The 72,089-nt window shown below is 39.1% G+C and overlaps 1 protein-coding gene and 1 non-coding gene across 4 annotated transcripts; one reads left to right on the top strand and one right to left on the bottom strand.

The window, feature by feature from the left end:
• Positions 1 to 32,280: 32,280 nt before the first annotated feature.
• On the bottom strand, positions 32,281 to 32,387 carry LOC111749400 (U6 spliceosomal RNA). Its single transcript, XR_002784552.1, has one exon. It is a non-coding gene; the product is annotated as a U6 spliceosomal RNA (small nuclear RNA).
• A 4,709-nt stretch (positions 32,388 to 37,096) lies between these two features.
• Positions 37,097 to 52,525, top strand: LOC104847396 (guanylate-binding protein 1-like). 3 transcript variants are annotated; one of them, XM_064282199.1, is made up of 10 exons: positions 37,097 to 37,286; positions 37,814 to 37,941; positions 38,914 to 39,023; positions 44,870 to 45,066; positions 45,383 to 45,625; positions 48,301 to 48,581; positions 49,285 to 49,497; positions 50,353 to 50,455; positions 50,722 to 50,903; positions 52,409 to 52,525. In XM_064282199.1, the coding sequence occupies exons 1-10, from the start codon at positions 37,097 to 37,099 to the stop codon at positions 52,523 to 52,525; spliced, it is 1,764 nt and encodes a 587-aa protein (XP_064138269.1). The 3 variants fall into 3 exon arrangements, with proteins under 3 accessions (XP_064138269.1, XP_064138270.1, XP_064138271.1); XM_064282200.1 differs by lacking the exon at positions 52,409 to 52,525 and having other exon boundaries at positions 48,301 to 48,500; positions 50,722 to 51,043; XM_064282201.1 differs by lacking the exons at positions 50,353 to 50,455; positions 50,722 to 50,903.
• The last annotated feature ends 19,564 nt before the right edge of the window (positions 52,526 to 72,089 follow it).

Genomic DNA, 72,089 nt, shown 5'->3' with positions numbered 1-72,089 from the left:
ATATTTCTTGGCATAGACGTGTGAGCACCTCCAGTGCTGCATCTGTTTGTTGAATCACCTCAATTGATATTCCATCAATTCCTGGAGCCTTGTTTTTTGCCAATGCCTTCAGAGCAGCTTGGACTTCTTCCTTCAGTACCATCAGTTCCTGATCATATGCCACCTCTTGAAATGGTTGAACACTGACTAGTTCTTTTTGGTATAGTGACTCTGAGTATTCCTTCCATCTTCTTTTGATGCTTCTTGCCTCATTTAATATTTTCCCCATGGAATCCTTCACTATTGCAGCTCGAGGCTTGAATTTTTTCTTCAGTTCTTTCAGCTTGAGAAACACCAAGCGTGTTCTTCCCTTCTGGTTTTCCATCTCCAGCTCTTTGCACATGTCATTATACTTTAGTTTGTCTTCTCGAGCCGCCCTTTGAAGTCTTCTGTTCAGTTCTTTTACTTCAACATTTCTTCCTTTTGCTTTAGCTGCTCGACGTTCAAGTGCAAGTTTCAGAGTCTCCTCTGACATCCATCTTGATCTTTTCTTTTTTTCCTGTCTTTTCAATGACTTATTTCTTCATGGATGATGTCCTTGATGTTATTCCACAACTCATCTGGTCCTTGGTCACTAGTGTTCAATGCACCATACCTATACTTCAGATGATCTGTAAATTCAGGTGGGATATACTCAAGGTCATATTTTGACTCTAGCGGACTTGCTACGATTTTCTTCAGTTTCTGCTTGAACTTGCATATGAGCAATTGATGGTCTATTCCACAATTGTCCCTGGCCTTGTCCTGACTGATGAAATTGAGCTTTTCCATCGTCTCTGTCCACAGATGTAGTCAATTTGATTCCTGTGTGTGCCATCTGGCGAGGTCCATGTGTATAGTTGCTGTTTATGTTGGTGAAAGAAGGCCTTTGCAATGAAGAAGTCATTGGTCTTGTAAAATTCTATCATTCGATCTCTGGCATTGTTTCTATCACCAAGGCCATATTTTCCAACTACTGATCCTTCTTTGTTTCCAACATTTGCATTCTAATCACCAGTAATTATAAATGCATCTTGATTGCATGTTCCGTCTATTTCAGACTGCAGTAGCTGATAAAAATCTTCTATTTCATCATTTTTGGCTCTAGTGTTTGGTGCATAAATTTAGATAGTAGTCGTATTAATTGGTCTTCTTTGTATGCATGTGGATATTATCCTATCACGGACGGCCTTGTACTTCAGGATAGATCTTGAAATGTTCTTTTTGACAATGAATGCAACACCATTCCTCTTCAAGTTGTCATTCCCAGCATGGTAGACTATATGATTGTCCGATTCAAAATGGCCAATACCAGTCCATTTCAGTTCACTAATGCCTAGGATATTGATGTTTATGTGTTCCATTTCATTTTTGAAGATTTCCAATTTTCCTAGATTCATACTTTGTGCATTCCAGGTTCCGATTATTAATGGATGTTTGCAGCTCTTTCTTCTCATTTTGAGTCGTGCCACATCAGCAAATGAAGGTCCCGAAAGCTTTACTCCATCCATGTCATTAATGTCGACTCTACTTTGAAGAGGTAGCTCTTCCGCCGTCTCCTTTTGAGTGTCTTCCCCCCTCGGGGGCTTATCTTCCAGCACTATATCAGACAGTGTTCCACTGCTATTCATAAGGTTTTCACTGGCTAATGCTTCTCAGAAGTATATTTCTTAGTCCCTCTTAATTGTTTTAGTGTTTTCTTCCTTTACATAATGACACTGCTCTTTCTCTTTTTTGAGTGTTTTTTTAATCTTGATTTATTTTTGTGATTTCCCTGTCTGGGTTTACTTCTCATTGTTCTGCACAGTCTTCTAATCTTGGGTTGATACCTGATATTATTGATTTTCTAACCAAAGTACTCCCTTTAGTATTTCTTGTAGCTTTGGTTTGTTTTTTACAAATTCCCTAATCTCCTGTTTATTTGGAAATATCCTAATTTCACCTTATTTTAGAGACAGTTTTGCTGGATATAAGATTCTTGGCTGGTAATTTTTTATATAAGTCATCCCATTGCCTTCTTGCCTGCGTGGTTGCTGTCAAGGAGTCTGAGCTTATGCGTACTGACTCTGCTTTGTAGGTGATTTTTTGTTTTTCCCTAGCTGCTCTTAAAATTCTCTTCTTATCTTTGGTTTTGGCAATTTTGATTATAATACGTCTTGGTGAGTTTTTGAAAAAATCTCCCTTATGTGGAGTTCGATGGGCATCTTGGACAGGTATCTTCTCATCTTTCACGATATCAGGGAAGTTTTCTTCCAACAAATCTTGAACAATTCTCTCTGTATTTTCTGTTATTCTCCCTGTTCTGGTACTCCAATCACTCATAGGTTATCACTCTTGATAGAGTTCCAAATGATTCTTAAGGTTTCTTCATTTTTTTTAATTCTTTTATCTGATTTTTCTTCAAATATATTAATGCCAAGTGCCTTATCTTCAAGTTCAGAAATTCTGCCTTCCCCTTTCTCAATACTGCTCCTCTTTCTATTGAGTTGTCTACTTCTGTGATTTTATTGTCAATCTTCTGAATTTCTGACTGCCGTCTATGAATTTTTCCAGCTTATTAAATTTTTCATTAGGTTCCTGAATACTCTTTTAAATTCCTTCAATTACTTTATCTCTGTGTTCCTTGGGTTGTTATGCGTATTGTCTCATTTCCTTCCTCATGTCTTGAAGTGTTCTGTATATTAATCTTTTGTATTCTACCTCTGGTAATTCCAGAAAGGCACTTTCATCTAGAAGATCCCTGGATTCTTTGTTTGGAGAGCTTGTTGAGGTGATCGTGGTCTGTTTCTTTATGTGACTTGATACTGACTGTTGTCTCTGAGCCATTTATATGTCAGCATATTATTTCAACTTATGCTTGCTTACTGTGTTCTAGCTTCTTGCTTTGTTTTGATTTGCCCAAATGAGTTACTTGAGTGAGCTAGCTTGATTATTTTCACCTTTGGAGCTCTGACATCCAGTCCCCAAATGGCTAGAGCTGTTATCAGGTATATCATCAGTCTAGGAATCCATTCAGTTTTCTTGTATGAATTCAGCTCAGGTGTCCATGTAGCTGATCATCGAGTACGTGGTGCAGGCTCTGTTCTACAGTCTTAGAGGGGCAGGGGTCACTGGTGTATGTACCGGTATCTGGTTGCACCTGGGGGTCACACTCTGAACAAGGCATGGCACTCAGAATCATCCCCCTCGTGTCTCTGAGGAACGCATGTCCCTGTTCCCGAAAGCTTACCAGTGGGTGGGTTCTGCAGACAGCCCATGGGCACCCAATGTTTTGGGTTTTAAGGACTGGGAGGTACCAGTTATCCTTGGACCCCTGTCATGGCTGGCTAGGTGACCTGAGTGGAGCCACCAGTCCTTAGGCCCCTGATGTGGGGAGGTGTGGACCCTGTCTAATAGGAAAAGGAATATCAAACATCAAGCACCCACCCCTCTACCACATAGCTGAAGTGGTTGCAGTGTGTCAGCAAGGGCCTATTCTCCTGAAATAGGCCCACGCAGGTCCACACAGAGGAGTAAGACACTCAAAGTCCACAGACCATTTACGCCTCTACAGGAGCTGCTTCTGTCCTGAGCTCCCCCACTTAGTGGAGCTGGAAAATTATCTTTTCCCTCAATTGCAAATTTATTCCTTCTCCAGGGCCGGGAGGATGGCTCTAGGTGCTCAATAGTATCTATCTCAGGCCCAGGGACATCAGCCACTGAAGGTGGCTTGGGGGCAGGGACGTGGTAAAATATACGCAAGTACTCAGCTTTTTTCGAGAGCACCATTCTTCTTTAGTTCCGGAGGTGTGAGTAGGCTGTGTGGCTGGCTGCTTCTCCCTGAGGAAACTGTGGCTTAATGCTATTACCAGCCTGCCACCGCTGCTCCCAGGAATGGTGCCTGAGGGCTCCCCAGATTCAGGTCCAGTAACTCCTCTCCCCTTTTGAACCATCTCTTCCTCCCCCTGACCCTCGGTTTGTTTTCCATGCTTGCCTTCGGTGTTCAGGGCTCCTAGGTTGTCATAAATATACTCGTTTCACTTGTTTTTTTGGGTCTTTGTTGTAAGAGAGCTTGCCAGAAGCATCTGTCTATTCTACCATCTTGGTTCTGTCTCAGACGATATGATCTTATACACAGAAAACCTCAAAGAATCCACAAGAAAGATACTGGAACTAATAGAAGGTTTCAGCAAAGGAGCAGGATTCAAGATTAACTTATAAAAATCAATAGTATTCCTCTATACCAACAAAAAGAACTTCAAAAAAGGAAATCACCAAACCAATCCCATTAACAGTAGCCCCAAGAAGATAGAGTACTTAGGAATAAATCTAACTAAAAATGTGCACAAGGAAAACTATAACATATGACTAAAAGAAACCAAAAGAGACCTTGCTGTTGTTGTTAGGTGCTATCCAGTCAGTTCTGATTCACAGTTACCCTGGGCACAACAGAAGAAACTCTGCCTGGTCCTGCACCACCCTCACAATTATAGCTATCCTTGAGCCCATTGTTGCAGCCACTGTGTCAATCCGTCATTGAAAGTCTTCCTCTTTTTCACTGACCCTCTACTTTACCAAGCATGAGGTCCTTCTCCAGGGACTGGTCTCTCCTCACAATATGTCTCAAGTTTGTGAGATGCAGTCCCACAATCCTTGCTTCCAAGGAGCATTTTGGTTGTACTTTTCCAAGACAGATGTATTTGTTCTTTTGGCAGTCCATGGTATATTCAATAATCCTCACCAACACCACAATTGAAAGGTGTCAGTTCTTCAGTCTTCCTTATTCCTTGTCCCTCTTTCAAATGCATATGACGAGACTGTAAACACCAAGGCTAGGGTCAGGCACACCTTAGTCCTCAAGGTGACGTATTTGCTTTTTAACACTTTAAAGAGATCTCTTGCAGCTGATTTGCCCAAAGCAGTGCGTCTTTTGTTTTACTGACTGCTGCTTCCATGGGTGTTGATTGTGGATTCAAGTAAAATGAAATCCTTGACAGCCTCAGTCTTTTCTCTGTTCATCATGATGTTGTTCATTAGTCCAGTTGAAAGGATTTTTGTTTTCTTTATGTTGCAGTGTAATCCATACTGAAAGCTATGGTTTTTGATCTTCATCAGTAAGTGCTTCAAGTCTCCTTCTTTTTCATCAAGCAAGACTGTGTCATCTGCATAATGCAGGTTGTTAACGAGTCTTCCTCTGATCCTAATGCCCCATTCTTCTTCATATAGTAGAGCTTCTTGGATTATTTGCTCAGCATACAGATTGAGTAAACCAAAAAACCCACTGCCATCAAGTCCATTCAGACTCATAGCAACACTATAGGATAGAATAGAACTGCCCCATAGAGTTTCCAAGGAGTGCCTTGTGAGTTCGAACTACGCACCTTTTGGTTAGCAGCCATAGCTCTTAACCACTGTGCCGACAGGGTTTCCATAGGTAGGGTGAATGGATACAACCCTGATGCACACCTTTCCTAACTTTAAACCATGCAGTAGGCCCTTGTTCTCTTCGAATGACTGCCTCTCGATCTATGTTCAGATTACTCATGAGCACAATTGAGTGTTTCAGAATTCCCATTCTCTGCAATGTTATCCATAATTCGTTCTGATCCACACAGTGGAATGCCTTATCATAGTCAATAAAACACAGGTAAACATCTTTCTGTTATTCTTTGCTTTCAGTCAGGATCCATCTGACGTCAGCAAAGATATCCCTGGTCCCATGTCCTCTTCTAAATCCAGCTTGAATTTCTGGCAGTTCCCTGTCCATATACTGCTGCAGCCTCTTTTGAATGACCTTCAGCAAAATTTTGCTTGTGTGTGATATTAATAATATTGTTCTATAATTTCCGCATTTGGTTGTATCACCTTTCTTGGGAATATATATAAATATGGATCTCTTCATGTTGGTTGGCCAGGTAGCTGTTTTCCAAATTTCTTGGCATAGATGAATGAGCACTTCCAGTGCTGCATCTGTTTGTGGAAACATTTCAATTGATATTCTGTCAGTTCCCGGAGCCTTTTTTTTTTTGCCAATGCCTTCAGTGCTGCTTCAACTTCTTCCTTCAGTACTGCTTCAACTTCTCCCTTCAGTACCATCAGTTCCTGGTCATATGTTATCTCCTGAAATAGTTGAGCATTGACCAATTCTTTTTGGTATAGTGACTGTGTGTTTTCCTTCCATCTTCTTCAGATGGTTCCTGTGCCTTTTAATAATTTCCCCAGAGAATCCTTCAGTATTGCAACTCAAGATTTGAATTTTTTCTTCAGTTCTTCCAGCTTCAGAAATGCTGAGCATGTTCTTCCGTTTTGGCTTTCTATCTCCATGTCTTTGCACATGTCAGCATAATACTTTGTCTTTTCCAGTTGCCCATTGAAATCTTCTGTTTAACTCTTTTACTTCATCATTTTTCCTTTTGCTTCAGCTACTTGATGTTCAAGAACAAGTTTCAGGGTCTATTCTGATATCCATTTAGGTCTTTTCTTTCTCTCCTGTTTTTTTAATGACCTCTTGCATTCTTCATGTGTGATGTCCTTGATATCATTCCACAACTCACCTGGTCTTTGGTCATTAGTGTTCAATGTATCAAATCTATTCATGAGACAGTCTCTAAATTCAGGTGGGATGTACTCAAGGTCATACCTTGGCTCTCGTGGACTTGCTCTGATTTTCTTCAGTTTCAACATGAACTTGCATATGAGCAATTGATGGTCTGTTCCACAGGCGGCCTCTGGTCTTGTTCTTACTGATGATATTGAGCTTTTCCATTGTCTTTTCCCACAGCCCATTTGATTCCTGTGTAGACCATCTGGTGAGGTCCATGTGTATAGTTGCTGTTTATATTGGTGGGGAAAGGTATTTACAATGAAGAAGCCGTTGGTGTTGCAAAATTCTATCATATGATCTCTGGCATTATTTCTGTCACCAAGGCCATATTTTCCAACTGCCAACCCTTTTTCTTTGTTTCCAACTTTTGAGTTCCAATCACCAGTAATTATCAGTGCATCCTGATTGCATGTTCAATCAATCTCAAACTGCAGAAGTTGGTAAAAATCTTCAATTTTTTCTCGTCTTTGCACTTAGGTTGGTGTGTAAATTTGAATAATAGTCACATTAACTGGTCTTCCTTGTAGATGTGTGGATGTTATCCTATCACTGACAGCATTGTACTTCAGGATAGATCCTGAAATGTTCTTTTTGATGATGAATGCAACCACATTCCTCTTCAAGTTGTCATGCTCCACATAGTAGACCATACGATTGCCTGATTCAAAATGACCCATACCAGTTCATTTCAGCTCACTAATGCCTAGGATATCGGTGTTTATGTGTTCCATTTCATTTTTGATGATTCCAATTTTCCTAGATGCATATTTTGTAATGCCAGGTTCTGATTATTAATGGATGTTTGCAGCTGTTTCTTCTCACTTTTAGTCATGGCATATCAGCAAATGAAGGTCCTGAAAGCTTGACTACATCCACATAATTAAGATGGACTCTACTTCAAGTAGGCAGCTCTTCCTCAGTTGTATTTTGAGTGCTTTCCAACTGGGAGTCTTCTCTTCTGGCACTATATCAGACAATGTTCCACCACTATTCATAAGGTTTTCACTGGTTAATTCTTTTCAGAAGTAGACCACCAGGTCATTCTTCCTAGTCAGTCAGTCTGAAAGCTCAGCTGAAACCTGTCCACCATGGGTGACCCTGCTGGTATTTGAATAATGGTGGCATACATTCTAGCATCACAGCAACACATAAGCCCCCACAGTGCAACAAACTGACAGATGCTTTGGGGAAAAAAGAGACCTACATAAATGGAAAAACATACCATGCTCATGCATAGGAAAACTCAACATTGTGAAAATATCAATTCTACCCAAAGTGTTCTACAGATATAATGCAATCCTGATCCAAATTCCAATGGCATTTTTTAATGAGATGAAGAAACAAATCGCCAAATTTATATGGAAAGGGAAGAGGCCCTGGATAAGTAAAGCATTACTGAAGAAGAAGAACAAAGTGGAAAGCCTCACACTATCTGATTTTACAATCTATTATACACCACAATAGTCAAAATAGCCTGGTGGTGATACAACAACAGACACATAGATCAATGGAACAGAACTGAGAACCTAGATGTAAATCCAGCCACCTATGAGCAGCTGATATTTGACAAAGGTCCAAAGTTCATTAAATGGGTAAAAATCAGTCTGTTTAAAAATTGGTGCTGGAGTAACTGAATATCCATCTGTAAAAAAATGAAACAGGGCCCATACCTCACACCATACACAAAAACTAACTCAAAATGTATCAAAGATGCAAACACAAAATCTAAAACAATGAAGACCATGGGAAAAAAAAAATGGGACAAGGCTAGGGGCCCTAATACATGGCATAAATAGCATACAACCCATAACAAACAATGCCCAAACACCAGAGAGAAACTAGATAATTGGGAGCTCCTAAAAATCAAACACATACACTCATCAAAAGACTTCATCAAAAGAATAAAAGGAGAGGGAGGTGGGGCCAAGATGGCAGAATAGGTAGATGCTACCTCGGATCCCTCTTGCAACAAAGACTTGGAAAAACAAGTGAATCGATCACGTACATAACAATCTACTAACCCTGAACAACAAACACAGATTTAGAAACTGAGAACGAACAAATACGGGGAGGCAGCGACTATTTTCGGAACCTGGAGCCAGCATCCCAGTCAGGTAACCTTGGCGCCCGGCTTAGGTCAGGGCCCAGGGGAGCTGACGGAGCAAACAAGGGGCGCAGCCCTACCCCCCTGAACTAACCCCGGGAGGGGGCCCAGCCAGTATGCGCAGGCAGCGTGGCGACGCAGCAGGTGGGAGAAGTCCCCGGGAGACAGCGACTGATTTTGGAGCCCAGAGGGCAGCGTCCCAGCTGGGGAACCTTGGTGCTGGGCATTTGACTGGGTGCTGTCACGGCGCAAGCACGGGGCACAGCCCTACTCCCCTGAAATAACCCCGGGGGGGGCCCAGCCAGTCCGCGCGAGCGGCTCGGCTACGCGGCTGGTGGGAGGAGAAGTCCCTGGGAGGCAGCGACTGATTTTGGAGCCGGGAGTGCAGTGGCCCAGCAGGGGAACCTTGACGCTGGGCGTTGGACTGGCAGCGGAGGATCTGACTGCGGCTTCAGCGGACCAGACCCTCTGGGGCAATCTCCACACAGCCAGCACACATAGGTGAGACGCCCCTCGGGAATCTCAGATAAAATAGTCATTCCAAGCAAGAAAAGCAACTTTGGCTATATTCTGAGGTGCTACTCTCCTATTTCTCTGAACCCTCCCCCACCCTTCCCAGGCAGCTTCATTAACATTGGAATTTCCTGAGCCAGAGGGAGAACAGCTCTGGCTCCGTGGCGGCTTTGCTTCCCCCCACCCTTTTTTTTTTGGTCTTTTCCTAACCCATTCTTCCGGCCTAAGAGAAGGAACCACAAAAAACCCAGGGACCAAAAATCCATCCCTAATTGGATGAAAAACACAGAACCAGCTCCAGCCAAGCACATGTGATCCAAATCTCGGACTTTCATCCTTACAGGGAACAAGGTGGTGGTTATAATCCAAAGGCAGTTCTGATAGGGATCTGACTGCATTTTCTTTTAGCGGATTTTCTGGAAAAACAAGTTTCCCAGGTCTGATATCTCTGCTTATTCAACAGAGCCCTAACTGACCCACAACAAGGAACTGAGGGCTGAAGCTCCCCCAGACCACCTAGCCTCTTGCCTTAGGGGTCTAAGGAGGGTGACATCTACCAATCAGTAGAGGTACTTGCATTGGGGGCCTAAGGTACAGCTGCAGTGCCCTCCCACCAAGGTGCTATACGAATAGAGACACACCTACCTCACTGACACTTGGGGGAAGCCTGTCAGCATCCTGCCCCCACTGGAGTGTGAACCCTAGCTGCTAATAGAATCTGGTGCACACAACTATCACCACTACTTCTCGAGATGGATAGGTGTTAGGGTGCAGCACACACTTGATGACCCAAAATCAGATTCTACTCAAGAATAGTGAATAGACTCAGGCATATATAGGTGGCAACAGCCCAAACCAGCTGGTAATAGGTCATAAGTAAGTCAAGGGCTACAACAAACAAGACAGCACAATCTAGTAGCCCATCCACGTATATTGAAAGAAAACAAAACAAGATAAGATTCAGTGAGCAATTACAGAATAAACCACTTTTATATTTTAGTGATGGCTCGGAGACAGCAGTCAATATCAAACCACATAAAGAAGCAGACCATGACAGCTTCTACAACCCCCCAAACAAAAGAATCAAAATCTTTCCCAAATGAAGATACAATCCTGGAATTATCAGATACAGAATATAAAAAACTAATTTACAGAATGCTTCAAGACATCAGAAACGAAATAAGGCAAACTGCAGAAAAAGCCAAGGAACACACTGATAAAACTGTTGAAGAACTCAAAAAGATTATTCAAGAACATAGTGGAAAAATTAATAAGTTGCAAGAATCCATAGAGAGACAGCATGTAGAAATCCAAAAGATTAACAATAAAATTACAGAATTGGACAACTCAATAGGAAGTCAGAGGAGCAGACTCGAGCAATTAGAATGCAGACTGGGACATCTGGAGGACCAGGGAATCAACACCAACGTAGCTGAAAAAAAATCAGATAAAAGAATTAAAAAAAATGAAGAAACCCTAAGAATCACATGGGACTCTATCAAGAAGGATAACTTGCGTGTGATTGGAGTCCCAGAACAGGGAGGGAGGACAGAAAACACAGAGAAAATAGTTGAAGATCTGCTGACAGAAAACTTCCCTGACATCATGAAGGATGAAAGGATATCTATCCAAGGTGCTCATCGAACCCCATTTAAGATTGATCCAAAAAGAAAAACACCAAGACATATTATCATCAAACTTGCCAAAACCAAAGATAAAGAGAAAATTTTAAAAGCATCCAGGGAGAAAAGAAAGGTCTCCTACAAAGGAGAATCAATAAGAATAAGTTCAGACTACTCAACAGAAACCATGCAGGCAAGAAGGCAGTGGGATGACATATACAGAGCACTGAAGGAGAAAAACTGCCAGCCAAGGATCGTATATATAGCAAAACTCTCTCTGAAATATGAAGGCGAAATTAAGATATTTACAGATAAACACAAGCTTCGAGAATTTGCAAAAACCAAACCAAAGCTACAAGAAATACTAAAGGAAAATGTTTGGTCAGAAAACCACTAATATCAGATACCAGCACAACACAAGGTCACAAAACAGAACATCCTGATATCAACTCAAATAGGGAAATCACAAAAACAAATTAAGATTAATTAAAAAAAATGCTCATAACAGGGAATCATTGAAGTCAATATGTTAAAGATCACAATAATCAAAAAGAGGGACTAAATACAGGTGGCATAGAACTGCCATATGGAGAGTGATACAAGGCGATATAGAACAATACAAGTTAGGTTTTTACTTAGAAAAATAGGGGTAAATATTAAGGTAACCACAAAGAGGTATAACAACTCCTTAACTCAAGATAAAAGCCAAGAAAAACGTAACGACTCAACAAACATAAAGTCAAACACTATGAAAATGAGGATCTCACAATTTACTAAGAAAAATGTCTCAGCACAAAAAAAGTAAGTGGAAAATGAAATGGTCAACAACACACATAAAAAGGCATCAAAATGAAAACACTAAACACTTATTTATCTATAATTATGCTGAATGTAAATGGACTAAATGCACCAATAAAGAGACAGTCACAGATTGGATAAAGAAACACAATCCGTCTACATGCTGACTACAAGAGACACACCTTAGACTTAGAGACACAAACAAACTAAAACTCAAAGGATGGAAAAAAATATATCAAGCAAACAATAAGCAAAAAAGAGTAGGAGTGGCAATATTAACTTCTCACAAAATAGCCTTTAAACTTAAATCCACCACAAAGGATAAAGAAGGACACTATATAATGATAAAAGGGACAATTGATCAGGAAGACATAACCATATTAAATATTTATGCACCCAATGACAGTTTTTTTTTTTTTTTAATGACAGGGCTGCAAGATTCATAAATCAAATTTTAACAGAAATGAAAAGTGAGATAGACACCTCCACAATTATAGTAGGAGACTTCAACACACCAGTTTCGGAGAAGGACAGGACATCCAGTAAGAAGCTCAAGGGAGACACGGAAGACCTAATTACAACCATCAACCAAATTGACCTCACTGACTTATACAGAACTCTCCACCCAACTGCTGCAAAGTATACTTTTTTTTCTAGCGTACATGGAACATTCTCTAGAATAGACCACATATTAGGTCATAAAACAAACCTTTGCAGAATCCAAAACATCGAAATATTACAAAGCATCTTCTCAGACCACAAGGCAATAAAACTAGAAATCAATAACAGAAAAACTAGGGAAAAGAAATCAAATACATGGAAACTGAACAATATCCTCCTGGAAAAAGACTGGGTTATAGAAGACATCAAAGAGGGAATAAGGAAATTCCTAGAATGCAACGAGAATGAAAATACTTCCTATCAAAACCTCTGGGACACAGCAAAAGCAGTGCTCAGAGGCCAATTTATACTGATAAATGCACACATACAAAAAGAAGAAAGAGCCAAAATCAAAGAACTGTCCCTACAACTTGAACAAATAGAAAGTGAGCAACAAAAGAATCCATCAGGCACCAGAAGAAAACAAATAATAAAATTTAGAGCTGAACTAAATGAATTAGAGAACAGAAGAACAATTGAAAGAATTAACAAAGCCAAAAGCTGGTTCTTCGAAAAAATTAACAAAATTGATAAACCATTGGCTAGACTGACTAAAGAAATACAGGAAAGGAAACAAATAACCCGAATAAGAAACGAGATGGGCCACATCACAACAGACCCAACTGAAATTAAAAGAATCATATCAGATTATTACGAAAAATTGTACTCTAACAAATTTGCAAACCTAGAAGAAATGGATGAATTCCTGGGAAAACACTACCTACCTAAACTAACACATTCAGAAGTAGAACAACTAAATAGACCCATAACAAAAAAAGAGATTGAAACGGTAATCAAAAAACTCCCAACAAAAAAAAAGCCCTGGACCGGATGGCTTCACTGCAGAGTTCTACCAAACTTTCAAAGAGTTAACACCACTACTACTAAAGGTATTCCAAAGCATAGAAAATGACGGAATACTACCCAACTCATTCTATGAAGCCACCATCTCCCTGATACCAAAACCGGGTAAAGACATTACAAAAAAAGAAAATTATAGACCTATATCCCTCATGAACATAGATGCAAAAATCCTCAACAAAATTCTAGCCAATAGAATTCAACAACGTATCAAAAAAATAATTCACCACGACCAAGTGGGATTTATACCAGGTATGCAAGGCTCGTTTAATATTAGAAAAACCATTAATGTATTCCACCACGTAAATAAAACAAAAGACAAAAACCACATGATCTTATCAATTGATGCAGAAAAGGCACTTGATAAAGTCCAACACCCATTCATGATAAAAACTCTTACCAAAATAGGAATTGAAGGAAAATTCCTCAACATAATAAAGGGCATCTATGCAAAGCCAACAGCCAACATCACTCTAAATGGAGAGAACCTGAAAGCATTTCCCTTGAGAATGGGAACCAGACAAGGATGCTCTTTATCACCGCTCTTATTCAACATTGTGCTAGAAGTCCTAGCCAGAGCAATTAGGCTAGACAAAGAAATAAAGGGCATCAGGATTGGCAAGGAGGAAGTAAAATTATTTCTATTTGCAGATGACATGATCTTATACACAGAAAACCCTAAGGAATCCTCCAGAAAACTACTGAAACTAATAGAAGAGTTTGGCAGAGTCTCAGGTTATAAGATAAACATACAAAAATCACTTGGATTCCTCTACATCAACAAAAAGAACACCGAAGAGGAAATCACCAAATTAATACCATTCACAGTAGCCCCCAAGAAGATAAAATACTTAGGAGTAAATCTTACCAAGGAAGTAAAAGGCCTATACAAAGAAAACTACAAAGCTCTACTACAAGAAATTCAAAAGGACATACTTAAGTGGAAAAACATACCTTGCTCATGGATAGGAAGACTTAACATAGTAAAAATGTCTATTCTACCAAAAGCCATCTATACATACAATGCACTTCCAATCCAAATTCCAATGTCATTTTTTAAGGTGTTGGAGAAACAAATCACCAACTTCATATGCAAGGGAAAGAAGCCACGGATAAGCAGAGCATTACTGAAAAAGAAGAAGAAAGTGGGAGGCCTCACTCTACCTGATTTCAGAACCTATTATACAGCCACAGTAGTCAAAACAGCCTGGAATTGGTACAACAACAGGCACATAGACCAGTGGATCAGAATTAAGAACCCAGATATAAATCCATCCACATATGAGCAGCTGGTATTTGACAAAGGCCCAGTGTCAGTTAATTGGGGAAAAGATAGTCTTTTTAACAAATGGTGCTGGCATAACTGGAAATCCATTTGCAAAAAAATGAAACAGGACCCATACCTCACACCATGCACAAAAACTAACTCCAAGTGGATCAAAGACCTAATCATAAAGACTAAAACGATAAAGATCATGGAAGAAAAAATAGGGACAACACTAGGAGCCCTAATACAAGGCATAAACAGAATACACAACATTACCAAAAATGATGAAGAGAAACCAGACAACTGGGAGCTCCTAAAAATCAAACACCTATGCTCATCTAAAGACTTCACCAAAAGAGTAAAAAGACCACCTACAGACTGGGAAAGAATTTTCAGCTATGACATCTCCGACCAGCGCCTGATCTCTAAAATCTATATGATTCTGTTAAAACTCAACCACAAAAAGACAAACAACCCAATCAAGAAGTGGGCAAAGCATATGAACACACACTTCACTAAAGAAGATATTCAGGCAGCTAACAGATAAAACTAACAGATACATGAGAAAATGCTCTCGATCATTAGCCATTAGAGAAATGCAAATTAAAACTACGATGAGATTCCATCTCACACCAACAAGGCTGGCATTAATCCAAAAAACACAAAATAGTAAATGTTGGAGAGGCTGCGGAGAGATTGGAACTCTTATACACTGCTGGTGGGAATGTAAAATGGTACAATCGCTTTGGAAATCTATCTGGCGTTATCTTAAACAGTTAGAAATAGGACTGCCATACAACCCAGAAATCCCACTCCTCAGAATATACCCTAGAGAAACAAGACCCTTCACACAAACAGATATATGCACACCCATGTTTATTGCAGCTCTGTTTACAATAGCAAAAAGCTGGAAGCAACAAAGGTGTCCATCAACGGATGAATGGGTAAATAAATTGTGGTATATTCACACAATGGAATACTACGCATTGATAAAGAACAGTGACGAATCTCTGAAACATTTCATGACATGGAGGAACCTGGAAAGCATTATGCTGAGCAAAATTAGAGGCAAAAGGACAAATATTGTTTAAGACCACTATTATAAGATCTTGAGAAATAGTATAAACTGAGAAGAACACATACTTTTGTGGTTACGAGGTGGGGAGGGAGGGAGGGAGGGAGAGGGTTTTTTACTGATTAATTAGTAGATAAGAACTGCTTTACGTGAAGGGAAGGACAACACTCAATACATGGAAGGTCAGCTCAATTGGACTGGACCAAAAGCAGAGAAGTTTCCGGGATAAAATGAATGCTTCAAAGGTCAGCGGAGCAAGGGCGGGGGTTTGGGGACCATGGTTTAAGGGTACTTCTAAGTCAATTGGCAAAATAATTCTATTATGAAAATATTCTGCATCCCACTTTGAAATGTGGCGTCTGGGGTCTTAAATGCTAACAAGCGGCCATCTAAGATGCATCAATTGGTCTCAACCCACCTGGATCAAAGGAGAATGAAGAACACCAAGGTCACATGACAACTAAGAGCCCAAGAGACAGAAAGGGCCACATGAACCAGAGACCTACATCATCCTGAGACCAGAAAAACTAGTTGGTGCCCGGCCACAATCAATGACTGCCCTGACAGGGAACACAACAGAGAACCCCTGAGGGAGCAGGAGATCAGTGGGATGCAGACCCCAAATTCCCATAAAAAGACCATACTTAATGGTCTAACTGAGACTAGAGGAATCCCGGTGGTCATGGTCCCCAAACCTTCTGTTGGCACAGGACAGGAACCACCCCTGAAGACAACTCATCAGACATGAATTGGACTGGACAGTGGGTAGGAGAGAGATGCTGATGAAGAGCGAGCTAATTATATCAGGTGGACACTTGAGACTGTGTTGGCATCTCCTGTCTGGAGGGGGGATGGGAGGATAGAGAGAGTTGGAAGCTGGCAAAAATGTCACGAAAGGAGAGACTGGAAGGGCTGACTCATTAGGGGGAGAGCAACTGGGTGTACGGAGTAAGATGTATATAAACTTATATGTGACAGTCTGACTTGATTTGTAAACGTTCACTTGAAGCTCAATAAAAGTTAATAAAAAGATTATTAAGGAGGCGGAGCCAAGATGGCGGACTAGGCAGACGCTACCTCGGATCCCTCTTACAACAAAGACACGGAAAAACAAGTGAATCGATCACATACATAACAATCTATGAACCCTGAACAACAAACACAGATTTAGAGACGGAGAGCGAACTAATACGGGGAAGCAGCGATTGTTTCCGGAGCCTGGAGCCAGCGTACCAGTCAGGTACGGCACAAGCACAGAGAGCTGCTCCACCCCCCTGAACTAACCCCGGGAGGGGGACCAGCCGGTTCCGTGGGCGGCGTGGGACGCAGCCGGTAGGAGAAGTCCCTGGGAGGCAGTGACTGGTCTTGGAGCAGAAAGAGCAACGTCCGAGCGGGGGAACCGTCCTGCAGGGATTTGGACTGGACGCAGGTACGGCATAAACACAGAGAGTTGCTCCACCCCCCTGAACTAACTCCAGGAAGGGGCCCAGCCAGGTCGTGCGGGCGGTGTGGGACGCAGCCGGTAGGAGAAGTCCCCGGGAGGCAGCGACTGGTATTGGAGCGGGGAGAACAGCATCCCAGCCGGGACACTCGGTCACTGCACAAGCACGGGGAGCTGCTCCACCCATCTGAACTAACCCTGGGAGGAGGCCCAACTGGTTCTCGAAGGCGGCACGGCCACGTGGCTGGAGGGACGAGAAGTCCCCGGGAGGCAGCGACTGATTTTGGAGTCGAGAGTGCACGGTCCCAGTAGGGGAGCCTTGACGCTGGGCGTGGGGCTGGAAGCGGAGGATCTGACTGTGACTCCAGCGGGCCAGACCCCCCGGGGGCAATCTCCACACAGCCAGCACACATAGGCGACCCGCCCACAGGAATCTCAGATATAATAGTCATTACAAGCAAGACAAGCAACTCTGGCTATATTCTGAGGTGCTACTCTCCTATCTCTCTGTTCCCTCCCCCACCCTCCCCAGGCGGCTTCATTAACATCTGAATAGCCTGAGCCAGAGGGAGAACTCTGATAGGGATCTGACTGCATTTTTTTTTAGGGGATTTTCTGGAAAAATTAGTTTCCCAGTGATGGCTCGGAGACAACAATCCATATCAAACCACTTAAAGAAGCAGACCATGACAGCTTCTCCTACCTGCCAAACAAAAGAATCAAAATCTTTCCCAAATGAAGATACAATCTTGGAATTATCAGATACAGAATATAAAAAACTACTTTACAGAATGCTTAATGATATCACAAATGAAATTAGGATAACTGCAGAAAAAGCCAAGGAACACACTGATAAAACTGTTGAAGAACTCAAAAAGATTATTCAAGAACATACTGGAAAAATTAATAAGTTGCAAGAATCCATAGACAGCATGTAGAAATCCAAAAGATTAACAATAAAATAATAGAATTAGACAATGCACTAGGAAGTCAGAGGAGCAGACTCTAGCAATTAGAATGCAGACTGGGACATCTGGAGGACCAGGGAATCAACTCCAACATAGCTGAAAAAAAATCAGATAAAAGAATTAAAAAAAATGAAGAAACCCTAAGAATTATGTGGGACTCTATCAAGAAGGATAACCTGCGGGTGATTGGAGTCCCAGAACAGGGAGGGGGGACAGAAAACACAGAGAAAATAGTTGAAGAACTCCTGACACAAAACTTCCCTGACATCATGAAAGACGAAAGGATATCTATCCAAGATGCTCATCGAACCCCATTTAAGATTGATCCAAAAAGAAAAATACCAAGACATATTATCATCAAACTCACCAAAACCAAAGATAAACAGAAAATTTTAAAAGCTGCCAGGGAGAAAAGAAAGGTTTCCTTCAAGGGAGAATCAATAAGAATATGTTCTGACTACTCAGCAGAAACCATGCAGGCAAGAAGGGAATGGGACGACATATACAGAACACTGAAGGAGAAAAACTGCCAGCCAAGGATCATATATCCAGCAAAACTCTCTCTGAAATATGAAGGCGAAATTAAGATATTTACAGACAAACACAAGTTTAGAGAATTTGCAAAAACCAAACCAAAGCTACAAGAAATACTAAAGGATATTGTTTGGTCAGAGAACCAATAATATCAGATATCAGCACAACACAAGGTCACAAAACAGAACGTCCTGATATCAACTCAAATAGGGAAATCACAAAAACAAACAAATTAAGATTAATTAAAAAAAATAATAAATACACATAAAAGGGAATCATGGAAGTCAATAGGTAAAAGATCACAATAATCAAAAAGAGGGACTAAATACAGGAGGCATTAAACTGCCATATGGAGAGTGATACAAGGCGATATAGAACAATACAAGTTAGGTTTTTCCTTAGAAAAATAGGGGTAAATAATAAGGTAACCACAAAAAGGTATAACAACTCTATAACTCAAGATAAAAACCAAGAAAAACGTAACAACTCAACTAACATAAAGTCAAGCACTATGAAAATGAGGATCTCACAATTTACTGAGAAAAACGCCTCAGCACAAAAAAGTATGTGGAAAAATGAAATTGTCAACAACACACATAAAAAGGCATCAAAATGACAGCACTAAAAACTTATTTATCTATAATTACCCTGAATGTAAATGGACTAAATGCACCAATAAAGAGACAGAGAGTCACAGACTGGATAAAGAAACACAATCCATCTATATGCTGCCTACAAGAGACACACCTTAGACTTAGAGACACAAACAAACTAAAACTCAAAGGATGGAAAAAAGTATATCAAGCAAACAATAAGCAAAAAAGAAGAGGAGTAGCAATATTAATTTCTGACAAAATAGACTTTAGACTTAAATCCACCACAAAGGATAAAGAAGGACACTATATAATGATAAAAGGGACAATTGATTAGGAAGTCATAACCATATTAAATATTTATGCACCCAATGACAGGGCTGCAAGATACATAAATCAAATTTTAACAGAATTGAAAAGCGAGATAGACACCTCCACAATTATAGTAGGAGACTTCAACACACCACTTTCGGAGAAGGACAGGACATCCAGTAAGAAGCTCAACAGAGACACGGAAGATCTAATTACAACAATCAACCAACTTGACCTCATTGACTTATACAGAACTCTCCACCCAACTGCTGCAAAATATACTTTTTTTTCTAGTGCACATGGAACATTCTCTAGAATAGACCACATATTAGGTCATAAAACAAACCTTTGCAGAGTCCAAAACATCGAAATATTACAAAGCATCTTCTCAGACCACAAGGCAATAAAACTAGAGATCAATTACAGAAAAACTAGGGAAAACAAATCAAATACTTGGAAAATGAACAATACCCTCCTGAAAAAAGACTGGGTTATAGAAGACATCAGGGAGGGAATAAGGAAATTCATAGAAAGCAACGAGAATGAAAATACTTCCTATCAAAACCTCTGGGACACAGCAAAAGCAGTGCTCAGAGGCCAATTTATATCAATAAATGCACACATACAAAAAGAAGAAAGAGCCAAAATCAGAGAACTGTCCCTACAACTTGAACAAATAGAAAGTGAGCAACAAAAGAATCCATCAGGCACCAGAAGAAAACAAATAATAAAAATTAGAGCTGAACTAAATGAATTAGAGAACAGAAAAACAATTGAAAGAATTAACAAAGCCAAAAGCTGGTTCTTTGAAAAAAATAACAAAATTGATAAACCATTGGCTAGACTGACTAAAGAAATACAGGAAAGGAAACAAATAACCCGAATAAGAAATGAGAAGGACCACATCACAACAGAACCAAATGAAATTAAAAGAATCATTTCAGATTATTATGAAAAATTGTACTCTAACAAATTTGAAAACCTAGAAGAAATGGATGAATTCCTGGGAAAACACTACCTACCTAAACTAACACATTCAGAAGTAGAACAACTAAATAGACTCATAACAAAAAAAGAGATTGAAACGGTAATCAAAAAACTCCCAACAAAAAAAAGCCCTGGCCCGGACGGCTTCACTGCAGAGTTCTACCAAACTTTCAGAGAAGAGTTAACACCACTACTACTAAAGGTATTCCAAAGCATAGAAAATGACGGAATACTACCCAACTCATTCTATGAAGCCACCATCTCCCTGATACCAAAACCAGGTAAAGACATTACAAAAAAAGAAAATTATAGACCTATATCCCTCATGAACATTGATGCAAAAATCCTCAACAAAATTCTAGCCAATAGAATCCAACAACACATCAAAAAAATAATTCACCCTGATCAAGTGGGATTTATACCAGGTATGCAAGGCTGGTTTAATATTAGAAAAACCATTAATGTAATCCATCACATAAATAAAACAAAAGACAAAAACCACATGATCTTATCAATTGATGCAGAAAAGGCATTTGACAAAGTCCAACACCCATTCATGATAAAAACTCTTACCAAAATAGGAATTGAAGGAAAATTCCTCAACATAATAAAGGGCATCTATGCAAAGCCAACAGCCAATATCACTCTAAATGGAGAGAACCTGAAAGCATTTCCCCTGAGAATGGGAACCAGACAAGGATGCCCTTTATCACCGCTCTTATTCAACATCGTGTTGGAAGTCTTAGCCAGGGCAGTTAGGCTAGACAAAGAAATAAAAGGTATCCGGATTGGCAAGGAAGAAGTAAAGTTATCACTATTTGCAGATGACATGATTATATACACAGAAAACCCTAAGGAATCCTCCAGAAAACTACTGAAACTAATAGAAGAGTTTGGCAGAGTCTCAGGTTATAAAATAAACATACAAAAATCACTTGGATTCCTCTACATCAACAAAAAGAACACCGAAGAGGAAATAACCAAATCAATACCATTCACAGTAGCCCCCAAGAAGATAAGATACTTAGGAATAAATCTTACCAAGGATGTAAAAGACCTATACAAAGAAAATTACAAAGCTCTACTACAAGAAATTCAAAAGGACATACTTAAGTGGAAAAACATACCCTGCTCATGGATAGAAAGACTTAACATAGTAAAAATGTCTATTCTACCAAAAGCCATCTATACATTTAACGCACTTCCGATCCAAATTCCAATGTCATATTTTAAGGGGATAGAGAAACAAATCACCAATTTCATATGGAAGGGAAAGAAGCCCCGGATACATTTAACGCACTTCCGATCCAAATTCCAATGTCATATTTTAAGGGGATAGAGAAACAAATCACCAATTTCATATGGAAGGGAAAGAAGCCCCGGATAAGCAAAGCACTACTGAAAAAGAAGAAGAAAGTGGGAGGCCTCACCCTACCTGACTTCAGAACCTACTATACAGCCACAGTAGTCAAAACAGGCTGGTATTGGTACAACAACAGACACATAGACCAATGGAACAGAATTGAGAACTCAGACATAGATCCATCCACGTATGAGCAGCTGATATTTGACAAAGGACCAGTGTCAATTAACTGGGGAAAAGATAGCCTTTTTAACAAATGGTGCTGGCATAACTGGATATCCATTTCCAAAAAAATGAAACAGGACCCATACCTCACACCATGCACAAAAACTAACTCCAAGTGGATCAAAGACCTAAACATAAAGACTAAAACGATAAAGATCATGGAAGAAAAAATTGGGACAACCCTAGGAGCCCTAATACAAGGTATAAACAGAATACAAAACATTACCAAAAATGATGAAGAGAAACCTGATAACTGGGAGCTCCTAAAAATCAAACACCTATGCTCATCTAAAGACTTCTCCAAAAGAGTAAAAAGACCACCTACAGACTGGGAAAGAATTTTCAGCTATGACATCTCCGACCAGCACCTGATCTCTAAAATCTACATGATTCTGTCAAAACTCAACCACAAAAAGACAAACAACCCAATCAAGAAGTGGGCAAAGGATATGAACACACATTTCACTAAAGAAGATATTCAGGCAGCCAACAGATACATGAGAAAATGCTCTCGATCATTAGCCATTAGAGAAATGCAAATTAAAACTACGATGAGATTCCATCTCACACCAACAAGGCTGGCATTAATCCAAAAAACACAAAATAATAAATGTTGGAGAGGCTGCGGAGAGATTGGAACTCTTATACACTGCTGGTGGGAATGTAAAATGGTACAACCACTTTGGAAATCCATCTGGCGTTATCTTAAACAGTTAGAAATAGAACTACCATACAACCCAGAAATCCCACTCCTTGGAATATACCCTAGAGATACAAGAGCCTTCATACAAACAGATATATGCACACCCATGTTTATTGCAGCTCAGTTTACAATAGCAAAAAGTTGGAAGCGACCAAGGTGTCCATCTACAGATGAATGGGTAAATAAATTGTGGTATATTCACACAATGGAATACTACGCATCGATAAAGAACAGTGACGAATCTGTGAAACATTTCATAACATGGAGGAACCTGGAAGGCATTATGCTGAGCGAAATTAGTCAGAGGCAAAAGGACAAATATTGTATAAGACCACTATTATAAGATCTTGAGAAATAGTAAACCTGAGAAGAACACATACTTTTGTGGTTACGAGGTGGGGAGGGAGGGAGGGTGGGAGAGGGTTTTTTATTGATTAATCAGGAGATAAGAACTGCTTTAGGTGAAGGGAAAGACAACACTCAATACACGGAAGGTCAGCTCAATTGGACTGGACCAAAAGCAAAGAAGTTTCCGGGATATAATGAATGCTTCAAAGGTCAGCGGAGCAAGGGCGGGGGTCTGGGGAGCATGGTTTTCAGGGACTTCTAAGTCAATTGGCAAAATAATTCTATTATGAAATCATTCTGCATCCCACTTTGAAATGTGGCGTCTGGGGTCTTAAATGCTAACAAGCGGCCATCTAAGATGCATCAATTGGTCTCAACCCACCAGGATCAAAGGAGAATGAAGAACACCAAGGCCACACGACAACTAAGAGCCCAAGAGACAGAAAGGGCCACATGAACCAGAGACCTACATCATCCTGAGACCAGAAGAACTAGTTGGTGCCCAGCCACAATCGATGACTGCCCTGACAGGGAGCACAGCAGAGGACCCCTGAGGGAGCAGGAGATCAGTGGGATACAGACCCCAAATTCTCATAAAAAGATCAAACTTAATGGTCTGACTGAGACTGGAGGAATCCCGACGGCCATGCTCCCCAGACCTTCAGTTGACACAGGACAGGAACCATCCCCGAAGACAACTCATCAGAAATGAAAGGGACTGGTTAGCGGGTGGGAGAGAGACGCTGATGAAGAGTGAGCTAATGATATCAGGTGGACACTCGAGATTGTGTTGGCAACTCTTGTCTGGAGGGGGGATGGGAGGATAGAGAGAGAGGGAAGCCGGCAAAATTGTCACGAAAGGAGAGACTGAAAGGGCTGACTCAAGAAGGGGAGAGCAAGTGGGAGTAGGGAGTGAGATGTATGTAAACTTATATGTGACAGACTGATTGGATTTGTAAACGTTCACTTGAAGCTTAATAAAAGTTATTTAAAAAAAAAAAGTTATTAAAAAAAAAAAAAAGGAAAAAGGAGAACCCACAGACAGGAAAAAAAATTTTGGCAATGACATACCTGACAAGGGTATGCTTTTTACAAGCTGGAAAGTGTTCATTACACTGTACACTGTCCTTACAACTGTCTTTTTTGTTGTTGTTGTCTGACATAAACAAGGATTTTATTGTTGAGAAGAAAAACCAGCTGATTTCTTAGCACCAGTTCTATTTTGAAGTAGCCCTGCCCTACTTTCACTTTCTGTTTCATTTATATTACCAGGAAATAAAGTTTCAGATTCTGTTCTGACATAGACACCAGGATTTTGCATTTATGAAGAAAGGCCGGAATGAACTTTAGGACTTACCTTTTGCATAATATTAACCAAAAAGACTGAGAAAGCCAGGGGAGCAAGAGAAGAGACAGAATTGGTGCTTCCTTGCCCAGTTTCTCTTAGATTAGTGTTAAAGATAACCCAAATTACACTGACACACTAATTGGTCATTTTAGGTTTTCTGCTTATTTTCTTGAAAGCTTGGGTAAGAATTCCAACTTTAGATAAGGCTTTAAATTGTGCAGTTATTCTGCAAGCATCTAAATCCTGCTTGCTGACCGTGACATTGCAGGGTAAGCAGTTCAGGGCATGTTTGTTTTGTTTTTCAAGAAAAAGCCCCAAGTTTCCTTTTTATTAGTATAGTAAAACTGCCAAAGCCAGAATTTGTGTAATGCGGAAACCTGTCAGAGAAGGAAAATTCACTGGGTGTTCATAATGTAGGATTCTTAATAAACAGCAATAGAAAAGTGGTATGTATCCTCTCAAAGGCGGAAAACTTTCGAGACCTGGAAAAACAAGTCAGTCGAGTTCCAGCCTCATAGGATATACTGAATAAGGGCTTCTGCCAAGAGATCTTTCAAACTGTTAATTAAAGGATAGCATAAGAACAAAAAAGTACTCAGTTCACAAGTGTACCAACCAACCAAATCCGTTGCTGCCGAGTTGATACCAATTCATAGTGACCTTATAGGACAGAGTAGAACTCCCCATAGGGTTTCCAAGGAGTGGCTGGGGGATTCAAACTGCCAACTTTTGGTTAGCAGCCTGAGCTCTTAACCACTGTGCCACCAGGGCTCCTCAAAAGTGTACAGTTGGTAAAAAAAAAAAAAAAAAAAAGATCATAAAATGAACACACACAAAAAAAACAACAACCCTGTAGTTATTACCCAGGTCAAAAATTAGACTATTACCAATAACTCAGAAGATTTCCTGTGTCCTTTCCAGTCAATAATCCCTCCCTCAGGCTCAATAGTAATTTCTCCCTGACTTTTACCATTGCAGATTAGATTTGCTTGTTTGTAAACCTTACATAAATAAAGTCAAACAATATGTTTGACTCCATTTGCTCAACAATACATTTGGAAGAGTCATTCCTGTGGTTGGGTATAGCTGTAGTTTGGTCATTTTCATTGTTATAAAGCATCCCATTAAACAAATACCCCACAATTTACTTACCTGTTCTGTTGTGGTTGGACATTTGGGTCATTTTCGGGGTGGAGGTATGAGAAATATTGCTGATAGGATCATTCTACACAAGGCCCTGGTGCATGCGTGCATATGCCTCTGTCAGAAATATCCTGAGGAGTGAAGTGGCCAAGGCATAGGGTACTTACGTTCAAACGGATTTTAAAGTTTAAACCCCATGCAACGCCTTGCTAACTTGGTGCAGCTCAGTGCCATTAGATATATTATTAGACCTCTCTCTGACTCCTTTCTCTCTTCGAACGACGGGAACAGTAAATACACAATGGTGAAGGATTACCTTGAGGTTTAAGTGAGATATGTAAAAAGTCTAGCCTTAGAGAGCAATCAATAAATAGGAAACATTTTATTGTTTACTCAGCAAAAACAGGCATTTTAGTGAAGTGGTTGATAGAGTGGGTTCTGAAGCAAGACTGCTTGGTTTCAAATCTTACCTAGTAGCTCTGTGATCTTAACAAGTTATCTCACTGTAACATTGTGGTAAAAGTATGTGATGAGAATTAGATAATCTATGCAAAGGAATAATCACTAGCTTGAATCAAGCTTGAATCAAGTATGCCATAAATAGGAGCTGTGCTTGTTATTTTTTTTTCAATAATTTTTATTATGTTTTAAGTGAAAATTTACAAATCAAGTCAGTCTGTCACATATAAGCTTATATACACCTTACTACATACTCCCATTTACTCTTCCCCTAATGAGTCAGCCCACTCCCTCCTTCCAGTCTCTCCTTTTGTGACCGTTTTGCCAGTTTCTAACCCTCTCTACCCTCCTATCTCCCCTCCAGACAGGAGATGCCAACACAGTCTCAAGTGTCCACCTGATACAAGTAGCTCACTCTTCATCAGCATCTCTCTTCAACCCACTGTCTAGTCTCTTCCATGTCTGATGTAGTCTTCAGGAATGGTTCTGGTGCTGGGCCAACAGAAGGTTTGGGGACCATGACCGCTGGGATTCTTCTAGTCTTAGTCAGACCATTAAGTTTGGTCTTTTTATGAGAATTTGGGGTCTGCATCTCACTGTTCTCCCGATCCCTCAGGGGTTCTCTGTTGTGTTCCCTGTCAGGGCAGTCATCGTTTGTGGCCGGGCACCATCTAGTTCTTCTGGTCTCAGGATGGTGTAAGTCTCTACTTCATGTGGCCCTTTCTGTCTCTTGGGCTCATAGCTATCGTGTGACCTTGGTGTTCTTCATTCTTCTTTGATCCAGGTGGGTTGAGACCAATTGATGCATCTTAGATGGCCGCTTGTTAGCATTTAAGACCCCAGACGCCACACTTCAAGGTGGGATGCAGAATGTTTTCATAACAGAATTTATTATGCCAATTGACTTAGAAGTCCCCTTAAGCCATACTCCCCAAACACCTGCCCTTGCTCCGCTGACCTTTGAAGCATTCAGTTTATCCCAGAAACTTCTTTGCTTTTCATCCAGTCCAGTTGAGCTGACCTTCCCTGTATTGAGTATTGTCCTTCCGTTCACCTAAAGTAGTTCTTATCTACTAACTAATCAGTAAATAACCCTCTCCCACCCTCCCTCCCTCCCCCCTCTCGTAACCACAAAAGAATGTGGTGTTCTCAGTTTATACTATTTCTCAAGAACTTGTAATAGTGGTTTTATACAGTATTTGTCCTTTTGCATCTGACTAATTTCACTCAGCATAATGCCTTCCAGGTTCCTCCATGTTATGAAATGTTTCACAGATTCGTCACTGTTCTTTATCAATGCATAGTATTCCACTGTGTGAATACATTGATGTGTAGTATTCCATTGTGTGAATATACCATAATTTATTTAACCATTCATCTATTGATGGACACCTTGGCTGCTTCCAGTTTTTTGCTATTGTAAACAGAGCTGCAATAAACATGGGTATGCATATATCTGTTCGTGTAAAGGCTCTTACTTCTCTAGGGTATATTCCGAGGAGTGGGGTTTCTGGGTTGTATGGTAGTTCTATTTCTAACTGTTTAAGATAACACCAGATAGATTTCCAAAGTGGTTGTACCATTTTACATTCCCACCAGCAGTGTAGAAGAGTTCCAATCCCTCCGCGGCCTCTCCAACCTTTATGATTTTGTGTTTTTTGGATTAATGCCAGCCTTGTTGGAGTGAGATGGAATCTCATCGTAGTTTTAATTTGCATTTCCCTAATGGCTAATGATCGAGAGCATTTTCTCATGTATCTGTTGGCTGCCTGAATATCTTCTTTAGTGAAGTTTGTGTTCATATCCTTTGCATTTTTTGATTGGGTTGTTTGTCTTTTTGTGGTTGAGTTTTAACAGAATCATATAGATTTTAGAGATCAGGCGCTGGTTGGAGATGTCATAGCTGGAAATTCTTTCCCAGTCTGTAGGTGGTCTTTTTACTCTTTTGGTGAAGTCTTTAGATGAGCATAGTGTTTGATTTTTAGGAGCTCCCAGTCATCTGGTTTCTCTTCATCATTTTTGGTAATGTTTTGTATTCTGTTTATGCCTTGTATTAGGGCTCCTAATGTTGTCCCTATTTTTTCTTCCATGATCTTTATCGTTTTAGTCTTTATGTTTAGGTCTTTGATCCACTTCGAGTTAGTTTCTGTGCATGGTGTGAGGTATGGGTCCTGTTTCATTTTTTTGCAAATGGGTATCCAGTTATGCCAGCATCATTTGTTAAAAAGACTACCTTTTCCTCAATTAACTGACACTGGGCCTTTGTCAAATATCAGCTGCTCGTATGTGGGTAGATTTATATCTGGGTTCTCAATTCTGTTCCATTGGTCTATGAGCATGTTGTTGTACCAGAACCAGGCTGTTTTGACTACTATGGCTGTATAATATGTTCTGAAATCAGGTAGAGTGAGGCCTCCCACTTTCTTCTTTTCCAGTAATACTGTACTTATCCGGGGCTTCTTTCCCTTCCATAGGAAGTTGGTGATTTGTTTCTCCATCACTTTAAAAAATGTCATTGGAATTTGGATCAGAAGTGCATTGTATGTATAGATGGCTTTTGGTAGGATAGGCATTTTTACTATGTTAAGTCTTCCTATCTATGAGCAAGGTATGTTTTTCCACTTAGGTAGGTCCGTTTTAGTTTCTTGTACTAGTACTTTGTAGTTTTCTTTGTATAGGTCTTTTACATCTTTGGTAAGATTTATTCCTAAGTATTTTATCTTCTTGGGGGCTACTGTGAATGGTATTGATTTGGTGATTTCCTCTTCAATGTTCTCTTTGTTGATGTAGAGGAATCCAAGTGATTTTTCTGCGTTTATCTTGTAACCTGAGACTCTGCCGAACTCTTCTATTAGTTTCAGTAGTTTTCTGCAGGATTCCTTAGGGTTTTCTGTGTATAAGATCATGTCATCTGCAAATAGAGATAATTTTACTTCTTCCTTGCCAATCCTGATGCCCTTTATTTCTTTGTCTAGCCTAATTGCTCTGGCTAGGACCTCTAGCACAATGTTGAATAAGAGCGGTGATAAAGGGCATCTTTGTCTGGTTCCCGTTCTCAAGGGAAATGCTTTCAGGTTCTCTCCATTTAGAGTGATGTTGGCTGTTGGCTTTGTATAGATGCCCTTTATTATGTTGAGGAATTTTCCTTCAATTCCGATTTTGCTGAGAGTTTTTATCATGAATGGGTGTTGGACTTTGTCAAATGCCTTTTCTGCATTAATTGATAAGATCATGTGGTTTTTGTCTTTTGTTTTTATTTATATGGTGGATTACATTAATGGTTTTTCTAATATTAAACCAGCCTTGCATACCCGGTATAAATCCCACTTGGTCATGGTGGATTATTTTTTTGATATGTTGTTGAATTCTATTGGCTAGAATTTTGCTGAGGATTTTTGCATCTATGTTCATGAGGGATATAGGTCTGTAATTTTCTTTTTTTTTGGTGTTTTTACCTGGTTTTGGTATCAGGGATATAGTGGCTTCAGAAAATGAGTTAGGTAGTCTTCCAGCATTTTCTATGGTTTGAAATACCTTTAGTAGTAGTGGTGTTAACTCTTCTCTGAAAGTTTGGTAGAACTCTGCAGTGAAGCCATCCGGGCCAGGGCTTTTTTTTTTTTTGGGAGTTTTTCGATTACCTTTTCAATCTCTTTTTTTGTTATGGGTCTATTTAGTTGTTCTACTTCTGATTGTGTTAGTTTAGGTAGGTAGTATTTTTCTAGGAATTCATCCATTTCTTCTAGGCTTGCAAATTTGTTAGAGTACAATTTTTCGTAATAATCTGATATGATTCTTTTAATTTCAGTTGGGTCTGTTGTGATGTGGCCCGTCTCGTATTTTATTCAGGTTATTTGTTTCTTTTCCTGTATTTCTTTAGTCAGTCTGGCCAATGGTTTATTAATTTTGTTAATTTTTTCAAAGAACCAGCTTTTGGCTTTGTTAATTCTTTCAATAGTTTTTCTGTTCTCTAATTCATTTAGTTCAGCTCTAATTTTTATTATTTGTTTTCTTCTGGTGCCTGATGGATTCTTTTGTTGCTCGCTTTCTATTTGTTCAAGTTGTAGGGACAGTTCTCTGATTTTGGCTCTTTCTTCTTTATGTATGTGTGCATTTATCGATATAAATTGACTTCTGAGCACTGCTTTGCTGTGTCCCAGAGGTTTTGACAGGAAGTGTTTTCATTCTTGTTGCATTCTATGAATTTCTTTATTCCCTCCTTAATGTCTTCTATAACCCAGTCTTTTTCCAGGAGGGTATTGTTCAGTTTCCAAGTAATTGATTTCTTTTCCCTGATTTTTCTCTTATTGATTTCTACTTTTATGGCCTTGTGGTCTGAGAAGATGCTTTGTAATATTTCAATGTTTTGGATTCTGCAAAGGTTTGTTTTATGACCTAATATGTGATCTATTCTAGAGAATGTTCCATGTGAGCTAGAAAGAAAAGTATACTTTGCAGCTGTTGGGTGGAGTGTTCTGTATAGGTCTATGAGGTCAAGTTGGTTGATTGTAGCAATTAGGTCTTCCGTGTCTCGATTGAGCTTCTTACTGGAAGTCCTGTCCTTCTCCGAAAGTGGTGTGTTGAAGTCTCCTACTATAATTGTGGAGGTGTCTATCTCACTTTTCAATTCTGTTAAAGTTTGTTTTATGTATCTTGCAGCCCTGTCATTGGGTGTATAATATTTAATATGGTTATATCTTCCAGGTCAATTGTCCCTTTAATCATTATGTAGTGTCTTTCTTTATCGTTTGTGGTGGATTTAACTTTGAAGTCTATTTTGTCAGAAGTTAATATTGCTACTCCTCTTCTTTTTTGCTTATTGTTTGCTTGATATATTTTTTTCCATCCTTTGAGTTTTAGTTTGTTCGTGTCTCTAAGTCTAAGGTGTGTCTCTTGTAGGCAGCATATAGACAGATCGTGTTTCTTTATCCAGTCTGAGACTCTCTGTCTCTTTATTGGTGCATTTAGTCCATTTCATTGTAATTATAGATAAGTATGTGTTTAGTGCTGTCATTTTGATGCCTTTTTGTGTGTGTTGTTGACAATTTCACTTTTCCACTTACTTTTTTGTGCTGAGACGTTTTTCTTTGTAAATTGTGTGTTCCTCATTTTCATAGTAGTCGAATTTATGTTTGCTGAGTTGTTATGTTTTTCTTGGTTGTTATTTTGAGTTATGGAATTGTTAGACCTCTTTGTGGTTACCTTAATATTTATCCCTATTTTTCTAAGTAAAAACCTAACTTGTATTGTCCTGTATCACCTTGTTTTCCTCTCCATATGGCAGTTCTATGCCACCTGTATTTAGTCCCTCTTTTTGATTATTGTGATCTTTTACATAATGACTTCAATGATTCCTTGTTTTGAGCATTTTATTCTTTTTAAAATTAATCTTAATTTGTTTTTGGGATTTCTCTATTTGAGTTGATATCAGGATGTTCTCTTCTGTGACCTTGTGTTGTGTTGGTATCTGATGTTATAAATTTTCAGACCAAACAATTTCCTTTAGTATTTCTTGTAGCTTTGGTTTGGTTTTTGCAAATTCTCTAAGCTTGTGTTTATCTGTAAATGTTTTAATTTCACCTTCATATTTGAGAGAGAATTTTGCTGGATAAATGATCCTTGGCTGGCAGTTTTTCTCCTTCAGTGCTCTGTATATGTCATCCCATTGCCTTCTTGACTGCATGGTTTCTGCTCAGTAGTCTCAACTTATTCTTATTGATTCTCCTTTGTAGGAGACCTTTCTTTTCTCCCTGGATGCTTTTAAAATTTTCTCTTTATCTTTGGTTTTGGTAAGTTTGATGATAATATGTCTTGGTGATTTTCTTTTTGGATCAATCTTATATGGGGCTCGATGAGCATCTTGGATAGATATCCTTTCATCTTTCACAATGTCAGGGATGTTTTCTGCCAACAGATCTTCAACTATTCTCTCTGTATTTTCTGTTATCCCTCCTTGTTCTGGAGCTCCAATCACACGCAAGTTATTCTTCTTGATAGAGTCCCACGTGATTCTTAGGGTTTCTTCATTTTTTTTTTAATTCTTTTATCTGATTTTTCTTCAACTATATTGGTGTCAATTGCCTTATCTTCCACCTTTCCCACTCTGCATTCCAATTGCTCTATTCCGCTCCTCTGACTTCCTATTGAGTTGTCTAATTCTGTAATTTTACTGTTAATCTTTTGTATTTCTGAATGCTGTCTCTCTATGGATTCTTGCTGCTTATTAATTTTTCCACTATGTTCTTCAATAATCTTTTTGATTTCTTCAACTGCTTTATCAGCGTGTTCCTTGGCTTTTTCTGTAGATTGCCTTATTTCATTTTTGAGATCATCCCTGATGTCTTGAAGCATTCTATAAAAAAATATGGAACGCTTCATGAATTTGCGTGTCATCCTTGCACAGGGGCCATGCTAATCTTCTCTGTATCATTCCAATTTCAGTATATGTGCTGCCGAAGCGAGCACAATCCTTGTTATTTTATTTTATTTTTTTTAGTGCCAAGACCTGGGTTAGGGCTGGAAATTCAGAAGTGTATAAGACACGGCCATTCCCTTGGGACACTTACACGGTTATGTAGGCCCATTGTGAATTGTTCTAATCTTCTAGGAAATTGGATCTAGAAGAATATTATATGAGGCTTTCTCATCCAATTTTCTCCAACTGGACCCCAAACGTGAAAAAAAAGTCATTACCTTTAAAACAATCCAATAGACCTTTATTTTTAATTGCAACCAGCCTCTAAGATCTCTTCCAGTAATAAAATTTGAAGGTTCTCCTTGAGAAATCGAGTCCCTGGGTAATGCAAATAATTAAGCAATTGACTCCTAGGCAGAGGATTGGTGGTTGGGACCCACCCAGAGGCAGCTTGGAAGACAGGCTTGGTGAACTGCTTCTGAAAGATCACAGCCTTGAAAACCCTATGGATCAGTTTGAGAACAGACTTGAAGGCAACTAACAGCAGCAACTACAACAGTTGAGAAATAGTGTTAAAACTATGCACCCATTCACAGCCTGGGATCCTACACATTCCTTTTATAGTTGTTGAGTCACTGCCTTGCACCACGTACTTTCTGTTTCAAGTTAATAGATTTCTTGGCAGAGATGGCTCTTTTGTGTCTATTGGTAGTCATCTGAGCTCAGAAGAAAATATGGAAAGCCCCAGGATGTTGAAAGGTTAAGCTAAAAGTCCAAAATTCTAGTGAAAGAGAAAATTGACAGAAAACCACTGCAGCTAAACTCAAAAGAAAGGGAAAGAAGGCAAGCGCTTTTAGGACTTTCTTATCAGGACAGCTTTGTTTCCAGCTCTAAAGAATCTCTGCTCTGGGTAAGACTGGGTAGGGTGGGGAGAAATTTGTAAAGGTCAGTTGGTTTTCTCTGAAATGATCACCCCAAAAATGTGCTGAGCTTGATGTGGAAGACCAGGCAGATAGCATGTCTGTTAGGTGTGCACTGCCATGCTCTGTGTTGCATTAGTCATCAGCAGAGATATGGCCTACACTGAGATTTGCAAATGTTTTGAGACTGTTATTTCTTTCTAGACACCTTCATAAGTTACCTTTGCTTCTGTCAGAACCTACTTAATAAAGCTCAGGTTCCATCTCTTCCTTCATTACCAAATTTTATGGCTCTAGTTAAATAGAGGAAACACTGGTGGCGTAGTGGTTAAGTGCTATGGCTGCTAACCAAAGGATCAGCAGTTTGAATCCGTCAGGCACTCCTTGGAAACTCTATGGGGCAGTTCTACTCTGTCCTATAGGGTTGCTGTCAGTTGGAATCAACTCGACAGCGCTGGCTTTGGTTTGGTTTTGGTTAGGTAAATAGAAGTTAAGCCACTTGAGATCTGCAAAAAGGAGGCAACATTATACAGCTTAAAGAGTTATTGTAATTGGGAGCTTATAAAATATTTGTGCAGTTGGTTTTTCTGAGTTAGTCATTGATTGATTCCCATTTAATGGTGGTTTGCCTCAGGGTATAAATTCAAATAGACCATTAGCTTTCCAGCAGTCCCTGTGGGCCATTGTTGAAATAGGAAATGGGTTTTGATAATTAAAAAAAAAAACAATTGCCTTTTGCTATCTTCCAGTGAAGAGATAAGAAGCCCAATTGGGAGTGGGGGGCAGCACTGGCATTCTTTTGCATGTTAAGCCCTCTGCGAAAGCACACCAGGTAGTTGCTGAATTTTTACTCATAGTAGTAATCAACTCTATATTGGAAACAACTTGCTCTTTTTAGTAGGATAAACACTGGGGTGTTTATAGTCTGTATTTGTTTGTATTTCAAAGAGCTAACAAATGTTATATCATGATCACTTCAAGTTAAATGGGTTGAGACACAAGATAAAAACACAAAGATAATGCTTTACTAATGGAAATTTTTTCACTCCTTTCTGAAATAATCAAAAATTTCAAATTATCTTTACAGGAGAGGGTCTTTTCTCCCTCAGAGCCACTGGTGGATTCAAACCGCCAAACTTTTAGTTAGCAGCCAGTGCTTAACCATTGTGCACCCAGAGCTACTTTCCATTAATTGAGGTCTTCTTTAGTTTTTTTCAGCAATGTTTTGTACTTTTCAGTGTAGAAGACTTTTAATTCTTTGGTTGAATTTATTACTAGGTATTTTATTATCTTAGATGCTATGTAAATGGGATCATTTTCTTAATTTCCTTTTTGAATAGCTTTTTTTAGTGTATAGTAACAACTGATTTTTGTGTGCTGATATTATAACCTTGTATTGTAACCATATGCACTTGGATTCCTGCTGCTTCAGTGGTTAAGGGTTCGGCTGCTAACCAAAATGTTGGCAGTTCAAATCCATCAGCCATTTCTTGGAAACTCTACAGGGCAGTTCTACTTTGTCCTATAAGGTCGTTATGAGTAGGAGTTGACTTGATGGCAATGAGTTTTTTTATTATAACGTATAAATTTGCTAAATTTGTTTAAAGCTCTAACAACTTTCTTGTGAATTATTTGGAATTTTCTATGTATGCTATTCTTCATCAGAGATGTTCGTTTCTTCTATTCCAGTTTGGATTTTATATTGTTTCCTTGCTTAATTGCTCTGGCTAGAATTTCCAGACCAATGTTGAATGACAATAGTAAAAGTGGGCATTTTTGTTTTGTTTCTGATCTTATATAGAAAACGTTCAGATGTTAGCTGTGGATTTTTCATAAATGCTTTTAACATGTTGAGAAATTTTCTTCTATTCCTAGTTTTTTTGAGTGCTGTTATCATAAAAGGGTGTCAAATTTTGTCAAATGCATTTTCTGTATCAATTGCCATGATCAGCTGCTTTTCTTTGTACTAGTAATGTGGTGTATTAGAATGGTTTTGGTATGTTAAAACACCCTTCATTTCTAGGATAAACCCAATTTAGTCATGGCGTACACTCCTTTTTATATGATGTTGGATGTCACCTGGTCCTAGACTTTTCTTTGTTGGGAGATTTTTGATTACTGATTTAATCTCTTTACTTATTGTAGGTCTGTTGAGACTTTCTATTTCTTCTTGAGTCATTTTGAGTAATTTATGTGTTTCTAGGAATTTGTCCATTTCATGAAGATTATCTCATTTGTTGATCTACAATTGTCCTAGAATTCTCTTACAATCCTTTTTATTTCTTGGATTGGCGGTAATGTCCCCACTTTCATTTCTGATTTTAGTTATCTGAATCTTCTCGCTTCTTTTCTTTTTTAGTCTAGCTGAAGGCTTGTCAATTTTATTGATCTTTTCAAAGAACCAAATTTTGGTTTCATTGAGTCTTTCTATTATTTTTCTATTATCTCTTTATCTATGCTTTAATTTTTTAAGTTTTCTTCCTTCTGCTAGCTTTGGACTTAGTTTTGTATTCTTTTTCTAATTTCGCAATGTGTAAAGCCTGGTTATTGATTTGTAATCTTTTTTTAATGTAGGTTTTTGTAGCTATAAACTTCCTTGTTGCATCCCATATATATTTTTTTCTCAGTATTTTCTAATTTCCCTTGTGATTTATTTTTTGACCTGTTGCTTGGTTGTTGTTTAAGAGTATGCTTAATTTTCACACATTTGTGAATTTTCCTATTTCTCTTCTGCAATTAAGTTCTGGGTTCATTCCGTTATGATCATAAGAAATACTTTGTATGACTTCAATCTTTTTAAATTTATGATGCCTTGATTTGTTGCCTAACATATGGTCTATTCTAGAGAAGGATCCATATAAACTGGAGAAAAACATGTACTATGTTGTTGAATGGAGTGTTCTATATATGTCTGTAAGGTCTGGTTGGTCTTTAGTATTTTTCAAATCCTCTACATCCATACTGACCTTTATCCTAGAAGTTCTGTTCATTACTAAAAGTGATGTATTGAAGTTTCCAACTATTGTGGTAGAACTATTTCTCCCTTCAATTCTACCATTGCTTGCTTTATGTATTTTGGGGCTCTGTTGGTAGGTGAAGATACATTTACAATTGTTATATCTTCTTGAAGAATTGACCCTCCTATCAATATACAATACCTTTCTTTGTCTCTTGGAACAGTTTTTGACTTAAAGTCTATCCTGTCTCATAGCCACCCACCTCTCATTTGGTTACTATTTGAACTGATTTTTTTTTTCTGTTCTTTCACTTTATGCTTATTTGTGTCTTTATATTATATCTAAAATGAGTCTCTTTTAGACAGTATATAATTGGATTATTTGTTTTCTTAATCCATTTTGCTAACTAATGCCTTTTGATTGGACAGCTTAATCAATTTACATTTAAAGTAATAATAAGAAAGAATTTTTGCAATTTTGCTATTTGTTTTCTGTGAGTCATATACCTTCTTTGTTCTTGATTTCTTTCATTACTCCTTTCTGTATTTAGTTGATTTTTTTGCAAGGAACTATTTTGATTCCCTTTTCATTTCTGTCGGTGCATATTTTTGAGATAACTTCTTTGTGGTTACCATGGAGATTACGTTTAACATCCTAAATTTGTAACAATCTAATTTGAAATGATACACACTTTACTTCAATAGCATATGAAACCTTACCCAGGATGTTGCCACAAGAAATTTTAAAACTGGAACAGGGAACAAACTGCAAGGATAGAAAACAAAAAATTAGTCCATACTGTAATGTTATAGCTCAGCTAACTGTCTAGAAACTGTATTCCGTCCCAACTCTTCCCTTGAAGACGAAGGTAACACTGTGGACATGGCCTCAGAGATCCACATGCCAGGCCCAGTGTGCCTCATTGAGAACACTAATGGGAAACTGACAGCTAATCAGGAAGCTCTGAAGATCCTGTCTGCAGTTACACAGCCCGTTGTGGTGGTGGCTATTGTGGGCCTCTACCGCACAGGTAAATCCTACCTGATGAACAAGCTGGCTGGGAAGAAAAAAGGTAAGTGGCACCACCAAAGCTCTTCCTAGTACTTTCTGATCACTTACACTACCCAACACTGAATATGGTGATGTAAGGGAGAAAGTTTAGAGGTGGGATGAATATTGAAAGGTAACTTTAGGTCCACAGTTGAAATTTTTATCTTCACTCTGTTTGAGAGGATAAGAGTCAGTTCATTCTTGCCTCATGATTTGCTTTGGTTTACCCCTTTTAACAATGTAAGTGTACCTTTCCTGAATAGAATAAAGCAGTAATAAAAAATTAATGAACATGAAAACAAACTCTAAGACATTTGCTAATATGTTCGTGTAGTAACAGCAAGCTTGCACTGATCTTTAAGGTAAAGTAAAATGTTTCAGTCTATATTGAATATCCTAATTTCATTACTCACTGATTGTAATTAAGATCACTACTGGTTGTGGTTTCAGTTATGTCTTCTAACCTTCACCATGTTAACTTTTATGTCAATATCCAGAACCACCTTCTATTAAAACTCCATTCCAAAATACCTCATTTCCCCTTTGCAGGCTTCCCCCTGGGCTCCACAGTGCAGTCTCACACCAAGGGAATTTGGATGTGGTGTGTGCCTCATCCCAGTATGCCAAACCACACCCTAGTTCTGCTTGACACTGAGGGCCTGGGAGATGTAGAGAAGGTAAACACAAATCTTTTAAATTCCACGTATGGCAAGTATGTAGCCTTCTTTGCACTATCACTCCCCAAATGTTGATTTATGCTTTCAGTTGATCATATCAATATATTGTTCTTTTTGTTTACTTAGTAGTGGTGAAAGTTTGACCTAGGATCCAATTTATTATTCAACTAAAGCCAATTCTGTGTGAGAAAAGTAAATATAACCTCTGAGCATAATGTACTGATTTGGGAGTCAGTGCATACCATGTACCCTGAACCCCCAGCACAAACATGAGGAGAGGATAATAAGGTCAATTAATTAGGCTATGCGGTCCATAAAATAACGACTAATGACATTTTTAGCCACGTGCCTTCCACATATATCATAGCAAACTGTTTTGTTGAGCCTGCTGAAAGCACCACTAAACCTGATTAGACATTTTACAAACATGTCTGACTTTTCACAATGGGGATCCAGAGAGGTAGTAAGAACAGTTTTATCCACGGCAGAACTACTAGTAAGAGAACAAGTCAAAGTGTAAGATCTGATGACAACATCTTTGTTCATAAAGGAAAACACATTATGACTGTTACATGTCTTGGGCTAAAAATATATTGTTAAGATTGCATATTTTAATGATTGTCTAAAACGTTCCTTACACTGATGTGTCATTGGAATGGAAAAGGGCGACATCTAAGTTCAGGAGATATGTTTGAATATTAATAGCTGGTCACAATAGCCACCACTTTTAAGTAGTTATGTTAACACTCTGGTATGCCTTCATATACAATACCTTATTTAAATTTCACAAGATCATAAATTAAATGTTAAAAACTCACTTTACAGATGGAAAATAAATAATACATATGGAAGTGATTTACCTAAGTTTCCACATGTAATGTGAGGCAGAGCTGGAGTTCAAACTTGGTCTATTTGAATCAAAAGGACACACTCTTAGTCACTCTTCTATGTGGTCTCTGCACTGACTTCCAGGGAGACAACCAGAATGACTCCTGGATCTTCGCTTTGGCGATACTACTGAGCAGCACCTTTGTATACAATAGCATCGGAATGATCAACCAGCAGGCTATGGACCAACTGCAGTATCCTTTTTGTGGTCTCGAATAGCACCAAATCTAGAAAAGAGCGGCTTCATTTTTTCACCAGGTAAAGAAGTGGGCAACTACAGAAGAATTTATAAGTCTGTTCCATAATTTTCCATAATAAATCCCATCATTCTCAACATTACAGGATACCTCAGTCACCCTGAGAAGTCCAAACCTTCCTGATCACACATTATCCTCAGCTACACAAGGGTCTGGAAAACCTGGGTGGCGTAGTGGTTAAGTGCTACAGCTGCTAACCAAGAGGTCGGCAGTTCGAATCCGCCAGGTGCTCCTTGGAAACTCTATATATAAAAAAAAACAAAACTCTATGGGGGCAGTTCCACTCTGTCCTATAGGGTCCAACTATGAGTTGGAATTGACTGGATGGCAGTGGGTTTTTTTTTTTTTTTGGTTTATGCAAGGGTCCGTACATCCCCTGCATGACTTAATCTCTCTAACTCCAAAACCTCAGTCCGCTAGAACTTATGTTCTCACTTTGACAAAATCCCTATATCCTTATCATTTTCTCTAAATGTTCCCTTTTAACTGTCACCTGGTTGTCCCCTGTCAACATTGTTTCCTTCCCAGGCCCATCAAGTGGCTTCAAATGGCGATTTGTTTTTTTTGCTGTACCTTGCATTTCACAGGTCCTGAGATGATTTAGGTGTCATACTTCTTCCTTATTACAGCTTCCACATACTTCCTCTTTCTACTCCCAACAAAAAAGAGAAGCTACCTTGAAGCACATGCCCTCAAACTATACCATCCTTCTTTGTTGCAGTCATTTCAGAAAACATACCCTTCACTTGTTAAAGATTTTTAGCTCCTAGTTTACTGTCTTCTCGAGACTTCAGCAACCAATAGACACTCAGCCAACACTTTGATCTCTCAGTTCCATTACTCCCTTGTGACCTTTTGTTTTACCTTCCTGCATTACCTCCTCTTGGTCATTACCAACAACTCACCCATTTCCACAAACTCAGCTTCAAGCATTACATAGAATTAGTTTTTTTTTTTTTGTCAAAGTTACCTTTACGTTTCCATATCTAATGGCCAGGTCTCAGTCCTCATCTTATTTGCCTTTTCAACAGCATTTGAAGAAAGGGTCTCTTCCTCCATTCCAAAACACTTGGTTATTTTGGTGTCTAGAATACCATATTGTTGTTGTTGTTAGGTACCGTCCAGCAACCTCGTGTACAACAGAACAAAACATTGCCCAGTGCCGTACCATCCTCACAATCATTGCTATGTTTGAGCCCATTGTTGCAGTTGTTGTTGTTGTTAGGTGCCGTTGAGTTGGTTCCAACTCATAGTGCCCCATGGACAACAGAACAAAACACTGCCCTGTCCTGTGCCATCCTTACAATCGTTGTTATGCTTGAGCTCATTGTTGCAGCCACTGTGTCAATCCACCTCGTTGAGGGTCTTCCTCTTTTCCACTGACCCTGTGCTCTGCCAAGCATGATGTCCTTCTCCAGGGACTCATCCCTCCTGACAACATGACCAAAGTATATAAGACGCAGTATCGCCATCCTTGCCTCTAAGGAGCATTCTGGCCACACTTCTTCCAAGACAGATTTGTTCATTCTTTTGGCAGTCCATGGTATATTCAATATTCTTCGCCAACCCCACAATTCAAAGGTGTCAATTCTTCGGTCTTCCTTATTCGTTGTCCACCTTTCACATGCATATGATGTGATTGAAAATACCATGGCTTGGGTCAGGTGCACCTTAGTCTTCAGGGTGACATCTTTGCTCTTCAACACTTTGAAGAGGTCCTTTGCAGCAGATTTGCCCAATGCAATGTGTCTTTTGATTTCTTGACTGCTGATTCCATGGCTGTTGATTGTGGATCCAGGTGAAATGAAATCCTTGACAACTTCAATCTTTTCTCTGTTTATCATGATGTTGCTCATTGGTCCAGTTGTGAGGATTTTTGTTTTCTTTATGCTGAGGTGCAATCCATACTGAAGGCTGTGGTCTTTGATCTTCATTAGCAAGTGCTTCAAACCCTCTTCACTTTCAGCAAGCAAGGTTGTGTCATCAGCATAACGCAGGTTGTTAATGAGTCTTCCTTCAATCCTGATGCCCTGTTCTTCTTCATATAGTCCAGCTTCTCGTATTGTTTGTTCAGCATACAGATAGAATAGGTATGGTGAAATAATACAACCCTGATGCACACCTTTCCTGACTTTCGACCAATCAGTATCCCCTTGTTCCTTCTGAACAACTGCCTCTTGATCTATGTACAGGTTCCTCACGAGCACAATTAAGTGTTCTGGAATTCCCATTCTTCGCAGTGTTATCCATAGTTTGTTATGATCCACACAGTCGAATGCCTTTGCACAGTCAATAAAACACAGGTAAGCATCCTTCTGGTAGTCTCTGCTTTCAACCAGGATCCATCTGACATGGGCAATGATATCTCTGGTTCCACGTCCTCTTCTGAAACCAGCCTGAATTTCTGGCAGTTCCCTGTCGATATATTGCTGTAGCCGTTTTTGAATGATCTTCAGTAAGATTTTGCTTGCGTGTGATATTCATGATATTGTTCCATAATTTCCACATTCGATTGGATCACCTTTCTTGGGAATAGGCATAAATATGGATCTCTTACAGTCAGTTGGCCAGGAAGCTGTCTCCCATATGCCAAACTCCCATTGGCATAGACAAGTGAGCACCTCCAGTGCTGCATCTGTTTGTTGTAACATCTCAATTGATATTCCATCAATTCCTGGAGCCTTGTTTTCTGCCAATGCCTTCAGAGCAGCTTGTGCTTATTCCTTCAGTACCATCGGTTCCTGATCATATGCCACCTCTTGAAATGGTTGAATATCGACTAATTCTTTTTGGTATAATGACTCTGTGTATTCCTTCCATCTTCTTTTGATGCTTCCTGGGTCGTTTAATATTTTCCCTGTAGAATCCTTCATTATTGCAACTTGAGGCTTGAATTTTTTCTTCAGTTCTTTCAGCTTGAGAAACTTTGAGCATGTTCTTCCCTTTTGGTTATCTATCTGCAGCTCTTTGCACATGTCATTATAATACTTTACTTTGTCTTCTCGAGCTGCCCTTTGAAATCTTTTGTTCAGTTCTTTTACTTCATCATTTTTTCCTTTTCTTTTAGCTGCTCTATGTTCAAAAGCAAGTTTCAGAGTCTCCTCTGACATCCATCTTGGTCTTTTCTTTCTTTCCTGACTTTTCAATGACCTCTTGCTTTCTTCATGGATGATATCCTTGATGTCATTCCACAACTCACCTTGTCTTTAGTCCTTAGTGTTCAATGTGTCAAATCTATTCTTGAGATGGTCTCTAAATTCAGGTTGGATATATTCAAGGTCATATTTTGGCTCTCGTGGACTTGCTGTGATATTTTTCAGTTTCAGCTTGAATTTGCATATGAGCAATTGATGGTGTGTTCCACAGTCGGCCCCTGGCCTTGTTCTGACTGGTGATATCGAGCTTTTCTATCGTCTCTTTCCACAGATGTAGTCAGTTTGATTCCTGTGCATTCTATTTGGTGAGGTCCATGTGTATAGTTGCCATTTATGTTGGTGAAAGAAGGTATTTGCAATGAAGAAGTCGTTGGTCTTGCAAAATTCTATCACTCAGTCTCCAGCATTGTTTCTATCACCAAGGCCATATTTTCCAACTACTGATCCTTCTTCTTCATTTCCAACTTTTGCATTCCAATAGCCAGTAAGTATCAATGCGTCTAATTGCATGCTCAATCAATTTCAGACTGCAGCAGCTGATAAAAATCTTCTCTTTCTTCATCTTTGGCCCTAGTTGGTTGGTGCGTAAATTTGAGTAATAGTCGTATTAATAGGTCTTCCTTGTAGGTGTATGGATATTATCCTATCACTGACAGCGTTGTACCTCAGGATAGATCTTGAAATGTTCTTTTTTGACAATGAATGCAACACCATTCCTCTTCGAGTTGTCATTCCCAGCATAGTAGTCTATATGATTGTTTGATTCAAAATGGCCAATACCAGTCCATTTCTGCTCACTAATGCCTAGGATATCTATGTTTATGCATTCCTTTTCATTTTGATGATTTCCCCCATGTGTCTGTCAGTTTGTCGTGCTGTGGGGGCTTGTGTGTTCCTGTGATGCTGGAAGCTATGCCACCGGTATTCAGATACCAGCAGGGTCACCCATGGAGGACAGGTTTCAGCTGAGCTTCCAGACTAAGACAGGCTAGGAAGAAGGACCTGGCAGTCTACTTCTGAAAAGCATTAGCTAGTGAAAACCTTACGAATAGCAGCGGAACATTGTTTGACATAGTGCTGGAAGATGAGCCCCTCAGGTTCGAAGGCACTCAAAAGATGACGGGGGAAGAGCTGTCTCCTGGAAGTAGAGTCAACCTTAATGACGTGGATGGAGTAAAGATTTTGGGAACTTCATTTGCGGATGTGGCACAACTCAAAATGAGAAGAAATAGCTGCAAACATCCATTAATAATCGGAACCTGGAATGTACGAAGTATGAATCTAGGAAAATTGGAAATCATCAAAAATGAAATTGTTGGAGTAGAATACCATATTTCTCTAATTTTCTAGCTTCTTCATTGTCTATACCTTTTCATAATCTTCCTCTTCTTGGTCTCTAAATATTATAGCTCTTTAGTTCTTGGGCTCTGCATCCCTAGGTGATATCATCCAGTCTCAAGATGTTCATTATCAATAATATGTCAATCATCAGCAAATTTATATCTCCAATAATAACCTCTGCTATCAAGTATAACAAGCTTTAAACTTGTATACACAGCAATCTTCTCATCAACTCCATTTAGAGCCATTATGTCTCAAATTTAATATATACAGAACAGAATTCTTAATTTTCCTGTACAAGTCAATTCTTTACCAGTCTTCCTCTTTACAGTAAATTCTCACATCATCACGTGAATGATGATCAATATTTTGGAATCATCCTGAATGATGCCTTTCCTTATACCCTTGAAACTATCAATTGGCAAGTCCTGTAAGCAGCACTTCCAAAAAAATTTCCCCAGACCAGTACTCCCAACTTCCTCTATAATAACCCCAGTCTAAGCCCTCCATCATCTCCCATGTGCGTTGCTTACTAAACTGCCTAACTGCTTTCCCTGTGTATACTGTTGCTTCTTATAAATGCTACACCAGCCATAATCTTTTTTAAAACAATATATCAGACCGTATGGTCTCTCAACTCAACCCCCCCACTAAGGGCTTCCCATTAAATTTCCATTAAAATTTAAATCCCTTACTTCCAGGTCTTAAATGGTCTGTCCCCTGTCTCTTCTTGGAATTTGTCCTAAACTCACTGGTCTTCTTGCTATGCATTGAACACGCTCAGTTATTTCCTATCTAATGGTTTGCAAGTGTTTTTACCTCTGCCTGGAATACTCCTTCAATGAATTTCTGTGTGAATTGCTGACTACATTCATTCAGATCTTTGTGAAAACATCAGCTCAGAGGGGACTATCTGGGCAACTACATAAACCAACACCAAATGCAGATGCACACATAGTTATTCTCTAACCCTTCAGCCTGGTTCATTTTTCTTCAAGACGATTGGTATCAGTATCTGATTTTTTATTACATTTTTGGTTACTTGTTTGTTGTCTGCCTTCCTCATTAGAGTGTAAACTCTACAATGGTAGCATTGACTCATGCATTGCAATGTTCTTAGTTCCTGGAACAGTGCCTGGTTCATAAAGGTGCTCAAAAAATATTTGTGGAATGAATAAATGAATAAGATAATGAAGAGGAAACAAATTGTTTCAGATAAGCATTGGAAGCAAACATAGCCTTAAAATGCCACTGATTTTCTGCACTTTTCCTAAGTTAACATCTCAGCTATGTGACTGAGCTGACAGATCGAATCAGAGCAAAATCCTTACCTGGAAATACTGAGGTGGATGACTCAGCTGACTTTGTGAGCTTCTTTCCAGCCTTCGTGTGGACTCTGAGAGATTTCTCCCTGGAGCTGGAAGCAAATGGACAACCCATCACTGCTGACGAGTACTTGGAGCTTTCACTGAAGCTGAAAAAAGGTTCCTGGAACTGATGGTTGGGTAACAAACAGATAACAATATCAGAAATGACCATTTCTGTGTAGGTGCTGAAAGTTAGATTTTCTTAATCATGCTTCCCTGGCAGTTGTGCTAGATGAAGTGAAAACATTACTTGGCTGAGTTAATTAGATCCAATTTCTCTTCTTGAGGAAAGACTTTTCTTTCTCTAACCCCATTCCTTTTTTTTAAATTTTCTTTTCTTTACATAGGGTTTGTGAAAATCATGACAGTGAGGAATCAATTATTTGTGGTAATTAGCTTGAAGTTGTGCTACTTCTAATTTTTATTCCCCCAGGTACTGATCAAAAAACTGAAAGCTTTAATGAGTCTCGATTATGCATCCAAAAGTTCTTCCCCAAGAAGAAATGCTTCATCTTTGACCGGCCTGCTCAGAGGAAGTACCTTGTTCACCTTGAGCAGCTCCAGGAGGGAGAGCTGAACCCTGAGTTTGTAAAACAAGCTACAGAGTTCTGCTCCTACATCTTCAGCCATTCCAAGCCCAAGACTTTTTCAGGCAACATCATAGTTAATGGACCTCGTGAGTCTCTCTCTCTCCTCACTCGTTACCTGAACTTTCCTCTGCCCCTTTTACAGGATAAAAGAGGGGCCATAAGAATCACTTCCAACAAGTGTATAGACTACTGATGCCAAGGAAAACACACTATAAGGATCACATTTATGAAATTTACCTTGGAGCTAAAACTATTTCTGTTGTTGTTGTTGCTGTTAGGTGAGGTCAATTTGCCTTCAACTCACAGCAACCATCATAGGACAGAGTAGAACTACTCTATAGGGTTTCCAAGGAGCAGCTGGTAGATTTGAATTGCGAACCTTTTGGTCAGCAGTTGAGCTCTTAACCATCACACCACGGGGGCTCCAGTAAAACTATTTCTGGGGCCATGGGAAAATGAGAAGTTGGTGTAGAAAGTTACTATAACAGAACTGAAGCCTAGTTCTTTTCCTTTTTTGCCTTACTCTTGTGAATACTAGATGAAACTATTTCTAGGGTAATTTAGTATTCATAACAGTAAGGTAAAAAAGGGAAAAGAACTAGACTTCAATTGTGTTACGGTAACTTTCTACACCAACTTCTCAGCTCATTTATGAAATATCTTCCAGGAAATCTATACAGGGTGACAAAGTCAGGGAAAGGCAAATCCTTTATATATGTCAGTGTCAGGCTTTCTGACTAACCTTAGCACAATTCTCTTGTCCATCAAATGAAATATATTTAGTAAATACCTGCAATGTAACAACCGCAGTAGGAACCACTGGGTATAATGGTAAATAAAAGAAATGTGATTTCTATCTTCATTCCAGAATAATAGGAATAAAAAGGTACTTAAAAAAGTTTAAAAATGCATAATGATAAATGGTAATAAGCACAATAAATCAAAATAATAGGTTGTTATGAGAGAGTAATGAGAGCCCTGGTGGTGAGGTGGTTAACACTTGGCTACTAACTGAAAAGTCTGGAGTTTGAACTCACTAGCTGCTGAGAAAGATATGGCCATCTCCTGCCTTGGAGATTATAGCCAAGAGAATCATATGAGGCAGTTCTACTCTGTCTTATAGGGTTGCTAAGAATTGGAATCGACTCGACGGCAAAGGGTTTGGTTTGCTTTTGGTATGAGGGAGTAAGGGGGTCTAGGCAGGTGGGATGTAATTTAGGCTGAGGGATAGAGAATACTTGTCTGTAAAAGTGATGTTTAACATGAGAATTTAAAAATCGGTAGGAGTTAACCAGAACAGGGAGCAATAGCTTTGCAGACAGAGGGGACGGTATATGAGAAGGTGCTGAGGCAGGAACGAGCTTTGCAATTTCAAGAAAATAAAAGAAAGACAATGTTATTGGAACAAAAGTAGTGTGAATAAGAGTCAAGCATGATTTCAGAAGCATGCAGGGAACAGTTCTTGAAAGGCCTGGTGGATCACTTGGAGGAGATTAGAGTTTATTCGAAACTTAATGGGAGGATATTGAAAGAGATTAGGCAGAGAGGTAAATTATCATTTATATTTAAAAGTATCCTTCTGAGTATTTTGTAGATAGTGTTTTGTAGAGGTGTAAGAGAATGAATTAAAAGATGGACTCTGTTTACAATGGCCCAACAATAGATGGGTATGTGTTGGATAGGGTTATAGCAGTGAAGATGACAAAATACAGGTTCCACACATATTTTGGATGTGAAATCCATAAGGATTGATGATGGACAGAACGTAGGTTAAAGAGAAGGAAGCATCAAGCCTGATTCCAGGGTTTGGGGCTTAAGCAACTGCTTCTCTGGTTATGTTATTTACCAAGATAGGAAAATCTGGAGGAGGAATAGTTTTTCAGGGTAAATGAGTTGGTTTGGTTTTGGATTTCTTAATACTGAGTTTTTTTCTGATACACATAAGAAGGGATATTATGAAGGCATTTAAAATAACCCATAAAACCCATTGCCATAGCACATCTAATGCTTAAAAATGAGGTCAGAACTGAAAATAAAATTTGGGAATCATCCACATAAATGGGACGTAAAACCATAATAAAGGGTGAGAATGTGTTACGAGATAGAAAGGTCCAGAACTGAGTTGCAAAGAACTGCTATCTATAGGGTTACCAACCATTCTCATTTGCCCAAGACTGGCTTTTTCTAGGATGTGGGAACTTCAGTCCTAAAACCAGAAAAATTTGAGGCCAGTTGGAATGAGTTGATCACCCTACATGTACCTCTGATGAAAGGATATCCAAGAACACCCATTTACCTAGGCCAGACACATGACTAGTGGCCTGCACCACAAAAGGAAAGCTAAGTGTTCTGCATGTTCCTTTTCACAAATTAGAAACAAGGGAGAAGGGGAGTGGAGGAAAAAGGGGAGATTGGGGGGAGAGAGAGAAAGGTTAACAAAAGACAAAACTCTAATATCTTGGTTAAAAAAAAAACTTATCCTGATCATTTATCTCAATAATTTCTTTGGATAGAGGGAGAAGAGGTAAAAAAAAAAAAGCTTTAAAAGCCTCTAGATTTAGAGGCTCACAAATTTTCCATCAGTATACTTTCTCAGAAAAATTCTTAAAATTATTACTTGTAATAGTTAAAAGGCATACAGAATACTGTAGCAGTTATTTCAGAGAGATATCTAAATTTACATTCTCAGGACTAAACAGAATACGGGTTGTTCTCCTCCCTCCTACCAACTGACAGTCACCAATTTTGTTCCCTTTTGTAGATCTGGAGAGCTTGGTGCTGGCCTATGTCAATGCCATCAGCAGCGGGGATCTGCCCTGCATGGAGAGCGCAGTCCTGGCCTTGGCCTGGATCGAGAACTCGGCTGCAGTACAAAAGGCCATTGACCACTATGACCAGCAGATGGGCCAGAAGGTGCAGCTGCCCACGGAAACCCTCCAGGAGCTGCTGGGCCTGCACAGGGCCACTGAGAGAGAGGCCATCGAGGTCTTCATGAAGAGCTCTTTCAAGGATGTGGGCCAAAAGTTCCAGAAGGATTTGGAGGTAATTTTTGTTGTTGTCGTTCTAGTTCATGGAGATTAGAGTCAGTAGAAGGCAAAGTATTGCTATGAAAGGAATAAATGGAAGCTTAATTAAGAAAAGCACTTCTTACTAGACTAGAAAATAATGATAATCATTTATGTGGCCAAGATATCATTGTTATTTTGGAAAAAAAAAACTCCCTACTGTGGACCCTATAAACTGTGAAACTTTCTTATGCATATAATCCACATTTTCCATGTTATTCCCATGGTCCTATTTTTTTGAATAATATTATTCTTTTAAAAATTGTATTTTTAAAAGTATTAACTTTTCATTTTTATTAATTAAGCATGCAAAACTCCCAGTTGCATCTTCTAAAAATTTATGTATTTGGGCCTTGTAGACTAGGCTGATATCATTCAGGCAGAAGCTAAGAAACTGATGTCATTAAAAACCAGAGTGGCATTAGTGGTACCAGAAGTATTCCAATAATCACCTCCTTATTTGAAATCCCAAGTCCAGGATAATACTGAAACCAGGAATGTGAAAAAAGCAATAGTTGCATTTAAAACAAGGGCATGAGACTAGAGATCTGTGATCTGCTCCTCACAGCTAAGGGAGAAATAACAGCAGAAAGGCACTTAAGGAGATTTCTAACTTTCTAGAAAAAATATAAATTCTTTTTGAGAATCATTGCTAGAACTGCTGCTGTGTTTCTTTGAAGACCCAGCTAGAAGCAAAACAGGAAGACTTTTGTAAGCAGAATCTGCAAGCATCATCGGATCATTGCTCAGCTTTACTTCAGGGTATTTTTGGTCCTCTAGAAGAAGAAGTGAATCAAGGGATTTATTCTAAACCCGGGGGGTATCGTCTCTACATTCAGAAGATGGAAAGGCTGAAGAAAAATTACTATCAGGAGCCCAGGAAGGGAATACAGGTATTCCTAATTTACCAATTAATTCTGGAAAATTGCTGGGTAGTGGGGAAGGGGGTCTTTAAAAATTCAGGGAGAACAGGAGGAAAGGCATATACAGGCACACAGATGAGATTTATGTCTCTGCCTAGTAGTTACACTTTCATTCAATAAGCATGGATAAAAAACCTACTCTGTGCCTCCTATTAGTGTTCCTGGCACAGAATTTTTCTCTAATGATAGCTGTGAAATTAAATTGAAATATCAGCAAAATCACCAGACTTTTATTGCAACATCTATTATGGCAGGGGCTTTTTGGTTGCACCGGACAGAAATCCGACAACTAAAACTAACTTAATAAAAAAACAATAGTTTATTGGCCAACAAAGATTAAAAACAAAAGGTTTTAATTTAGTTTTAAACACAGCTACATTCAGGAGTTTAAACAATGTCATCAAGTCCACTCCCACCCTACTTAACATTTTTTTTTTTTCCCTCCCTTTTGGCTTTATTCTCAGCCAGGCTCATCCCAGATGGCAGCGAAAACACCAACAGCTCCAAGCTTAGCTAGTCCTTAATGCCCTCAGTCTCAGGCAAGAGAGCTTCTTTTTCCCAGAATCCATGTCAGTCTTTAAAAAACTCAGGTTGCAGTGTTCCCCTGCCTGTGAACAAGTGCTTTGTATCTAGTGGCCTTGTAACCGATTGGCCAGCCTGGACAAAGTGTCCACTCCTGTGACAGAAGAGGCTTGTTCGACAGTTCCACCAGCGTGGGCTGTGCACTTCTGGGGATGAAAAGACGCTGGGAGGACACAGAAATGAAGATGTTTACATTTCTGACCACCATTTCCTGTTCTAACTGCATGTTTTGGGGGTTCCTAGGCTGAGGAAACTCTGCAGAAATATTTAACGTCCAAGGAGTCTGTGAGTGATGCAATTCTACAGACAGACCTGATTCTCACAGCAAAGGAAAAGGAGTTGGAAGGTGAGAAAGAAATGGAAGATGGACCAGAAATATCCCCAAGTTTTAACTTGGCCTGGTCCACCTGGGATCATCAAACTAAGGGAGGGATGGTGAAGATGTCTTTCACTTCCTGAGGCTGTATCTGGGTGTGGCATGTATAATCAGCTGTATTTTGGTTACCTGAATGGAAAAAGTCCCCAGAGAATTTCCTCTATAACAAGAGTGGAAGGTAGAAGGGAGGGACACTTCAGTTCTAGACAGGTTTGTTTTTTAACTCTTGTCCTCAGAGGCACGCATGAAAGCAGAGGCTGCACAGGCTGAAGCACAAAAGTTGGAGGAGATTCGAAGGCAGAATCAGCTAATGATGGAGCAGAGGGAGAGACTCCATCAGGAGCAAGTGAGACAGATGGAGAGGGACAGAGCAAACTGGCTGGCAGAGCAACAGAGGGCCCAGGAGCGTAAAATCCAGGTATGTTGCAATTGTATCATGCTAGGATTGTAGTCTTCTCCATTTAATGATGAGCCCAGGCAGCAATGACAAGGCAGAAAAGGCAGCATAATATTGTGACCCTGGATAAGGACTCTGGAGCCAGTCTACCTGGGTGTGACTCCCATTTCCACTGTTTACTAAATGTATGATTTAGGCAACTTATCTAACCCCTCTGTTGCTCAGTTTCCTCTTCTGCAAAATGGAGACAGTACTAATACCTATCTTATAGGATTGTTTTGATAATCACATGAGTTAATATTTGTGTTTGCAATGGTGCCTGGAACAGAGTAAGCAATATAATTTATTAAATAAAAATGAAGGACATTTCCAGTCTACACTTATTAGTCTTTTCTGTCAACTTATTCACTGCTTTGGACAATCTTCGGTCACAGATCACCTAATTAATTTAATATTACTGTGCCTGTGACCCTGATCTTGGTCATCTCTGGTTCTGAAGGTCTTTACCTGGCAAATTTTGTTTCATCCCATCCTTTTTTATTTTTATGACTCAATAGGCAGTAGTTCTGATTTACCAAGCATTACACAAACACTTGGCATGCATTGCCTCATCTACTATGTTCACTGTGAAGCTGAACTGTTATGTACCCATTTTCAGAAAACTGAGACTCCAAAGACATAACTAAGTGCCAACATTCCACAGCATAGCAAATTATCAAAACTATGTTCCCCACTGATTGAGGTCCACAATTTCTTCTCCAAATCTGGTATAAAATTCCTACGTGAGTCCCCTTATGGGACTAAGGGCTTCCAACCCCTCCCTTTGGGTGATCAGTCTACCTGTATATACTCGTTTTCCAGGTGGTACTCCAAGACATTTTTAAGTTTGTAACTCTGTTCTGAAGGACAGTGTGGTCAACCTGGGAACCTTGATCTCCTCACTCTTATCTTCTATTACTGCCAACAAAACTGAAAACATGGGACAGATTCCCTCATCTGAAGCTCAGATACTTCACCTGATTCTGGACACCTTGCTGTTGGATCAGCTTCCCCTTTTAGAAATATGTGAGACATTCATCTGTGTAGCAATGAGGCTTGAAGTCAAGATGTGACTAAGGTTTTCCAAGGAAATTGTTTAGAATGAGGGGTCAGGGAATCTCAGGATGGAATTCTGAGACCGAGATTTCAGGGACAGAGAGATGAGGACGTTTCTGGGCTACAGCAAGAGATGTATGGATGATTACAGAGGTAGGAAGTCCAAGAGTGAGGGGGAAAACAGGTATGAGTGGAAGAGAGGAATTCAGGGATTGTCTGTTGCTACTGATAGATTAAAATAAGTAAGAAAAAGTCAAAGATTTATTTGTGTGTTTCCCCCGCTGATTTGGGGTTACTTTTTTTCCCACAGTAATTAGTCTTTTCTGTTAATTTATTAACTCTATTATTTTGCCCACAGTAATCTTTTTTTTTTTAATTAGTCTTTTCTGCTAACCTAATAAACTTCATAGTTTTTATTTATTACACTTTAGGAAGAAGCCAAAAAGCTCAAAGAAAGGTTACAAGCTGAAAACAGAAGGCTTCAAAATGAGTTACAGAATCTTCACAGGACTGCTGGCTCACCAGATGATACATGTATCTTACTGTAAAGAGTTAAACATCAGAGCTTCCTTTTCTTGCTCACTATCGCTGAGAGCACAACTAGCCCGAGCAACTGTAGAACTTGGGACAATAACCATTTAAATAGACTTCATAATTACTGTATTAAGCATTTGTATAAAGTTATAAAGTTGTTGTTGTTGTTATTAGGTGCATCAAGTCAGTTCCGACTCATAGCGACCCTATGCGCAACAGGATGAAACACTGCCCAGTCCTACGCCATCCTTACAATTGTTGTTATAAAGTTATGGTGATGTTAATTGGTAAGATGCGAATCTTAACAGTCCTATAGTTAAAAGCACACTTACTTCCTTAAGGAGATTATAAACAGTATAATAGAAAACATTTTACCACTACCTCAATTTTGGGGTGATATCGGGCATGTTCCGTCAGAGGGAACTTTCTCTGCCACCCAAATGCCACCCCTCTATTTTTCTACTTCTGTGTCAAAAGATTGCAAGTGACCTGTGGGTATTATCAACATGACTAAGTCAAATGGAAGTTGACCAAAGTCTTAGGCTTCGTTGGGCATCATTCTTGTCAAGTGGTCATGTGCTGGATGTCAGCAGATGGAGGCTCCAATGGTAAAGACAACTAACCTAGCTCCAAAACTGAGACAATATACAGTTCTCAGCTGGGTGGAGGTTGTTCAGTCTATGGTCGGTGGCATGACATCTGGGCACCGTCAATAGACAGTTTGCATGGACCAAGATGAAAGCAAATAACCTCATAATAAAATCTAGATCCTCCAGAACATGGAAGGTGCTATCGTCATGGAGCTGAAGATGTATCATAGGCTGAAGGACTAAAGAAGAAATATTTTCCTTCTTGTTCATCTTTACCCAAAACATAAGTTAAATAGTACATTTTAGAATTTGAAACAGTCGACACTGGATTATATAATTGTGTGTTGCATGTTTATGGTCTTTGTAGCTTATAAATACATGGTGTAAGTGATGTCAGATACAATGCCAAAAATCTGATGAGGCTAATATGATTTTATGCTCACTAATAGTTCTTTTTTTTTTTTTTTTTTAATAGTTCTAAAGTTAAATGATCTCAGTTCTTCACAGTCATGATTGAAACCTTGCTGGCATTTCCTAAAAACAATGTGGATTGAATGAAAGTATCTGTATGTATTTCAACTCTAAATTTCCATTAAAATTTTTTGAAAACCCAAACTCTCCTTTTTACTTAGTTTTTCCTCAATTTTTAAAAATCAATAGGGAGGCCATTTGAGTTTCCTTAAAGAGGTTAAGAATTACGCTAAGGCAGGAAATAAAAAAACAAAAACATTTTATTAGACCTTTTGTTTATTGTTTTTTTGTTTGTTTACTCCAGTAGAGTAAGGTTTTAAAATTATAGAAGCATTACCAAATCTCTTTTAAGACCTTACTCTACTGGAGTAAACAAATGAACAAAAAAAATAAACATAGGGTCTAATAAAAATTTATTTTTATTTTTATTTCCTGCATTAAATATCTGGGAACCCTGGTGGTCTAGTGGTTAAGTGCTACGGCTGCTAACCAAAAGGTCGGCGGTTCGAATCTTCCAGGCTCTCCTTGGAAACTCTGTGGGGCAGTTCTACTCTGTCCTATAGGGTCACTATGAGTTGGAATTGACTCGACGGCACTGGGTTTCTGGGTTACCAAATCTCTATTTTGCCTCCCTTATAATTGCTTATCTGTGTAAGGAATCCCCAGATTGGGTATATATTGAGGATCTTGAAATTTCTTAGCTACTCAAAATATGATTTATCTATTTGCAGAAGAAAAGCAGACCTATTTTAGTGTCCTTAATTGAAACAGTTGTCACTGAATTATGCCCCAGAAAATTCCCAAGTTTAGAATATTTATGAGTTCTTGCAAAGTCTAGAAATTCAACTACTACCTACCTAGTCATTTCTGAAAGTCAATTCCAACTTTAAAATAGATCTAAGATATTTGAGAAAATAGAAAGACAATAACGCCTCTCAATTCTATGAGGCTAATATTACCATGATTTGAAAACTGATTAGAGCAAGTAAAAGCAAAGAAAATCAAAGATCATCTCATTCATGAACATATTTCTTTACTTGTTAATTCAATAAATGTGTATTAAAACTGTTGCCGTCGAGTTGAGTCTGACTCATAGCTACCTTATAGGACAGAGTAGAACTGCTCCATGAGGTTTCCAAGGAGCAGCTGGTGGATCTGAGCTGCCAAAATTTTGTTAGCATCTGTGCTCTTAACCACTGCACCACCAAAGTTCCAAATGTGTATCAGGTACCTATTATGTTCTAAGCATATATTTAATTACTAGAGAAACTGGTGAAAAGGCATACAAAGTCTCTATCCCCTTGAACTTACATTCTAGTGGAGGGAAAGACGATATACACATTTTAAAATAGTTATAAAAATGACATAGGTGCAAAATCCTAAATAAAATATAAATAACCAAATCTAACTGTCTATTAAAAATAATATACCACAAACAAGTAGATTTTAAAAATGGAAGGAAGGCATGATTCATCAACAGAAAATCTAAAAATAACCTTTAATCATGTTTATTGTCAACTTTTATATTATATGTACATATTTTTATAATAGCCAGAAAACCTGGCCAATGCTATAAGACAAGATAAAGAACTAAGATATAAAATAAATATAACAGAAGAAGGGAAAAACCAAATTCTATAAAGATATGCTCATCTACATAGAAAAGTCAACACGATTTATAGACAAACTGTTAGAATTGCCCAGTCATTGTATAAAACATAAAAATCAATAACATTTTGCTTCTTTACAGGTAAGCAACCCAAAAATATAATAGAAAAAAATTCAACCATTTACAATAACAACACAATTTCTCCATGAGTAACTTTAATGAAGAAAGTGCAAGACCATTACGGATAAACATATTAAACTCCATGAGAAGATGTTAAAATCCTATATAACAACAGATGAATATTTCACCAATGAGAATAAAATTTTATTCTCAGCAAAACCATTATTAAAGTGTGAGAATAAAATAAAGTATCTCATATAAGGAACTAAGTAATGTATTTCAGCAAGAAAAGAAATATTTCTTAAACAATATTGCCAGAAAGTAACGTTGAGCAAAGAAGTGGTAAAAGATGTTGGTAAATCTAGACAAGCACAGAATGAGACCTAGTGATAGTAGCAGGAGCAGTAGAAGTGGCTGCACTATTGGTAATTAAAATATTTTTTGACTGTTTTTAAACAAGTAGGAACAAAAATTTCCAACTATACTGTAGTGGCTGTAAATAGGAGAGTTTGAAGGGAACTTAAAGCCTTTCTGAGGTAGGCAGAATAACAGACCCTCCCAAATATGCCCACATTTTGATCCCTGAAACATGTGAATGTGTCCCATCGTTCATCTGTCAGTTTGTCACACTGTGGGAGCTTGCATGTTGCTGTGATGCTGGAAGCTACGCCACCAGCATTTCAAACACCATCAGGGTCACCCATGGTGGACAGGTTTCAGTGGAGCTTCCAGACCAAGACAGATTGGGAAGAAGGACCTGGTGACACAGTTCTGAAAAAATTGGCCAGTGAAAATCTTTTGGGTGGCAGCAGAACATTGATACAGTGACAGAAGATGAGCCCCTCAGGTTGGAAGGCACTCAAAATATGACAAGAGCTGCCTCCTCAAAGTAGAGTTGACCTTAATGATGTGGGTGGAGTCAAGCTTTTAAGACCTTCATTTGCTGATGCAGCATGACTAAAAATGAGAAGAAACAGTTGCAAACACCCATTAATAATCGGAAAGTGCAATGTACAAAATATGAATCAAGATAAACTGGAAATTGTCAAAAATGAAATGGAATGCTTGAAGATCGTTGTTCTAGGCATTAGTGCGCTGAAACAAACTGGTATCAGCCATTTTGAATTGGACAATCCTGTGGTCTACTTTGCCACAAATGACAAATTGAAAACAAATGGCATCACATTCACTGGCAAAAGGAACATTTCAAGATGTATCCTGAAGTACAATGCTGTCAGTAGTAGGATAAGATCCAGATGCCTACAAGGAAGACTAGTTAATGCCTCTATTAATCAACTTTACACACCAATCTCTAATGCCAAAGATGAAGAAATTGCAGATTTTTACCAATTTCTGCAGTCTGAAAATGATCAAACATGCAATCGAGATGCATTGATAATTACCAATGATCAGACTATTGGAAAATTGGAAACAAAGAAGAAGGATAAGTAGTTGGTAAATATGGTCTTGGTGATAGAACTGATTCAGGAGATCGCATGATAGAGTTTTGCAAGACTAATGACTTCTTCATTGGAAATACCTTTTTTTCAACAGCATAAACAGCAACTATACACGTGGATTTCACTTGATGGAATGCACAGGATCAAACCACTACATTTGTGGAAAGAGATGATATAGAAGCTCAATATCATCAGTCAGAACAAGGCCAGGGGCTGACTGGGGAACAGACCATCATCAATTGCTCACATGCAAGTTCAAGTTGAAGGTGAAGAAAATTTAAACAAGTCCACGAGAGCCAAAGTACAACCTTGAGTATATCCCGCCTGAATTTAGAGATCATCTCAAGAATATATTTGAAGCACTGAACACTTACGACCAAACACCAGAAGAGTTTTGTGATGACATCAGGAATATCACACAGAAAGAGAACAAAACGTCATTAAAAAGAAAGAAAAAGTTCAAAATAAATGTTGGAAGAGACTATGAAACTTATTCTTGAAAGTAGACTAGCTAAAGCAAATGGAAGAAACAATGAAGCAAAAGAGCTGAACAGAAGATTTCAAAGGGCAGCTTGTGAAGACAAAGTATTATAGTGAAGTGTGCAAAGACCTAGAGTTAAAAAACCAAAACAGAACAACATGTTTGGCACTTCTCAATAAAAGAACTGAAGAAAAAAATTCAAGCCTCAAGTTGCAATACTGAAGGATTCTGTGGGCAAAAGGAGCCCTGGAGGCACAGTGGTTATGAGTACAGTTGCTAACCAAAAGGTCAGCAGTTTGAATCCACCAGCCGCTCCTTGGAAGTCCTGTGGGGCAGTTCTACTCTGTACTGTACGGTTGCTATGAGTCAGAATTGACTCGACGGCAACGGGCTTTTTGTAAAAACAGCTGCACTGTTGAGAGTTTTTTTTTATAAATCAGACTCACAAAATGAACACTGGTTCCAAGTACCAAGGAACCAGAGGTTACTACTTAGCTCCTACCAATCAAATACAAATTGACATAATGTCTGTTCTGCCTGTTGTTCTGATAGCTGTGAGTTTGGTAAATTTATATTGGTCTATCTCACATTTTCTCATTTTTTCCTCTATTATGTACACATTAAGTCTTCTGTTAAGCCCATTAAAGAAATTCATCACTGATATTGTGCCTTTCATTACAGCATTTCCATTCGACTCTACTAATAGTTTTCATTTTTCTGCTGAAATCCCACTTGTTCAAGTGTGTTGGTCACCCTTCTATTAGATCCTTTGACATCATAATCACAGTTATTTTAAACCACAGTTGGCTCTCTCTGAGTATGCCAACATTTGACCTCTCTGTTTTTATTGCTTGCTTTATGGTTAGTTTTTAATTGATTTCTCTATGTGTCATAATTCTTTATTGATTGCTAGGCATTGTTTAAAACAAAATAGATATTGATATAATAATATTTATGGTTTAAAATTGGAACACCTCATTTATGTTAAGATGTTTTTGGTAAGCATCAGTTCAATGTAGTTGTAGTTCAGCTGGATTTGAATGTTGTTGTTACTATAGCTACATTCACTGTACCCTAAGCTTCAAATTGCTCCAGTGGAGTTCTGTCACTGCACTGTTCTTTATGTGATAGGCCTGGAGTTCCAGACAATTTGTCTCAGTATTCCTGTTCCTCTCTCAGCTTTTAGCAGACCTTGCATAGCTGTCACATGGGTGCTTTCTTTCTCTGTGCTCTTCTTCCTGTTCCAAAGATAGGCTGCTCTTACTTGTTACTTAAACCAAGGCTCCTGGTGAAGGCATGGGTATTTCTCCAAAAGCCGGATACTTCTGCGGCACTCTCAAACCTTGGAATTCCCAGTCTGCCTGCCCCAGCAAAGGGGCTCTCTCATCTGTCTTGCCCTGTAACTAAGAGGAAAGTTTCTTGTGAAAACGTGTATTTGCTTTGTATCTGGGGCTCCTGGAGAGTCCACATGGTCAGGCTAGTACCTTCATAGTCTTAAAGAAATTCATTAGTATTTAGCTGGTTTCTTACCTCCATATTTTCTCAAATATTTCAGGATTTTTGTGGTCCACCATCTCAAAGGGGCTTGCTCTCTTTTGCAATTTAGTATACCTGCTTGCCTTGTGAACTCAGCTTTCTGATGGATTAAAATTTAGAGTTATAGCAGACTTTTAGCTCTAAATATTGTATGCATTTTACAAAATGAGCTCATGGCAAACCAGCTAGAGATCATACCTTTTATAGCTGCTCTTATAGCTAGCTGTGGCCATGTATTTATATTTGTCAATGGAATATGAGCAGGAATATGTTTATGTCACTGTAGGTTTGTTCTAGAACTTTGAACCTGCATTCTACTAGTCACTCTTTCCCATTCCTACTATCACAGATGTGGTGCAGTCAAGCATTGACTTTGTAGATGAGTACAGTGCCTTAGTGGATACATATCAAGATGGAAGGAAACTGCATCCATGACTGACCACGGAACAATGGTCCAGACAAGCCTAGAATGGTTGGACTCTCACATGTTTTCTGAAATATACAACAACCTCTTAAATGATGTTTATCTCCATTCTCTCCTCCTGCCATCAGAGACATGGAACTCAAGTACAGCCCTGATCGTGCCTAACAACCTTCAAAGACTCTACTTGCTGCAGAATAAATTCCATGTCCCAGGTTCCAAATGATCTTTCAACCTCATCCTCAATGAGTAAGCCCTGGCTAATCCATAGCATTTACCTCCTTCCGTTGTATATTTGCTCATTCTCTTCCTTTGCTCTAAAATACATTTCCTCCAATCTCTTTTTGCTGAAATCTTAGTCATCCTTTAAGATCCAACAGAAATGGGTTTCCTCTGTAAAGCCATCTATAATCTTTTGAATTATTTGTTGCTTCTGTACAGACCCACCCACTTTACTTGTAACATTATTTTAACACTCATTTCTTATTTTATTTTGTAATATTTCCCCACTCAAGATATAGCTTAGCCAAGAGTGAGAATTTTGCTTGGTTCATCTTTAAATACCCAGCAAAAATGGTTCCCACATTGGATTGTATGTTCCAATAAAATATGCCTCAGTGTTTCAGGAAAAAAAAAAAAAAAAAAAACAAGCAAAACATTGCCCAATTTTAATACCATCAAGTAAAGACAAATTTAAAAACTGATCATCTAATTTCACCACAACATACAAGAGTACATTTTATAAAACCAACAAACAAACCCATTGCTGTCGAGTTGATTCTGACCCATAGCAGCCGTATAGGACACAGTAGAACTGCCCCATAGAGTTTCCAAGGACTGCCTGATGGATTCAAACTGCTGACCTTTGGTTAGCAGCCATAGTTCTTAACCACTGCGCCACCAGGGTTTCCACATTTTATAAAGAAGGCCTAAATAAATGGAAGGACATTTCATATTCATGGATTGGAAGGTTTAATACAGTCAAAATGTCAATATTATACGAAGCAATCTATAAATTCAATGCAATCACCATTAAAATTCCAACTGCCTTCTTTGCAGAAATGCAAGAGCCAATCCTCAAATTTATTTTGAAGGTCAATGGACCCTCAATAGCTAAAGCAATCATGAAGAAGAATCAAGTAGGAGGACTCAGACTTCCTGATTTCAAAATATACTATAAAAAAAAAAAAAGCTACGATAATTAAAACAGCCTGGTACTGGTATAATACTAGACATATCGTGGCATAGTGGTTAAGTGCTACAGCTGCTAACCAAAGGGTCGGCAGTTCACTTCCGCCAGGTGCTCCTTGGAAACTCTATGGGGAAGTTCTACTCTGTCCTATAGGATCTCTATGAGTCGGAATCGACTAGACGGCACTGGGTTTGATAGACCAATACAATGGAAAGTCCACAAATAAATCCATACATCTATGGTCAACTGACTTTCAACAAGGGTGCTAAGTCCATTCAATGAGGAAGAGTCCCTTCAATAAATGGTGGTGGGAAAAGTGGATTTCCACATGCAGAGGAATGAATCAGGACCTATGCTCACACTGTACACAAAAATCAATTCAAAATGGATGGAGGATCTAAATGTGAAACCTAAAACCTAAAATTCTCAGAAGGAAATATAGGTGTGAGGTTGTGGGATCTAATGTTTAATGGTAAATTATTAGATATGACAACAAAAGCTTGAGCAGCAAAAGACAAAATAGATATATGGCACCTCATAAAAATGAAATACTTTTGGTCATCAAAGGACTTTATCAACAAAGTGAAAAGATAACCTACTGATTGGGAGAAAATTTGGGGGAACAGACAGTTCACCAGGGAGAATATTCAAATGGCTAAGAAGCACAGGAGAAGATGTTCAACATCATTATCCATTACCAAGAAAACAAAAAACTAACCTGTTGCTGTTAAGAAGCAAATCAAAACCACAATGGATACCACTTCATCCCCATTAGAATGACAATGATTAAAAAAAAAAGAAAATGGCAGGTGTTGGTGAGGTTGTGAAGAAACTCCTCATCCACTGGTGGTAGGAAAGTGAAACAGTGAAGCCACTGGGGATAACAGTTTGACAGTTCCTCAGAAAACTGAACATAGTTGTTGTTGGGTGCCGTCAAGTTGGTTCCGAATCACAGAGACTGTACAGGGCCCAGCAATCCCAATCCTGGGTGTATATCCAGGGAAAGTGAAGGCAGGGATATAAACAGAAACTTGTACACCAGTGTTCATTGCACCAATTTTTACAATAGCCAAAGGTGGAAACAGCCAAATGTCCATCAAGAGATGGATAAACCAAATGAGAAATATACATACAGTGGAATATTACTCAGCCATAAAGAGGAATGGAGCCTTGGTGTATGCCACAGCATGGATGAACTTGGAAAACATTAGGCTGAATGAAATAAGTCAGTCCCAAACGGACACTTTATGATCTCAGTTACATCAAATAAGCAACTATACAGAAACCAAAAATTATTAATGGTTACCAGGAATGGGAAGCAGGGAGAAAGGGGAGATTTTTGTTTGGAGGTCATTGAGTTTATGTTAAAGGGGGTGGAATATTTTGGAAAAGGATAGTGATAATGATGGTGGTGGCACAACTAGAAGAATGGAATTAATGTCATTGAATTGTAAATGTGGAAGTGGTCGTTATTGTGAATGTTTTGGTGTATATATTTTCACCACAATTAAAAAGAAAGAAAGAAAAAGAGTACATTTTAACATTTAATATTAGGAAGGACAACATACATACAAGCTCACGCTGAAAGATAAACTTTCCCACAGAAAGGCGTTTGGTAGCATAACATCACATATCAAAGGGAAATAGGGGATTTAGAAACTTCAGTATGAAATTCTACTTTTTTCTATTTATTTGGGTGCAAGTTTCTTATATTAGGAATCTAAAAAAACCTATGAAAAGTGAATGTATAACGTCTGGTTTTGGTGTTTAGTTTTTAACCTCCATTTTTGTCAAAGAGCCAATTTCATGCAAACGTATTGGTGAAAATGAAATTAACATTTAATGTCTTTTCAAGCTACTCAGAACAGTCTGGGCAGAGAAAAATAGTCATTGAACCCAAGCTCACATTGTTCCAGTAAAATAGCTTCAGAGGGCAACACTGATTTGATTATACAACCTAGTTTTGTAACTCAACACAACAGAATTCAGTATTAAAATCCCTTAAAATTGTTCCTGATAAGCCTCAAATTCATATTCTGGAATTATTGCTCATATTGACATTCAAATGTGATAGGAGGAAATACCCCAAAAGAAGTACAAAGAAAAACTGAGAGAAAATGTTTTTAGCATTTATCAGCTTTTAAAAATTTGTTGTTCATTATGATTTCTTTGCTAATTTTGAATAAATATTCACTTTTAAATTTGTAAGGAGCCCTGGTGGTGCAGAATTGACTCAGTGGCAATGGATTTGATTTTCTTTGGGTTTAAAATTTGTACTTATTATGTATTATGTATTATTTTATTTAAAGCAGACCTCTAAATTATATAAGCTTCATGATCATCAAAATCTGGATGTACCCTAAAATAAACAGAGAACAAAACCCGGAAATATATAACAAAAAACAGTGATTATCTCTGAACTACATTAGGGGTTTTATATATATTCAGGCACATATTAATTTTACTGAAATGAGTAGTTATGTTAATACAAGATTTTTTTTTTTTAAGAGGATAAAGAGAAAAGAAATGAGCAGGTAAAAAAAGTTACAAAAATAAAATAAAACAAACAAACAAAAACCCAATCCTCTTCTCTGAGAAAGTACCCTTAAGAGACAGGTTTTGAAATATTCTCAACCTATTGTTACTTTGTTTATATTCCTGCCTGGTGCTCTATATCTACTTTGGGAGCCAAGGACACCCAACGTAACTGTGAATAAGGGACAAGGCTGGGTTTCAAAAGCCGAGTAGGAGAAGCAATGTATCTTCCACCCGCCTCACCCCACACACGCTGTTCTCCCATAAGAACAGTGAAAACCCTCAACTCGGCTCCACGAGAGGCACATTTACTTTTGGTTTTCGTTCTCTTCCGCCCCTTAACTGTATGGCTGAACTGTTGCCAGGTGGAAACTTCAGGTTTTTCTCTGTGTGACTGATCATAGTCAAAAAACAGGAGGTGGAGGTTGGAGATCAGAAAGGTACCTTTATTTCATTGTGCAAGGAAAGGAACAGTTGGGGGCTGCTGGCTCTAAGACTGCTCAAAGGCAGCTTGAGGAAGCAGGCTTTTACAGGGAGCAGACAACAAAATATAAGTTTATCATGAATATTCAGGATCAGCTTTCACACAGGCACCCAGAGTTTGGGGATGACTACGCATTTTCTTTAGACAAGGTTCAATTCCCCAGGATGGAGGAAGAGATCAATTTTCCTTCATTAGCATGTTAAGTCTCTACCCAGAGGTGGGGTGCTTATATGTATTTCACACTTAATGAGCTAATAGGTCACTTAATGTGCCAAGATGGCATTGAAAACCTGCTAAATCCAGTTCAGGCCAGCTATGGCCATTCTGTGATTATTTTGTCAAGGACAACTCTGCAGAAATGTGTGGCTTGTTCTACTCTGTGCAGGAGGATAAGCCAGAGTAGGTTATTCAAAGAAATGTTGGGCTCTGAGGCTGCCTGCCTCAGTATTATACAGCTTTTCAGCTTCCACAAAGAATAGTTGGTTTCCCTGAGAAGCCACACGAAATAGGAATGTGCAAGGGGTGAGTGAGGACAGCTGAGAATTATTGTCTCCTGGTCTGCAGCACCCATGCCAGGCAAGTGAGCTCCAAAACTTTGTCTTCCATGCACATCTCCATTAGCTAACTAGCTAACTAACAATAACAACAATAACAATAACACATTTTCAAGCGCAGATTCTACACTGATCGGTGGCCGAGGGCAGTGGGAGGAAGCACGAATGGTCCATGGTATCTCACCCATGGGCACTTTGCTCTGGGCAGCTCGGCATCTCTTTTTAGACCAGAAGCTGCTGCCACAGCACCCATACCATGTCCTCAGGGAGCGCTGCTCCTCCTCCAACATCTGCCCAGGGGTGCAACTGGTTTTCCTACGAGGAATTCTGAATGGGGAGATGGAGAAATAGATATGTTTAGACTTTATCCTTGTTTTTAATGGTTGACTCTGCAACATGAGATTGATATAATACAGCATTGTAATATCTAGGAATATAGTTTAGTAAGAGTAGTTTAGGAAGAATGTGATTCTACCCTCATCTATCCTACCTACCCTCATTGTCAGAAAGGGGGCTGAACTCCTTTCTCAGATGAGGGACAAAACCTCAGTCCTTTCACAGATGTGCTGCTATGGGATCACTTCCTTTGCCTCTCTCCTCCCTTCCCAAAATGTTTCCAGGTTGTCCCAAGCCTGGCATTAAAGAAGAAAAAGAGAGAAAAGGTGGTCCTTATTTGAAAGGGGTCCCTGGGTAGTGCAAAAAGTTGATGTTCTCAGCTGCTAACTGAAAGGTTGGAGGTTTGAGTCCGTCATGGAGGCCTAGGAAGAAAAGTCTAGCCACCTGCTTCTGCAAAATCTGCCATTGAAAGCCATATAGAGACAGTTTTACTCTGACACGTCTGGGGTTGCCGTGAAATGGAATGTACTCAACAGCACCTGGCTTGGCTCTTTTACCTTAGAGAAACTGAAATGCTAAAAGACTGAAAATTGATTATATTAATCATATTTAATACTCCTCAGATTCTAAAAACAAAAACAAAAAACTGTATGATATGAAATCACATTCTTCCTAATCTACTCTTACTAAACTATATTCCTAGATATTACAATGCTGTATTTTTTTTATTATTATATCAATCTCATGTTGTGGAGTCAACCATTAAAAACAAGGATAAAGTCTAAACATATCTATTTATCATGCACTATCTATAAATGTGTGGTCCATGCACAAGCTGAATCGGAATAACCTATGGTACCTGTTGAACATACCTGTTTGGGGGCATTTTTAACTGTCACTTCAGATGACTTTTATGGATAGCAGCTTTGGAAATTGTTGATTGTTTACCAATCTATTAGAACTATCTCATTCTACTTGTTTTATTTGGAGCTAAATGTTCCTTTGCTTGGAAACCTCTGTCTTGTTTACAGTAATAATAAAACAAAACAAAACAAAGAAACTTTGTAAGGTCATCTACTCCTCCTCCGAAGCTTTTTAAATATTAGGTCTAAGAAAAGAACTCTACAGTTCCTCCCGCTTATAACACAGCATTGAAAGGCTCACGTTTTTCTCCATAATTTCTCCCCCCAACACATACTGAAAAAAGAGGACTAGAAATTGTACAGTGGAAGTCTGTTTAGAAACCAATTGATGTTTTCTCTGACAAAAATATTTTTAGTTAATCTAGTACATTTTGGTAATTTGAATTTTGTAGAATGTATGCCAATGCATTGCCGCATTTGCTCATTGTAGAAACGGGACATCAGTCCTGAAAAAAAAAATTATTGGCAGCTTGTTTGTTATAAGCCTAGACAATAATGAATCAAACAAGGTTGTACCCATAATAACATACAGGTCCCCAGGCTGCCAAAAATTCCACTGCCTCAAGAAGCTTGCTTGGCACATCCCATAGTTCTACGGTAAAATCTTGCTTCCTTTGCTTGACATGTTCCATAGTTTTACATTAGGATCCTATTTTTTTTTTTTTTTTTTTTTTGCTTGGCACACCCTGCAATGTTACCTTAAAATCCTGGTTCCCCTCTCCTTAACTGCTGCCCCAAAACTAGAGGAAATTGGTGTAAACTGGTTTAGGTGCCATGTTGACATTCAGGATAACCTTTTAGCTCATTAAATACCACATGCATAGTAATTTCCCTGCCTCTGGGTGGAGTTTAACCACCATTGTCTGAATATGTGAGGCATAAAGTTATATGTAAACCCTACCGTGCCTGCATCGTATGATGAAGAATGTTGCTGATATAATTTGTATGAACTTCCTACTTGTAAACCCCTTAAAAGTAACTTTCCCCCTTGCCCTCACTGATCAGTCTTGGAGGTGGCAGCCCAAATGCTCCTTTCCTTGTGGAATGAAATAAAAGTGCATTTCTACTCTCACACCTCTGTGCCTCATTTATCCGCTGAGCAGAACCAGGGATTCCCACTCGACAACATTTCTGGTGAACCAGCTAGGAGTCATCCACTCAGTTTCGGAGGTGGATCAGACAGCAGACCAGCCCCCATGTCTGACACCACCAGGAGATTTCTTCTGGAGACTTTGGAGCAGCCCTGGAAGCTGAATCACCTCAGACTCAATGGTGACTTCGTAGGAGACATGAAACATGCCTGGGTTATGTGGCAAGTACTTAGGTAAGGCCTTAGAAGAGCCCCAAGAAACAGGAGGTATCTGGGGTTATTTGGTAAGTAATAGTGTAATTTCTGTGAAAGGCCTTAGAGGAGTCCCAAGAACCAGGCAGAATTGATTGTTGAGGGTGTCAAAGGCTCTACGTATCTGTTATTAGGTTGGTCCTCTAAATTAGTTGTGGGATTGTGTAAGTGTGTGTGTGTCCAGAGAATGGGGAAAGTTCAAGGGATCCCAGAATGCAGCCTGCTAGGATGCATCCTTAAGAACTGGGAATATTTCAGGTCAGACCCTATGAAAAAGAAAAAGGTGATTTTCTTTTGTAACACTGAATGGCCTCAATATGAATTGGCAGATGGGGAAAGGTTGCGAGAAAATGGATCTATAAATTATAATACTATCCTCCAACTGGAGCCCTGGTGGTACAGTGGTTAAAAGCTTGGCTGCTAACCAAAATGTTGGCAGTTTGAATTTTGACCCCAGCAGGGTCCCCCAGCCACTACTTGGAAATCCTATGGGGCAGTTCTACTCTGTCCTATAGGATTCATAGGAGTTGGAATTTACTTGATGGCAACAGGTTTGTTTTTCTGGGTTTTTATTCTCCAACTTGATCTTTTCTGTACTTGTGAGGGTAAATGTGATGAAAAGTATTGTGTGGAAGCTTTCCTGACTCTGTATTGGGACAAGGGATTGCAGAAGAAAAGTAAAATTCCAGTCCAGAAACTGGTCAGCAGATCGAGACTGCCAGTCCTCCCCTCTGACCCTGGAAAAAATCCTTTTTGGCCTTGCCTTCTACTTTGACACTGGTATCGCTGCCCACTTATGCTTCTCTTCTGGGTGAAGTGGCTGTGCATCAATTCCCACCACTAAGCCCCCTCAACCTTTGTATCCACCCACTCCGTGCTCTCCCACCCCAGCGATGGGCTCGCTGCCCCATTCGTGAAGCAGATTGGTATGTGGGTGCAGAATGAAAGTAACACAAGAGTGACCGACTCTTGGGAAACCCATAGCACAGAGGAGCTCAGGGTTATGATCCCCCTCTGATAAGTCCCGGTAGGTCTGTGTCCACTGGCCTTTCTTAACAAGTGATCTTTGTAACTGGAAAAGCCATTGCCCTGGGTATCGGGAAGGCCCTAAGAGAATGCAGAATCTTTTTTGCCTCTATCTTCCACACTCATAACCCTAATTGCCCAGATTGTCAGGTGCTGCTAGATGTGCACGATTAATAAATAGGCACAATTAATAAATAAAAAACAAAACCCTAGAACAGAAGTTTTCAAAGAGCTGCTTGAGCAGACAAAGTAAAATATTACAATGACACATGCAAAGACCTGGAGTTAGAAGACCAAAAGTGAAGAACACTCTCGGCATTTCTGAAGCTCAAAGAACTGAAGAAAAAAAATTCCAACCTCGAGTTGCAATATTGAAGGATGGGGAAAATATTAGATGACACAGGAAGCATTAAAAAAAGATGCAAGGAATACAGAGAGTCACTGTACCAAAAGAAAAAAAAAATGGTCGATGCTCAGTCATTTCAGGAGGTAGCATATGATCAGGAACCGATAGTATTGAAGGAAGAGGTCCAAGCTGCACTGAAGTCAGTGGCAAAAAAAAAAAGGCTCCAGGAATTGATGGAATACCAATTTACATGTTTGAACAGACAGATGCAGTGCCAGGAGAGCTCACTTATCTATGAGAAGAAATTTATAAGACAGCTACCTGGCCAACTGAGCAGAAGATGTCCATATTTATGCCTATTCCAAAGAAAGGTGATCCAACCAAATGAAGAAATTATTGAACAATATCATTAATATCACTCACAACCAAAATTTTGCTGAAGATCATTCAAAAGTAGCTGCAGCAATACATCAACAGAGAACTGCCAGAAATTCAAGCTGGATTCAGAAGAGGACATGGAACTAGGGATATCATTGTTGATATCAGATGGATCCTGGCTGGATGTGGAGAATACCAGAAAGATGTTTACTTGTGCTTTATTGACAATGCAAAGGCATTTGACTGTGTGGATCATAACAAATTATGGGCAATATTGCAAAGAACGGGAATTCCTGAGTACTTAATTGTGCACATGAGGAAACTGAAAATAGATCAAGTCAGTCGTTGAAACAGAACAAGGGGATACTGCTTGGCTTAAAGTCAGGAAAGGTGTACTTCAGGGTTTTACTCTTTTCAGTCTGTATGCTGACCAAATAATCTGAGAAGCTGGACTATATGAAGAAGAATGGGGCGTCAGGATTGAAGGAAGACTCATTAATAACTTGCATTATGCAGATCATACAACCTTGCTTGCGGAAGCACTTACTGATGACAATCAAAGACTACAGCCTTCAGTATGGATTACACCTCAACATAAAGAAAACAAAAATCCTCCTAAGCAAAATAGGAATACAAGGGAAATTCCTCAACATAATAAAGGGCATTTATACAAAGCTAATAGCCAACATCATCCCAAGTAGAGAGAGTCTGAAAGCATTCCCTTTGAGAATCAGAACCAGACAAGGACACCCTTTATCAGCACTCTTATTCAACATTGTGCTGGAGGCCGGAGCCACTGCAAGTAGGCTAGAAAAAGAAAAAAAGGGCATCCAAATCAGTAAGGAAGAAATAGAAGTATCTCGATTTGCAGATGATACGATCTTATACACAGAAAACCCTGAAGAATCCTAAAGAAAACTACTGAAACTAATAGAAGAGTTCAGCAGAGTATCAGGATACAAGAAATCATACAAAAATTAGTTGGATTCCTCTAAATCAACAAAGAGAATGTTGAAGAGGAAATCACCAAATCAATACCATTTAAAATAGCCCTCATGAAGATAAAATACTTAGGAATAAATCTAACCAGAGATGTAAAAGACCTATACAAAGAAAACTACAAGACACTACTGTAAGAAATGAAAAGAGGCCTACGTAAGTGGAAAAACATACCTTGCTCATGGATAGGAAGACTCAACACTGTGAAAATGTCTATTCTACCCAAAGCGATCTACAGATACAGTACAATCCCAATCCAAATTCCAATGGAATTTTTTAATGAGATGGAGAAACAAATCACCAATTTCATATGGAAAGGGAAGAGGCCCCAGATAAGTAAAGCATTACTGAAAAAGACCAAACTGAAAGGCTTCACACTACTTGATTTTGGAGCTATTATACCACCACAGTAGTCAAAACAGCCTGGTGCTGGTACAACAACAGATTCTTAGACCAATGGAACAGAATTGAGAATCCAGACATAAATCCATCCACATATGAGCAGTTGATATTTGACAAAGGCCCAAAGTCTGTTAATTGAAGAAAAGACTGTCTGTTTAACAAACAGTGCTGGCATAACCAGATATCCATCTGCAAAAAAATCAAACAAGGGAGGCAGGGCCAAGACGATGGAGTAGTCAGATGTTTCCAGTGATCCCTTTTACAATAAACCCAAAAGAATAAGTGAATCAATTATATATATGACAAGCTAGGAGCCCTGGACATCAAAGGCAAAGTTAGGAAATCAGACTGAGTGACAGGGGAGGGAGAGACTGTTCAGAAGTGGTGAATAGTTGCCAGACCTGACTCAGCAGGAACAAGTGCCCCTCAGGCACGATCCCCTGGGTCGACCATGACAGGGCTGGTGGTAGCATTTGGGAAGTAGTTTCCTCAGAGAGAGAGAGCAAGCCGCAGAGTCTATTCACACCTCCAGATTCAGTGAGGAACAGCACCCTCAGCAAAATATAAGTGCTTGCTGATGTGGATCAAATAGAACCCCTTGTGAAAGAACTCTCTCCCATTTATCTGATCCCTCCTCCCTCTGCCCCAGTCCCCCAAGTTAGCTTCAGTGGATGTCCATTTCCCTGGGCCTAACATAGGATCCACTGAATGCCCTGGGCCATTCTCTCCGCCTTGGAGAAGGAACAAATTAGCGAATGGAGGAAAAAATAATCTGCAGGCTCCCCTAAGCTGGAAACTCAGGGCAGAAGTGGCTCCTGTCCAGGCACAAAAGGTCCACCAACTTTGAATGCCTTTCACCCCTTCACGGACCTGGGTGGGCCATTTCAGCACCTTAGCCCCTTGTTGGCAGACTGCAATGGTGTGTGTGCCTGAGATCTGACTCTAACTGTTTCAGCTGTGTGCTGGAGAGGTGGTTTTTTTGATGTGTGACACCACTCTCCCTATTAAGCAAGGTCCTCCCCTACCCACATTAGGGGCCTGAGGATGGGTGGGTCCACCCACACCACCAAGTCACCAGTGGCAGGGTTCCAAGGATAAGTGGTGCCTCCCAGTCCTTACACCCAAAAGCATTCAGTGCACATGGTCTGGCTGCAGAACCCACCAACTTGTGTGCTGTAGGGAACAGGGATATGCTTTCCTCACAGACACTCAGGGGATGATGTTCAGCCCCTGCCTTGCTCAGAGCATGACACCCTGCTCCAACCAGATGCCTGTGCCTACACCAATTGCCCCTGCTCTTCTAAGACTGTAGGAGAGAGCGTGTACCATACACTTAGTGGCTGAAAACCTGGACATGTGAGCTGAATCCATACAAGAAAAATGAATGGACTCCTAGGCTCATATACCTGGTAACAGCTCTAGCCACCTGTGACAGGACATTAGAGCTTCAAAGGCAGAAATAATCAAGCTAGCTCACTCAAGCAGCCTATTTAGACATACATATCAAAAAAAAAAACACAAAGCAAGAAGCTAGGACACAGTAAGCAAACATAAAATAAATTAATAAATTACTTATAGATGGCTCAGAGACAACAGTCAATACAAAATCACATGAAAAAGCAGACCATGATGGCTTCAACAAACTCCCAAAACAAAGAATCAAGGAACCTTCCAGACGAGGATATTTTCCTGGAATTACCAGAGGTAGAATACAAAAGATTACTACACAGAACTCTTCAAGAGATCGGGAAGGAGATCAGACAGAACACAGAACAAGCCGATGAAAACACAGATAAAGCAGTTGAGGAAATTAAGAAGGTTATTCAAGACCATAGTGACAAAATAATAGGCTGGAAGAATCCATAGAGAGACAGCAATCAGAAATTCAGAAGATTAACAATAAAATTTCACAATTAGACAATAGAAAGTCAGAGGAGCAGAATTGAGGAAATAAAAGTCAGAATTAGTGAGACAGAAGATAATATAAATGGTACCAATATAAAAAATTTTTTTTTTTATATTTGAAGAAAAATCAGGCAAAAGAATTAAAAAAAAAAGAAAAAACCCTAAGAATCATGTGGGACTCTATCAAGAGAAATAACCTATGAGTAATTGGAGTACCATAACAGGGAGAGAGAACAGAAAATACAGAGGGACTTGTTGAAGATTTGTTGGCAGAAAACTTCCTTGATATCCTGAAAGATGAGAAGATATCTATCCAAGATGCTCATTGAACTCCACATAAGGCAGATCTTAAACTCACCAAGACATATTATAATCAAACTTGCCAAAACCAAAGATAAAGAGATAACTTTAAGGGAGGCTACGGTTAAACGAAAGTCACCTACAAAGGAAAGTCAATAAGAATAAGCT

This window comes from Loxodonta africana, chromosome 3 (assembly GCF_030014295.1).
Source record: "Loxodonta africana isolate mLoxAfr1 chromosome 3, mLoxAfr1.hap2, whole genome shotgun sequence".
Lineage (NCBI taxonomy): Eukaryota > Metazoa > Chordata > Mammalia > Proboscidea > Elephantidae > Loxodonta > Loxodonta africana.
This window is presented reverse-complemented; position numbering and strand designations above follow the sequence as displayed.

Excerpts from the sequence above, each read along its gene's own strand:
- LOC104847396 (XM_064282199.1), top strand. The coding sequence starts at position 37,097 with ATGGCCTCAGAGATCCACATGCCAGGCCCAGTGTGCCTCATTGAGAAC. Across the intron at positions 37,942-38,913 it reads GCCTGGGAGATGTAGAGAAG|GGAGACAACCAGAATGACTC; the intron begins GTAAACACAAAT and ends ACTGACTTCCAG. Across the intron at positions 48,582-49,284 it reads AGTTCCAGAAGGATTTGGAG|ACCCAGCTAGAAGCAAAACA; the intron begins GTAATTTTTGTT and ends GTTTCTTTGAAG.